The sequence below is a fragment of the Ammospiza nelsoni genome, chromosome 26 (assembly GCF_027579445.1).
Source record: "Ammospiza nelsoni isolate bAmmNel1 chromosome 26, bAmmNel1.pri, whole genome shotgun sequence".
Lineage (NCBI taxonomy): Eukaryota > Metazoa > Chordata > Aves > Passeriformes > Passerellidae > Ammospiza > Ammospiza nelsoni.
The window spans coordinates 6041434-6102381 of NC_080658.1; the positions used below are offsets into that span (position 1 = coordinate 6041434).

Genomic DNA, 60948 nt, shown 5'->3' on the forward strand with positions numbered 1-60948 from the left:
AAAATCACAGACTGCAAGGTTGGAAGGGATCACAGGGGGTTCATCTGCTCCAGGATGTGTAATATGTTTGCACACCCCTACACTGGGAGGAGAGGTGTGAGAAATGCAAGACAAGATGAGAGACAGGATAAGAGTTTGAAATGAGCCCAGAAAAACAGAGAAATAGCCCAGAAATGTGCTTGAACCCTGGAATGGGGTTCACTAGGAGCAAGGGCAGAGCTCTGCAAACCTGCCATGGTTAACAGCTCCATGAATTGTGGGTGAGGAACAGTGAGCTAGGCACAGGAATGATCCTGGGGTTTTACTGGATCTAATCTCTAGGAGAACTCTTCTAAAGATATTTCTTGGGGAGTTTGAGCAATACCTTTCACAAAGTTAAAGCCTTTCCCTCCTGTTCCCTACAGCAGGCAGGAAGCCTGAGACATTTAAATTAACTGTGCACATGGCAAATTCCTAAGCAGCCTGTTTCTTGTGCCAGAAGTGATGCCTGAGGGCTGCTTGGTGAACCAGGGAATAACCTGAGCAACATGGAAATGATGTTTAGTGTTAGTTTACTATGTTGGGATATTTTCAGGTTTCCTATTCTGGGTCACAGCATTGCTCCCCTTTGTGTGGGATTGCCAGGTTGGCAGCAAGGATGCAGAAAGCTGGGGATGCTCTAAGCTGTTCATGTCAAGAGCTTTAGTGTTGGGGAAGATGAAACAGGGAAGCCTTATAAATATGATTGTCTGGCAAAAGATTTTGAGAATATGGAAACTATAAGCGAGATTGAAATGAAAGCAAGCTTTGAGATCCCTCAGTTACTGAACAACTGGAAAACAATGGTGTGGCCAGCTGAAGGTGATCCCCTTTTGATGGAACAACACCCTCTGCTTGCAGACAGGCCCAAGGGTCAGAGCAGACCCTGCAGCTTGGCAGAAGGGGCCCAAAGAGGAGTTTTTAGGGTTTAAAATGTAACACAGTGTAGTAATGTAATGATTCTTATAGGCTGTATGTAAATGCTATAGGATTTGTATCTTGTACTAGATTGGTGAGTGAGAATCAGAATATTCAACACAGAAGAAGATTTATTGTATTGTAATGGGAATTTTGCTCTCTTACCTCTTGTCTCTTAGCTCTTGCTTTTGACACTCTTACCCCTTTTGCTCTCTTACCCTTTTATTCTCTCACCCTCTCATCCTCTCTCCCCCTCTCTTCTCTCAGCCTGCTCTGAGCTGTGTTTGGCAGCCCCAGCAGGGCCCTGCACCCAGGCCCTTTGCAATAAACCCCAAGTTCCACAGCCTGGCTGCAGAGATCTCTCATCTCCATCCGTCCCCACAGTGAAACCCCCCGTCCATCCCTCACTTTAGGAGATAAAAGCCCAGTCCTAAACAATCCCCTCCTCCAGGACTGTCCATAACTGTGGGGCTCAGCTGGGCATTCCCATCACAATTTGGAGGGCAGTGCTGAGGCTGAGCTTTGGTGTCACTACTCTTCTATTCTTTCATCTCACAACCCCCTCACATGAGGAAGGAGCTATAAAAAGGGCCTTTGGCCCACTGCATCCAGTGGGCAGCTGGGTTTCTTTGTGTCTTGGTGCCAAGTGTTTTTTGCCTTCTGTCTGTTAAAGGGTAATCCAGGAAATACCTGAGATGACTGGGCAGAGCCACCTCTACCTCTGTGAATTGTGATCAGTGGAGGGGAGTGCTTTGAAATTGCTTTGCAACCCAAAGGAAAAATCAGGTGTCAGGTCTTGACTTGAAAATAGAATTATCTAGGGCTTCCTGCCACGGCAGAGCTTCCTTCTTTCTTTTTTCTTCCCAGTCATGTGGGAAGCACAAAAACTAGAAGCTGTTTTAACCCCAAATCAAAAGAAATATCCCTAGTGATGCAGCTCAGGCAGAAGGAGGTGTGAAAAAAAAAAAGCCATGACCTGTGGGAATGTAAATGTGATCAGTGCTCCCCTTCTGCACCTTTGCCCAGCTCAGGGACCATCACATTTCTGTACAGATTTTTCATCTCCTCATTCCTTGTTTCCCCAGGAACTTTATAAACTAAGTAATGAAATGCAACCACCTGGCACACAGCACACTGCCAAGAGAGAAGGGAAACTTGAGCCAAGGATGCAGAGCAAGTCCAGCATTTTTCTAGGCATGATCTTGCAAGCGCTGCAATGAAAATAACATCATGATATTTTTCCTACCTTTGCATCCTCCCTGAACCATTCCTGGCCACTGGGAATTGCCATCTATACCAGAGACCAAGCCTTTGCTCCAAGAAACTGATGTGGAGTCTCAAAGGGACTTGGTTGAAAAATTGTGTGCACCTGGGCAAAGCAACATATTTCTTGAAGCTCCCCAGCCAGAAAGTGCTTCACTTTGTCTAATCAACATTTATGGTGGAGACTTTTAGTTTCATTCATGTGAAAGGGAGCTCCAGTAGAGCCAGAAGGCTCAGGTTGTGGCAGGCAGACCAAGGAAAATTAGGGAAAATATTGGAGACTAGGGAAAAATTTTCCATGGAAACGGTTGCCAAGTACTGGAACGGGTTACCCAAGACAGTGGTGGAGTCACTGTGCCTGAAAGTGTTCAGAAAACATGTGGATGAGGTACTTGAGGACATGGTTTAGTGATGAACATGATGGTGGTGCTGGTAGATGGTTGGACTTGGTGATCTTGGAGCTCTCTCCAGCCTGAACAATTCTGTGATTCTACATTAAATCTGTGGGTTGCTACCAGACATCATTGCCAGGGCTGATCGAGAAGTGTCACTGCCACCTCCAACTGGAAGCCTAGTGAGGGGGGGCAGCTACCACTGGAACCAGAGCTTCTGGAACACCCCCCAGATGGGCAGAGTGGAGATGAGCATCTGGCTCAGCAACGACTGCTCACAGCCAGACTCTGAGATCAGTCAGCTGCCTGCGCACTGTGGTCATGATGGGGGCAAATGGAGATTAAATCTTGTCCTTTCCAGCCGTGACCCTCTGGCTTGCTGCAGATGTCCAAGGGTATGTCCTGTCACACGGGAGTGTTGGCATGTCCTGACGGGGGCGTGAGATTTAGTGGCCCGTGTGCTCCCTGGTTTGTGAAATGCAGGATGAGGCAGGATGAGCCTTGCTGTTTCCATGGGTCAGTAACCTCCCTGGCTTCAGCCTGAGGGGTTTGAGGCCTTTAACACCTCTCTGGGGCTGAGGAGCTGGGCCCTGCAGAGCATGGCAGAGCAGTGCTCTGCTTCCAGGCTGGTCCTCATAGCAGCTGGCAGAGCACACACCAAGCTGTGTGAATGGCTGCTCTGGGAATTCATTGCAACCAATTAGTCTGATTTTCAATTATCTGAGAGAAAGAACTTAGCTTATTAAAGTCTAATTACATTTTGACTAGTTCTTCATCTTTCTTGTCCTATTAAACCTGCATTTGGGGATGCAAGCAGGAGAGGAGCGCTCACAGCTGCCTGGAAACCTGTAAGATGGGAATGCTTGTGGGGCTTGCCAAAAAGGATGACTCTGGATTTAACTCTGCATGTGTGACAGCTTGAGCCATGCCAGAGCAGAGAGTCAGCATCCAGCACCAGTCAGGCAGCTGCCATGGAAAGGGAACAGTGCTCTGGGCTTACTTCATGCACGCCTTGTTTTCCTGGAAGATGCACGAGCACCTGAGTCCACCCTCACACCCATGTGTATCAGCTTCCAAAATCAACACACACCACAGCAACAAAACTGGCTCTTTCTGGAGAACTAGAGTTGTCTGACTCTGCAATTCCAGCCCCTTTTCCAGAAAGGCCACTCCTGTTGCCTGATACCACAGGGTTATATGTTTTTCCGTGTTTATTTTTCTTCTCATTTCCTTGCTTATTGTCTTGCCCATCATTTCCAGTGTCCCACATGCAGTTAGATGGAAGTCGTAACTCATGGTCTCACAGTATTGATCCTTTCAGAAGAAGTGGAGCATCACAGGAAGGCTGATCTCATCTCCTTTTCCTCTAGAGTCATTCCAAAAACCAGAAGTAGTGGTGTTCTCTGAAAGCACATGTCAGCTGGCACAGCTGGAGCTGCTGAAATTCATAAACAGCCATTGAGCCCACATGGAAGGAAAAAGCAGATCCAACTGTGGATTCTGGTTCTGAGTCCTCTGGTCTCAAAGCTCCCTGCTAGGAGAATAAATCCAGATGCAGAGGTGGTGTCTTCAAAGGCTGTCACTGGGGCAGGAGAGCCCTATTCCTCTGAGATGACATGTTCAGGCAGGTCTTATTAATTCAAAAAAAGGATATCAATTTGATTTAAAAGCTGGTCCCTGACTGCACCCCAGCACAGAACACTACCGTGCTCATTCCCAGCTGAATGCCTTGGGCTGACAAAGAGTGACAAAACTGCTGCCTTCACCTTGAAGGCATGTGTGACCTACAGCCAAGATTGCCATGCAGACCCATCTCTCAGAAAGACATTTTTGCTTTGTTGTTGATTAACCTGCCTTAAATTATTGCTATGAAAATGTCATCCCCACCAATGAGCTTCTGGCAAGGAAGAGAGCAGCAAAGGCCTCTCTGAAGCAAGACTTGTGTTTCACGTACAACCTGAAATACATGTAGATGAGCAGCATCTTTCAGATTGGAGACAGTCACTTCAGATACATGTTTGTGTCTCTGAGTGTTGCCAGTGCCTCCACCACTTCCCAGCACACTGACAGTGACAGTTTCAGGGATGTGCCAAACCATACTCTGCTGGCAATGTTCTGATTTTCTCTTAACTCAAGTTTCCATAACCCTGTGCTCATGGAACAAACATTAGAGAAAATGTCTGTCTCTAAAATCAGAGGAGCACAAATTTTGCCAGATTGATGGGAAATGCTTGGCTAAGTCATCTTAATGGCAGAACTAGTGTGAAGCCAAAGGTGTTTCCAACAGAAAGCTGGATCAGGCAGTTTTCAAGGCTGTTGAGGTTTAGTTCTTCCCTGTGTTCTCTGTTTTACAAAGACATATTCTCCGGACTAAAATTAAATGAGGTTTTCAATCCCTCATTCATACTTAAGAACACTAAGTTGGATTCAGGAAGCCAAATAACTGCTTTAAAGGCATCTACACTTGCAAAATCTCATGAGACACTCCCTGTGCACAGACAGCAAAGCCCAGAGCAATGTCCCCGAGTCCTCTGTGGTCTTTTATTCTGTCATTTTGCCACTGGCCAGGGACTGTTCAGGTTGGGTTGTTGGCACAGGTCTGAACCACACCAGAACCATTCCCACACATTAACAATTTCAGCAGTCAAGTTCCCATGCCCAGAAATGTTCCTGGTGTTCTCCATCTCTCTGGCACAGATGGAGCTGTAAGATCCATTTTATTCCAAGGATGGCTTTAAATGCTCACACCATCCCAAAACTTCTCTGGTTTGGCAAAATCCCATGTACTTGGAAGTAATCAGCTTTCTTTGCCCCAGGTTTTTGGTGGGTACCAGGTGCTCTGCAAACCTGAGTGGAGAGCAAGCCCAGTGCCAGGCTGGCAGTTCCAGTCAGGCTCAAGGATGGGGCCAGGGAGTCTGAGGAATTCCACACCAAAACGGCTTCAGCAGCCTCAGCAGCAAAGCAGCTGGAAGACACAGAAAGAGGGAAACATTTCCCTTTCAAACAGAGAAGCTGTCAAGCAAAGTCTCCAACAAGGCAAAGCTGGCTCTGAACTCTGTCATTGTTTGGCCTCAGTCTCCCTTGAGTCCCTGACTCTGATGGCATCAACTTGTCCCTCTCTGGCAGAGCTAAAGGACTACAGAGGCTTTATCTGGAGGCTAATGGCTCTTGCACAGTCCATACAAGAGATCCATGCTGAGGGTAGTGGATTTGTGGAGTGATGCTCCTGAGTAAAGGCACTGCAGATTTCAAGCCATGTCTCTGCTAAGTGAACCCAACACGCACTGCCTCAGCTTCCTCCAGAGATAACAGGGTCACAAAGCTGCTGCTTTAACCAGGACTGAATTTAAACTCCATATGAGCATCAGCTGGACAGACCTCATACACTTGCTGGTGGCTGGAGCCACTCTTTGGCTTGGGAGGGAAGGTGCGAGTGCCTTTTTGCCCACAGCTGGGAGGGCAGAAGGGAAACACAGGAAATTTCCATCTTGCTTAATAGACACCCCTTTGGGGAGCACAGCAGCCTGGAGACCTTGCCAGAGCCCAGGAAACGTGTTCTCTTCTTAGGTCTGTCATGAGGATTTATAAAAGTGGTCTGTTACCCCTTTCCAGCCCCCAAATGCCTGTCCTGTCTTGGAGACCAGCTCTGCAACATCCATCACTTGGGATGTGGGGAGGCTGTTACCTAGGAGCACAGCACCCTACTGTGGGCCCAGCCAGGACCAGGGATTGCCATCACTGCTCCCTGGTGTGTCACCTGCAAGGACAAGAGTGTCCTTCCCTTTAGCCAGGTGGGGACACACCTGGACCTAGGCCAGAGGTGTGGCAAGGAGCCAAGGTGGTGGCAGGCCATCATCCCAGACCATGAGAGGGGTTCAGCCCCTCACCCCCTCTAGCATCCAGTTTAAACCTGCAGAGATGCACTCCAGCTATTCCTCAGGCTTTGCAGGGCAACATGTGTCTGGAACAACCTGGTTCACTCCATTTATCTACAGAACAAACTGCCAGAAAAGAGACAGGAAACTGCCACTTATCTAATTTGATTTCATTTTACTTCTTTTTTATTTTCTGAGCTCTCAGAAATGTGTTTAGTCTGGATTGAGATTACAGCCTGAGTAATACCTCCCTGCCTAAAAACACCCAAACTGTTACCATAGCAACCTGACTCTGTGCTTTATTACCATGGCGATTCTCAGGAATTATTAAATACTGTGCATGTTTGGTCCAGGTGCTCTGATGCCTCTGATGCCAGGTTCAGGCTGGGATCCTTCTTCCCCCCACAATCTGTCTGTCTGTCTCATCATGTTTAACTCTTCCATTCCCTCAGTCCAGACTGCCAAAGCAGGGGAAAGAGGTGGGTGTCATCTGGGACTTTGGTGCTTTCCCCACCACAGGGACATCTGTATGGCCATCGTTTTCCAGGTGGGTCAAGCCACCTCTATTTCTGCAGTTGTACAGCTGGTGATTCCATAATCAGAGGATTTCCCTTTGCAGGCAGTTCAGCAGGGGAAAATGCTATCACTTGCCTTTCTCTGCTGTCTCCCTGCTGCCTGTCTAGAAAGAAAAAATTCCAGCTGCAACAGAATCACAGCAAGTGGGGACCAGCCCAGAGACAGGCAGCTGTGCCTGGAGGAGGATGGTGAAGATTCAGAGCAGGTTGCTCTTGGTGGGCAGGACAACTTGACTGACCACAGAGTCATAGAGTCAAAGAATCATTAAGGTTGGGAAGGACCCCCCGGGACCAAGTAGTGCCTAAAGTTATGGATGTTTTCAGAGAAGAGATGCAGACTAGATGGATCAGTGACTCAGACCAGTGTAACCAGTCCCGTGGGTTGTGTTCCACTGCTTGGAGGAGATCTTAGATGAGACTTGATGGCTGGTCCTCAGTCTGCCACTGATGTGAATGATCCATCTAAGCACATCCCTTCCCTTCCTGTCCCTCCAGCAGCATCTCTCAGTCATGCTGGAACAGCTCCTGGCACCCCAGTGGCACTCTGGAAGTTATTGTGCTACGCGTAACAATTGCCAACAAAAATCAAAAATATAGTCATAAATAACAGTTACAAAAAAACTGTTTGAATTTTCTTGGGAGCTGGTAGGCACTTGTGAGCTTATGCTAAATGAGGAGGTGTTACATGAAAAACTACAGCTTGTGGGGAGAGACAGCAGAAAGAGCTTTTATAGTAGCCCTTCAGTAGCAACCTCATCCTCCAGCTGCAGAACTCATGTCTCTGGGGCAGGACAGCTGGGTTTTCAGAATCTGAGATCACAGCTCTTCCCCTGAGATCTGAGGAGCATTGTGGTACCCTCAGTACCTTCCCTTAGGCAACCATGACTTCACCTCAAGATGGTCTTTAGACCCATAACCTCTGACCCAAGGGATTCCTTCATGATGCCAGCCTTCTTTTCCACAAATAATTCCTCCTCAGTGGGGTAATCAGCCTTTTATTGGGAATCTAATTGGATAAGGATGTGTGCAAGTGTTTTAAGCGTCTCAACCCTGCATAAGGAAGGCAGAAGCATACGAGGACGCGCTGTAGTATGGCAAAGGTGGATGGTGCCACCAACTGAGGACCTCCAGCTGGTGGATGGATTGGCAAGAGGGACTAAATGCCAGCTGAAAGCAGGATGGGATGAGAGTTCAGTGGGTGCAGCTGGGTTATCCTGTGACAGCACAGCAGCCTGGAGATGCAGATACAAACACAAGTATGTGTTTGTTTGTCCCGTTCTCGGCTGTTTCTGATGGCCTGGAAAGGCTCGGGATGGCCTTGGACAGCCCGTGCTCCAAAGGATGAAAAGAGTCTTCAGGTTTTTTCTCGGTCTTCAGTGTTTATTAGTTTTTTATCTACAAGATTTTCTCTCGGCCCGACAGAGGTCTGCACAGCACGCCAGCCATGAGCACACTGAGAGCCCCCGGGGCGGTCACTTATCTTTATACCCAAAACTACATATAAGATATTTATCTATTTTCCCCAATACCTTTCACCCTTATTGACAAGTGCACTTTTAGTAAAAGCCAATCCCAAAGTGCCACCACCACCACAGAAGATGGAGGCCAAGAAGAAGAAGAAGAAGGACAGGACACGCCCCAAATCCTCCATCTTACTTCTCTAGACCCCCCTGTACTGAAATTCTAAAACCTGTGTTTCACTCTCTAATTAACCTATCCCTTCACCATTTATCCCAGTGAGATCCTCCCATCCTCATACAGGTGTTGTCTCCTGTGCAGGATCAAAGTCCAGCCACCAGACACTTCTGGCAACATTCCAGGACCTCCGAGCCCCCCAAGGGTGGTCTCGGCGACCCAGCACATCAGTCCTGAGGTGCTGAGATCCTACATTTGTTTAGGTTACAAACACATGTACAGCCCAAGAATTTGCAGAGCTGGGTCATTGCATGCTTTGGGGTTTTTCATGTCTTACCCTGATGTCTGACCAGGCTGTGCTCCTGCAATGGGAGTGGTCTGCACTCTAGCAAAGAGACCATGGAATCATGGAATCCCAGAATGGTTTGGGTTGGGAGGGATCTTAAAAGCTCATCCAGTTCCAACCCCTGCTGTGAGCAGGGACACTTTCCACCATCCCAGGCTGCTCCAAGCCCCGTCCAACCTGGCCTTGGGCACTGCCAGGGATGCAGGGGCAGCCCCAGCTGCCCTGGGCACCCTGTGCCAGTTTGCATCCAAGGCATCACTCTGTTCCAGGAGATCAATGGTCACAACACCCCTCGCAGCAGCACGGACCAAAATCCCCTTCCAGTCTGCTGTGTGAGGCCACTTTACACGTGGCAGCAGGGCAGCAGACCCTCTCACTGAGAAGGTGGCTCAGGTCTGCAGACCTGCAACTGCTTGTAAAAACCAGAGCTGCCTATTCAGCTGTTCCACTGGCACCAAGAGGACATTTCAAAGTTTTGAATCACAAATTCTGCCCCTGCTGCCACGTTGTCACTGTGCTCCTAAGGCTGACACACGCAACAGGTCAGTGGCAGCAATCAGAGACAGCACCACACTGGTCCTGCTCTGCATCGTGCGGGAACCTTGAGAAGGTACTCAGCAAATAATGATTAATTACAAAACATTCTCTAATCATGTTTTTCCCTCTGGGAAAGGCAGAGATCTGTTCCTCTAGATTTACATCCAAGTGGCTCAGCTCATCAGCTCCTCCAGTATCCAGGATTGCTTTCCCACTACAGAAGTGAACTCAGCAGGAATATTGTTGGTGCAACAAAACACAAATTATTTCTACCTCACACCCACAGCCAGAGCTGTAATTCCATAACAGAACAAAGGTCAGGAGCTTTCCTTCTCTCACATAATTCAACTTTGACAGGTCATCAGCTAGAGGTTTTAACTCAAAGGCTGAAATCTTGCTTGGCAAGAGGCACTCAGAGCATTTTTATGAGTCTGTGTTTCAGCACTGTGCAGGTATTCAACACAAGCCTGGAATACACAGTTCTTGATGAATTCATTTGCTTGTGGAAAGTGATACTTGTCTGCAAAAAATGATAGTTGTTTCTGCTTTAAAGAAATACCTCTAATTACACTTCACTTCAAGGTGAGATGACTATACCTAGAACTAAGATTGAAATTCCTGAACTACACACACACAGAGAAGTAATAAAGACAGCACAAAATTCTTTTGAAGCAGGTTGGTTTTTTCCTGAATGTTCACCAGTTTTCAAAAATTACAAAACCTCAAAGACTGTAACAACGTAGCACTTGGAAAAAGAGGCTAGTATGTACAAAAACAAGCATGCTTTTGTTTTAAGGGTGGAAAGGGGTTTATATTTATCCGTGTTCTTTTCTTCCTCCACCATAGAGCAAAAGAAGAAGGTACCAGTTTATTTAACAGGATAGGTCAGGAAAATATGGAACAACATGCTTTCCCTGTTACAAAACTACCAGAATATGCATGCTCAAGGTCCAAACACAACAGACTGACATTTTTTAACATGCAGACTTTGTTCTATGACCCACACTTCCCTTCCTCTGCCCCTCTCAAAGATGAGGTCTGTGCCCTGTATTTTGCTGTCCCATTAGTTTGTTCTTTTGTTTTCTTTTTGTAACGACTTATTTGCCTTTTTTTTAGCCCTAAATCCCAGGTAGCGGTATCCAAGGTAACAGCAGTAAGGAGTCCAGATCTCCACACTATCACTGTTTCTGCAAGTTTCATGCAAAACTTAAACCATTTCTGCGTGCAACACAATGCTGGTCATTTATTGTGCTTCACACAGCTCTAGGGTGGTTTTCCCATTTGCCACCACGTTTTGTTGACTGGGAAAAACAAATTTGCTTTCCCATGGACACAGACAGACTAAAAGACCCCTCCCTCACTTCTCACTCCACCCAGTTGCCCCAAACACATGGGAATGTGCATCTCAACATCAGGTCCATACAGTTCACTTGCCTACAAGACCCCGGTGGCTTCAGTAAAGTCCCATGATTGCAGCGCCCACGTCCTTGGAAGGTCTTCGGTCTTTCACCAGAAAGTTAATCATGCTCTCTGACTTGATGAGCAGGTTGCAGCCCAAAAAGAAGACACCAAACATCACAGTCAAGGAGAGGACGCAGAGGACAGCAATCTGCACCACCCTTGTGATGAAAAGGCTCCTCTCATCGGGTGCCAGGACCAAGGAGCCAGCATCCGTCGCCAGCACCGCGCTGGTCCCATTGCAGCAGGCCAGGAGCATCCCCAAGCTCTGAGTCCTGTTGGGGTCAGCTGCCTGCTCCAGGAGAGTCTGGTTGAAAAAGGATCCATTCATGGTCTATGTGTGACCCCAAATCTTCAGGAAAGGTAAAAGGGAAGCTTGTTATCCCCCTGTCCACCCTTCACAAGCCAGAGTTCAGCAGCTCCAAGCAACCTCCTGTGCTTCCTCTCTCAGTGCCCGGGATGGAGAGGGAACTTCCTCAAGGCTGTGAGCAGGTGGGAAGCCGGTCCGTGCAGCTGACAGAGGTCTGGATCCCAGATCTCTCGTGGCAGAGCATTAGCACGAGCCCCCAGACAAGCAAAAGGAGAGGCAGAGAAAAGGAGAAAGGGATTTGGGGGAGAGGATGGCAGCCGGGGACCACCCCATGCCCCCTGCCCTCCCAACCTGCCCCCAAACAGTGAAGCAGTGCTGCCAGATCCCGGCGTTTCTCCCGCTGCAAGGAGAGCTGGTGTCTGCCGGCTGGGAGCTCCACAAATGCAAGTTACAAGCTAAAGTCTTCACTGTGCTCAAAGAAAAAACAGCAACTCCACCCCCTTCCAGCCTCCCCCCAGGCCCGCCTTCCTCCCCCTCATGTTCACCCTGCTGCCCACCCCTTTCCCATGCTGCACATCCATCTCTGCCCTGCCACCCCCACCCCTGTGCCACCCCCAGGTGGGGGCTGACCCACCCCTAAGGCCCTGCAGGGTGGTACCCAGCTCATCCCTCCCTCCAGCCCTCCCACCTGCTCCCAAAAGCATCCTGCATGGTGAATGTTCATCCCGGACTGCTGGCAGGTCCCTGTTCCCCCGAAGGCTCCTGTAAGCCTCAGGTCAGCGCTGCTGTCACCGATCTCCTCTTGCTGCTCTGTGCCACCCACTCCTTCTCCGAGCAGTGAGGTCCTATCCAGCCAGTCCACCCCCAGCTCTGCTTGGTGATGCCTGTCCTGTGCCTCCAGAGAAGAGCTGCATACAGCCCCTCTCTGCATCCTGCTCCTCTGGCTGGGGGCTTCTTCCTCCCTGCACATGGTCTCCCTTTCCTCCCCTTCTCACTTTAGCTCCTCCAAAGTGAGGCACTGCACCCTGATCTCTGCTCCATCCCCAGCTTTGGGTCCCACAGCAGCGTCACTGCAGCACCCAGGGCATCACAGGCCCCTTAGCCCCACCAAGGCAATTCCAGGGGAAGTTTCACCATCACTCCCCTCTCTGTGTCTGCATAAGCTTCCAAAGGGACACCATGAGTCAGGGTGCCCAGCTTGTCAGGCTTACTGCTACCCCTGCTCATCCCAGGGCTGTGCCCACAGGAGTGCCATGTCCAAGCTCCCTGGCTTTGTCCGTTGGCATTTGCCTGGAAGTCTGTCTGGATGGCCCAGAGTGGCAGATTACCCCCAAAGTACCATGTGAGGACTTTGCCCTGGTTTAGCCATGTACATGCTGGCTTGTTTCCTTTGCCCAGCCTTCGAGGGGATTTTAATAAAACAAAAATGAGGATTGATGAGTTGTAGCTCAAGTCAGGAACATGTGGGTGGCTGAGGGTGGCGGGCAGCTTGGCAGGGACAGTGTCAAGTGATCTTCCTTTTGGGCAGCTGGGATCCCCTGGTCTGCTGCTGTGCCTTTAGGGGCTCAGACCTGTTCAGTTCAGGGTTTACTTGTTGCATTTTCTTCCTTGTTCTGAATTTGGCATTTCTCTCTGGGTTGCTGCCCACTCTGTAGAGCAGTTGCAACAGAAGTTATGCAGGAAGGAGAGGAAAACCCTGATCCAAGGAGCATCTGCTTGTGTTTAACCTGGGACAATCCCGAGGGAAATCAGAGCATCCCCAGTGCCCCAGCCTGGCACTGGGGATCCTCTCCCTGCATGGTCTCAGACTGAAGGAGTTTCTGCTCCCTCTGGTGGCTCCAGCTCCAACATCTCCTCTCCCGGCACAGCCCAGCATGGATTTGGGCTGCACCCATTGCTCCTGGGTCACAGCCTGTGGTGATGGGTCAGCCAGGGCTCCCAAACACTCCCCTGCTGGCTTCTGCCTTCATCCCACCAGGGATCCCAAAATCTGGAGCATCTCACTGCCTATTACGCAGTGCCTGGAGGTAACATTGTGGAATCTTGGAATGGTTTCAGTTGAAAAGAACCTTAAGTCATTCTAACACCCGTCACAGGCAAGGACATCTTCTGCTAGACCTGTCCAAACTGTCCTTGAACACTGCCAGGGATAGGACATTGACATCGCAATGTTTTTAGGACAAGCAGCACCTTCTTGCTGTTCGCAAGGAAATTCCACCTAAACATCTTGGATTGAGTTCATTCCATCCTTGTCCTCAGACAGGACCAGCCCAGGAAGGTGAAGGCAGGTCAAATACTTCATTTTGTTACTTCTTCTTTTTTCTTTAGCGTTTTTGCACCATGCTGAAAGTATCACAGCCCATTCTGGGCAGGGGATTCCAGGACACACAGAGCAACATGTCCTTTGGGAGCAGCAGCACTTGCCAGTTTGGGCAGCCAGGAGCTGGGCAGGATGAGTCCCTGGTGAAGAGGGCCTGGGTCTGGGGGTGTGCAGAGCCAAACAGGATGTCATAGTCCTCTCTAGACAGTTAAGACTAATCTTCCTTTCCATTAAACACTCAGACACAGTCACAGGATGACGCAGCGCAGCACATGGGGACAGGCAACCGTGTGGGCAGAAAGCCCCACATGATAGGAAAGGCCATATAGGCAGCATGTCCAAGCAGGAAAATAAGGAATTTGGATGCCCTAAAACTGGCTAATGGGGTCTGCAGTGAGATATGGCTCCAGGATCTGAAGCAGGGAAAGACTAGAGATGCCCAAAAACAGGTTTAGGGTTTGTATTGACGTCTCAGCCAAGGCACAGCCCTGTTTGATACTGCAGGAGGGTTGATAGGCTTCTCCTAGTGCCCCTTGCCAAATCTTCATTTACAAGCCCTAGGAAGGGAGTTGGATCCCAGGTGGACAATGATCCCCACAGAGGAGGACAGCAGGATCCTCAAGATTGGTGGGGCAGTGTGGAGAAGCAAAGAGGAGCCAAAACTTCTTTTAAAGCCAAGGAAAGTCCCTAGGTCCTGAGGAAGAGTCTGTATTCTACCTCATTTTCACAAAAACTGTTACCTCTTGTGGACAGCTGCCAGGTCTGGGGACAAGCGCTGTTATCCCATCTCCCAGCACAAGGCTGTGGCTCTTGTACAGCTCTGTGCATCTGCAGCCTCCAGAATCTCCAGGATGTCGCTGCAGCTCTTGGCACTCACAAAAACGTGTATTCCACAGCTTGGTATTTCTGTGTGCTGGGTTGTCTTGACCCAGGGCTGTGTCATTATTGTCCCCAACCCCTGTCACCCAGTGGGAGAGAGCATCCCAGGGAAATTACTCCAGCCCCTCTCTCTCTTTTGCTCCCAATGTGTATTCTAAGTGCCTCAGTTTCCCCAGCTCTGACTACGACTCTGGTATTGCAGGGGAACAAGAGGTTTATAAAACACCTTTGAGAGACACCCAAAGGCAGTTCTTATGTTTCAGTGGGTGCAGTCCCTATGCAGATCCCAATCCCGGGATTTGTTCAGCACAGGATCAATTCCTGAGGACACAAAAAGGAAAAACAGTACAAGCGAGAAGAAAATCAGGTCCAAATTATGTGACCCCAGGCTGAGCTTCCCTCGCTTTGAGATGTCCAGGTTTGTATCCAAACTGGTTCCATCAGCTGTGCTTCCTGGCTGGGTCTCCCTCAGTTCCAGCTCTGCTTTAGCAGGGATATTCCCTCTCTGGTGAGGGAGCTGAGAACCCACACTTCCATAGCAGTGTGTATTTGCTCTATTTCTCCTTAAATCCTTGAACTCCAGCAGCTCAGACGGGGTTTAAAACCAGCTGCCTTTCAAGAGTTAATAAAAGGAAGGAGCGAGCAAGGTTTTGCAAGGAATTAAAGCCAGGCGGAAGAGCCTATGGGAAAGAGCCTGTTACGAGCCCCGAGGCTGCAGGTCAGCAGCGCCGAGGGAGGACTCGCTGCCAAGGTTTATGAGGTCCTTGTTTAAGCCGAGAGAGTGAAAACCTCATCAGGAGGTGGCGGCAGAGCGGGCGGGGACACTCCGGACTCCGAAGTGACGAGGCTGCAGTTTCCTCCGGCCATGTGTGTCACTCTCCCAGCCCTGTGATTCATCGCCTCAGCCGCTGAAAGCCTCCAGCGACTCCCGAGCGCTGCCCATCGTTCCTGAGGGGCCGCTCCGAGCAGAGCCCCCAGCCCGGGGCTCAGAGATGGATCCGCGCTCCGTGAGCCTCGGCATCCTCCTGCTCTGCGCTGCCGGCACCTGGGGTAGGTTCACTCTGTCGCTGTTTATAACCGTTTAGTGAAGATGTTGCCTGTTGCTTCTACAAATCCCAGGACTTTCTGCATTCCCAGGGTCTGTGATTTCACGGGAAAAGGAGCCGGCAGCCTGAGCTGCAGCGCATTCCCGCATAGGAAGCGCCGCTCAGGCCGGTTGGGCTTCGTCTGGGTCGGGGCTGGGAACTTCTCAGGGATGTTACAGAGTCAAGGCGTACATACTTTTGTGGGTTATTCTTACTGGATGTAGTAGATCTTACTGGATCTACCTACTCTGTGTTTGGCTCTGGTTACTAGTTTGTAATGCAAGGACTGGGGTGTGACTTGGGCTTCGTCCTTTATAAACAGAAAATTCCCTTGGAGAAATCACATCAGGTAATTCCTTCCTGTGTCAGTACATTTTAAGGGCGGGGGGGGCGGGGGGCATTTAGGTCAACATTGCTGTCCTATGTTATTTTTCTTGTGGTTTTTTTATGCTTTTCTTTAAGAAATCTGATTTCTGGCATCATATGATCTCAGGATAAATGTAGTTTGTATTTTTAAAAAGTTTTACAATGTCAGAAGTACAAAAAAGCCTGGAAAAGCATTATCTCCTCCCCAGGTGTGTTCCTAGCAACTAGGCCTCAAGGGAAATCTAGAAACGGCAGTATGGTGATTTATAAATTGGTCACATTGTTTTCACAGCCAGACTTGGGGTTTGGGACAACATTGTTCTGTCTAAAGAGTTCCAGACTTTAGTGAATTCCCAGGAACAGCCTGAGGCTCTGATCTGCTGCCGGATGGAGCTGTCATTAGTCCAGGACATGGGATAACCCCTGCAAGAGTTAGAGTTCATAGAGCTGCAATTTGGGGCTGTGCACATATCTCTGGTGCCTGTGCTCGGTTTGGGGCATCCCATTCCCAGGAAGACGCTGGCAGGAAGGGAGAGGCTTGAAAGAAGAAACACCCCCAGAATGGTAGGGTGGGGATCTGCCAAGAAAGCCCATGTCCTTATCACGTAGTCAAGGGAAAGGCTGGAGAGGATGTGGTTTGTACCTTTATCAAGTTTCCTCAAATGTCTTTATCAGCTTTTCTCTGTGCTCATTCTTGCTCAGTTTGGCAAAGGGGGAAAACAAAGCGTGGCTGCTCCTGCACCACTTGGAGGTTACTCTGGTTGCAGACTGGGACTGAGTAATTTTCTCCAGTCAGGACAGGGTGACGCTGAGCCACAGACGTCTGGGGTGTTTCAGAGACATGGAACGTCTGGGAATTTCCTTGAATTCCCTAAATTCAGTCCCAGGCTGGATGGGGCTTGGAGCGACCTGGTCTAGTGGAAGGTGTTCCTGCTCTTGGCAGGGGTGGAACTGGATGGGCTTTAAGGTCACTTCCAGTCCAAACCAGTCTGGGATTCCCTGCTTTTATCTCTCAGGACCACAGCTCTGCCCAGCCCCAGGTGGGTGGTTCTCATCATCATGAGCAGTTTATCTCCCATTTCCTTGTATTTCCAGGTTTTTTTCATAAACTGGAGTCTTTAGGATCAGCTCATTGTGTGAGAGCAGCTGCTATCATAATTTAAAAATGCAGGTTTTGTACTTGGGTTTATTAGCTTTTATGGCTAGGGAGAAAAGCTCCAAAGATAGAAAAAAAAAGTCACTAAAAACCACAGAATTTGTTAGTGTAGGCTGTACTGGGATGGTGTAGACCTGCTCACAGGTCTACACCATCCCAGGTAGTGTCCGAGTTTGGGAAGGACTCCAGCTGCAGCATCCTCCCCATCTTTCACATCCTTCACCTCCTCCACATCCTCCACTTCCGCCCATCTGTGCTTTTGTTCCCACATCCTCACAAGGTCCCTGCTCCCACAAAACTCTTCCAACACTGCATCCCTGCATCCAGCCATGCAACCAGTGCTGGGAATGCCAAAAAAGGAACATTTCCCCATGGTGGGGGTGTGCAGTTGCCTGCTCACAGCAGGACCAGCCTCATGTTTGGATGGTCATAACTGCCCACGCCCTGCTCCATCCAGCCCCATGGAAATGCAGCCAAGAATGGCCCTGTACAGTGCTGGAGATTTGTTCCAAGGAAGGGAAGGGTTCTCCATCCCCAGCAAAGTGTCTTGGTCATGGAGTGGTGGACATCATAGGGACCACAGGGCTGTGTGTGTCTGGGAGCAGATCCAGACCTCCAGAGACCCTCCAGGCAAAGCCACCAGCAATGCACGGTGGCATGATGTGACATGAGACCCCAGGGCAGCCTTGGGAATGGCAGCATCCCTCCCACAGGGACCTCCCAGCTGTAGCTCCACCTGATCCCATGTGCAGCTCCCCAGCAATGGCAGTGCTCTGCCTAGGTCTGTGGCCCTCATTCCAAAATCCACCAGAAGGCACGATTTACATCCCCAGCAAAGAGAGGGGACACCAGATAAAGGACCCCTGGGCTTTGGGATGGCAGCAGAATGAGAGGAAAGGAAACCATCAGGGTCCAGGGCCTGCACACAGGCAGGAGGTAATTTGTACCAAATGGTGAGGAGCAGCTGAGCTCAGAGAGTCCTGGGGCTCCTTAGCCTCAGGAGGCACCCTGGGGCTCTGCCAGCAGACATAACCCTGGAATCCTCCACATGGAGTTTAGTGGAACCTGGTCTCATTGAGACCAGGGTTAACACTGCACAGGGGAAACTGAGGCAGGGAGTGGCTGAGGAACTGGGTCAAGTCACAGGGAAAACCTGTTTGAGGAAGGATTTGGATTGATGAGTTTCATGTCCCAGAGCCCTCATGGAGGCCTTGTCAGCTCTGCCCTTCCCCAGCAAGGTGGGTGCTGGGGCAGGGCCAAGTGACTAAACCAGATAAAACCCACCATGAGGGGACAAAACCCACCCTGGCATTGAACAGGAGCCTGGACCAGGAGTGTTGCTGGTGGCACTCAGTGCTGTCACTGCCTGAGCAGAGCTGAACAACCACAGTTATAAGCCAGCAGCTGGACATGGCCACTGCATGAGGGATGTGGGAGTGGAAAGCAGGGGCACCCCTGGCTTGTGGCATGTGGGTCCTTGGCACCTCTCCCCGTCCCTGAATGAAGGGCTTCCATATAAAAGCACCAGGGCTCCCCTGCAGATTTGGAAGCTGTTTCTGTGTTCGGGCAAGTGGCCCCGGGGTTGGCAGCTCTGAGCATTTAGTCCAGAGCACCTGGAGCTGCCAGGGCTGTCTGGGCAGTGCCTCCCTGCTTCCCTGAGGGCTGAGCTGGCTCCCAGCTCCACAGCACAGCACAAATCCATGGCACGTGCTCTGGCTGCAGCCACCGGCCCTTGGCAGGGCAGGAGGGATTTCACATGGACACGGCAGGAGCTGCAGGAGGTGGTGGTGTCGTTGGTTTCAGAGAGCCCTTTGCCTTCCCTCTTCCTAGCCCTGTCCACCCAAGGATCAGTGCTGCTGCTGGCACCTTGCTGAGGTGCAGGAAGCACTGGAGACTAACTTGTCACTCTTCTGGGCAATGTTACATTTAAAATCTGTCCCATCCCCACATGGAGCCAAGTATTTCAGGGTATGATGAGAGCTCTGGCCGTGGGTGCTGCCCCAAAACTGGTGCTAAGCAAGGCACTTGGGCTCAGCCTTTGGTTTAGTCTGGGACAAATGGGAACTGCAGGTGTCAGAGGTGTGATGGGGATGCTCTGGGGCACATCCCCAAGCAGCTGCTGCCCCCTGGGACAGGCACAGCCTGGGACACCACCCTCAAATACACACACAGGTGTGAACACGTGTGTACACTCCCTGGCTACATGCCAGGAGTGCACGGTGCTGTGGTTGTGGTTCTGCTCAAAGATCTGATGATGTTGTTTTTCACCATTTCCTCTTTCTGCTTTGTGTTCCATTTCCTGTGGTTGTGGGACACTGCTCAGACAGCCCTGGGCAACCATGGGGGCACACAGGGCAGAGGGGAGGCCCTGGTGCCCACTGCTCCCTGCCAGCATCCCCCAGGCTCCCCAGGCTGCAGCGTATCCCAGCCAAGTGGGTACTTGGCTGCAGTTTTCTCTGCCCAGGGAATCCTAAAGCTGCCAAGATGCTTGTGCCTGAGAGAGGAGGAGCCAAGGGTGACACCAGGCTGCACTGTCCCAGCCACTTGTCACACCGGCCGTTGGCAGCAGGAACCACAGGGCCTCCCACTCTGGTCTGTGTCAGAGGAGCTCCTCCTGCCCCTAGGCTCCACAGGCATTTTGTGGCCTTTGATTCTCCCCCAAAGGCTCACCAGCCTCTGACCTTCAGGACTGGTAGCAGCAGGTATCTCCCAGAGTCCCCACAGCCATTGACAGAGCCCGGGCTTTCCTGGGACATTGGTGCCAACCACCACCAGCACATTTCTGGACTTGTGCCCTTTCACTCCCCTCCTTTCCCTGGATTTGAAGCCGAGCCAAAATCAGCCACTGAGTTTAGTGTCTGCTCAAGATGTCAACAACACCCTGGATTAAGGTGATGGGAAGAGGCAGACAATCCCTGGCAGGGCTATGGGTGTCACTGTGTACCCTTGGAAATTCATCCTTTCCACTCCTGCTGCCCCAAAGCATCTGCAGGAGTGTCTGCAAGGATGCATTAACTCCCTGCCAGGGGGCTTCACTCCAACACCCATGTGATGCTGCAGGGGTGAGAGGACCTGTTGAGGAGCTGGCAGGTAGGGAATGATGCTCAGCCGTGGGCAAGATGAAGCCTAGCTCATACCAGGCCAGAGAGAGCAAAGAGACAACATCCAGGGTTTGCAGGTGGGAAAAGGGATAGAGAAGGGCCCTGGTGGGGCTCTGGCTGCTCAGAAGCTGGTGGCTGAGCACACGTGTGAGTTTGGGTTCTGTGGGCTGTAATTGCTCTGTTTTGCTGTTTCAGGGGGCAACATCTGCACCACCCGTGGGGTGAACTCCTGCAAGCAGTGCCTGGCTGTCAGCCCCCTCTGTGCCTGGTGCTCTGCTGAGGTAAGAGCTGGGGGCTGAGCAGGGCCCGGAGAAGGGCAGGGGATCTAAAGGAAGGGAGGAACCTTTGGGATAAGTGTAGGTTACAGCCACAAGCTCAGTCTCCATCTGTTCCCACTGTATCTAAACAGATCCCTTGGTGGCACCTGGCTCAGAACCTCAGCTCAAGGCACTTGCTCAGTGGGCACCACTTTCTGCCCTGCTCCAAAAATATGCCCCTTCTTTGGGTGTGTTGGTGGGAGCTGCATTGAGCTGGCTGGGAAATGTTGGTGTTTCCACTAGGAATTCACTTTATCTTTCAAATAATGTACATTTTAAAACTTGGTTTACTTTTGGTTTGCTTCTTGGAAACCTGTTGTAAAGCACTGACTGAAGGAGCCTAATTCCTGGAAGGGGTGAAACAGGAAGGGGGCCTGGACGGCTTGCAAGGAGGAACTTAAAATACTCATCAGAAGTTAAAGGCTGGGTTTTAAAACCTTTTTCATTAGAAATAAAGGAAGAAAACAAGGTACCTGTTTTTGGTTACTAAGCTGAAGTGGATGGGAGTGCTGAGCTGTGGCTCTCAAATCATCCTGTTTGGGTAGGTGAGAGCCAAGCAGATCTGCCACGTTGCCCTCCAAAAATGCTGCCCTGGGGGTTAATGCATTGGGTAAGAGGAGGGAGTTTCCCAAGGGGATGGGAGAGAAGCCCCAGGGCAGAGCCAAGGGAGGTGATGAGGATGGGGAGAGGTGATGAAACCTTAAAGGCTTTCCTTGCTTTCTCCTTCTCTATCCTTGAAGACCCACTTCTATCAGCTGCAGCTGTGCCCATAATGCCCGCTGGGACTTGGAAAGGACCTGGGGCTGCTGGATCATGCCAGCAATTGTCTGATGCTTTGGGATCAATGCACATCCAGAGGGGAGGCCTCTGGCTTGCTGTGCCCATCAGATCTGATCCTCGGGTGTGGTGTGAATAAAGATGTTTGTGCCCATCTTATCTCCCGCAAGGAGTGGCTGAAACATGCAGCTTGATAAGGGGCCTGGCTTCCCTCTCCATCCCCCCTCCGAGGGGAATGGGCCGGGCTCTTCCTTCCCAGCCGCTGATCCTGGGCTGCACTGGTGGCTTGACGGTGCAGAGGGAGCCGTGATGGGGTTTTTTCCTCCAGAACAGCAAAGGTTTCCAAAAAAGGAAATATTTCCAGTGCTGCTCTGAGATGTGCTGCCGGGCAAGAGTGAGGGAGCCATCCTGCTGCTAGACCCAGCCCCCGGAGAGCTGGGCTGTGCTCTGTGCTCATCAGCTCTGCCTCCAACATCTGGACCACGTTGTCTTAATTTAGCAAATGAGGGTTTTTTCTGTGGGTTTGTTTAATTTCCCTAGGGTGGGGGAGGGTTCTGATACTGCACCCCCCCGTTTTTAAAGGGACAGTGCCCATATTCGTGCTCCTTCTGCTCCCACTACAGCCCTTTTCCACTCACACTGCCTTCCCAAGGAGCCTGTGGTGGTGATTTACTGCTGCTCCATCCTGGTTTTGGATTGGAGAAGCATTTCATTGTGGTTTCTTGTGATCACTGACCCCGCCGAGCATTGATGCAGAGCAGACTTGAGTTTTATTTATTTTTCAGAAACCTTGACCACTCTTACCAACAAATAGATGTTCTCATCTGCTTTTTTGGAAAAAGCCAGCCAAGCCGTAACACTGAGACAAATCTCTAAAATCCCTCTGGAGATTGTTGTGGCAGATCCTTCAGGTCTCACCCACCCAAAATGTCACCCACTCTGGGTCTCTTGGAGGCTAGACTGGACCAGATTTGGATTTCAGAAAAGCTGCTGGAAGGCTTTAGCTTAATTTGTGGGGATGTCTGTGCTCTGAGCCCTTCCAAGAGCTGTCCTGCAGAGAAGCTGATGCTGCATGTGGTTGTGTCTGAGATGAAAACAGAGATGCCCTGGGGAATATGCAAATCCCCACAGGCTTCCGCCCTGGGAGCTCAGGGATGGAACTGGCTCTGCCAGAGCCCTGCCTGCCCCTGCCCTCCCTAATCAGCTCTGGAGGCAGTGATTGGGATAAAATAATCAGGTTTCCCATTCTGAAGGGAGTGTGAGCAGATGTCTGCTCTGCAGTGGGACAGGGCAGGGAGAGCTGGTGAGCATCTCTGGGATGGCTGGGATGGGGAGGGTGCACACACCTCCCTGTAGGGAGCTGGTGCCATCAGGGCTGTGCTGACAGCGAATGGGTTTCTCATGGATGAAATCCCTGTGCTGTGAGTTTGTCACCAGCAAGCTTGGGCTGCCTCCAGGTCACTCCTAACTAGGTTGCCCCAGGTTTTGCGTCAGCAAAGTGGCAGAGCCCAGGGTCAAAAACAGACTGGGGGCTGCCAGGGCCTTGTAGCCAAATGTCCCACTTTTGTGGTAGTTTTTGTTGTTGGGGAGGCTCCTGTAAGTCTTCAGTCAATCACTATATTTAGGACTCCAAAGAAAGGGGAAGGATGCAGCCCTGGGGTTAAACAGTTTCTCCATGGAAATCTCACAGCAGGATTGATGCTGCTAATCCCATAAGGTGCCATGAGACCTCTGAGCTCCTGGGAGCTCCCTACGATCCCCAGGTATCTCTGAGCACCATGGTTAAAACCCACCTGCCCAGCATGATTTTCGCCCACATATTTTTCCAGTGATTTCCCTGACTGGGACAGGAATGTACATGATGATTGATGGGATCTGGGGTGAACCAGCCTCCCCTTCCCACAGCAGGGAGCCCTGTGGAGTAAGCTTATGGCTGGCTGGGTGTGAGGGAGCTGATTTGCAGGGATGACTCGTCCTCCTCTCTGCCAGCACACTGCCCAGGGTAGGAACACGCCTGCTGATGTATTTTTTGACTATTGCTTGGCCACAGTTTCCAGAGGGCTGTGAGCCAGCCAGGGCCTCCTGACACCATTTGTGTTTTCCTACTCGTTTGCATAAAACATACAAATTCATCCCTGGGTTCAACCAGCCTGAACCCAGTTCAGGGCAGTTGATATCCTGCATGGGAGCTTCTCTAGCACTAGAAAGCTCAGCAGTGGATTCTAGCATTCCAGGAGCAGGGAGGGCACTGAACAAGCCCCACCAGGACTTGTGCCACCTCCCTTTGCTGCAGGAAGAGGCTGTGGTGATCCTCTGCTGGAAGACTCTAATACAGAAAGATTTGGGCTGAGGGAGGGAGATAAAGAATCCCTTTGGAGGGGAGGGTGGGTGCTCCCTGAGCAGGAGCATGGGGCAGCAGATCACAGCAGTGTTGGGCTGGGAGAGAAATCCTTCCTATATTTGTCTTCATAAGCAACCAAAGGAGTAGGAACCCTCCTGAATGTTCTGTGATAAGGACAAGAAACCAGAAGCTTTCTAGGAAAGGAGGGACAAGGCTGGAGCTCACCATGACTCCACACTTTGTGCTTCCTACTCCTGACAGGCTCTTCAAGGCTTCTCCCACAGCCCCAGTGCCTTTGGACTCTTTCTCCCCTTTTTTGGTGCTCCCTTCCCCAGTCAGCTCCATCCATTAGGAAGCTGGAGAGCTGGAGATAAGTCTGATCTACTTCCAGACAGGAACTGAGCACTGCTCTGTGCAATGAGCTCACCCACAGTGGATACACTTCTTGCTCATGGCAGGATTTCTAAGGGCCCCTGTTGGAGAAATGGGGGGAAAGGTGATTTGTCTTTTTTCAAAGTAATAAATAATTTTAAAAGTCCCACACTACCTCTACCCAGCTTGCCGTGTTCACATCCTGCCACACCCTCCTCTAGCCATCCCAGAGAGACAGGATTTCCTTTAAGCTTTGCCAAAACCCAGACCTAAGGCTCCAGCTGCTAGGAGTCAGGAGGAGGTTGGCAGGGCTGTGTTATCCATCATTCCTTGGCAAGGGCTGATGGGCTCCTGCAGGAGCTGCTCCTGCAGGAGTTGCTGATCCCAAATCCCATCTGTCTGCTGCCTTTCTCAGGCAAGAGACCATGTGCCCCAAGAAGCCTTTGATGCTTTCTGGAGTTAGGTGTGACAAAGCAGGAGTTCTCCAGGGAAAAGGTGGGGGCCTTTCTCCTTCTCCCAGCATTGTCCTGGGAGGCTCCTGATGTGTCCCTGCCCCACAGGTCTGGGCACAGTCGAGCCCTCGCTGTGACCTGCACGCCAACCTCCTGCACCACGGCTGCAGGCAGGAGCACATCGAGTTCCCCAGCAGCAGCGTCACCATCCTGGAGGCCCGGCCCCTCAGCAACAAGGGCTCGGGGGGCTCTGCCACCACCCAGATGAGCCCCCAGAGGATACAGCTGAACCTGCGGCCAGGTAAGAGCCCCCAGACTGCTGTAGGAAGGGAATAACCCAAAGGGCTCAGGCACTGAGCGAGCCATCGCTCTGCCTCACTGGCCAGGGTGGTCTCATGTCCTTCAGGGCCAAGGCCAGGATGCCAGCAGCACAGAATCCTCCAGAACATCTCTGGTGGGCAGCTGAGCTCTCTGATAGCTGTGTTTGTTCTCTTGCCTCAGTCCTGAGGTATTTGAGGGGCAGGATAGGATGTGACTTAAACAATGGGGTATTTCATAAAGCTGTTCAGACCTGAGGCACTGCTGCTGTGGTCAGAATGCCTGAGTGGAAGTCAGCTCACATCTAACAAGCCACGGAGCTGCCACCAGATCCCTGTAATATCCCAGGCTCTGCTCTGCTCAGCCAGGCAGGCTGGAGCCAGTTAACTGCTCTGGTCCTTTGCCAGCATCCAGGAGTTTCAAGGATGCCAGGCAGGAGACAAAACTATAGGGCACATGGCCTCTGTGCACATCCCTGGAGTCCTGCCCCATTGGAAGGACAGCAGGCAGAGGAATCCCCACACAATCAGGACATGGAGCTTCTAAGTGGCCCTTGTTCTCTGGTTCTAGAGGTTGTTGTCAGGAGGAAGGTGAGTATGCTGCTCTGAGTGCTGTAAATCCCTGTTCCTTGGAATAAAGAGGAGAGACCCCCAGCTTGATACCATCTCTGCCGAACCAAGAAGGTTTGGCATAAGTCATCTGCCTTGACTCATGAACCAATACCAAATCACAAAGGATACAAGCAGGACAGGTCACAGCTCATGTTCCACAAGCTCAGAATCCTCATGGTTTCAGCTCAATGAGGACAAACAGCTGCTTTCTAAGCACAAAAATGGGACCCCTGGCTCCCAGCACAGCTGGAGAGGGGATGGAGCTTTTCGGGCTGTCATAAATTTTGAAACTTTCTTCATCCTGAAAGAACATGGCATGCAGATTTAGACAGAAATGGGAAAACAATAATAATTTAAGCTCGGTTAAGGCCTTTTCTTCTCAACATGTGAGGTGTTCTGACAAGGCTGCAGCTGTGCCCTGGGTTATGTTTCAAAGAAACCCTTTCAAAAATCAGAAGGAAGGACCTGTGTCTCTTAAAAAGGGAGAAAGAAAAAGTCAACCCTAAGTGTTTTCAGCTTTTTTTTTTAATATGTGCAAAAGTCATCAAAACTGGGATGTTTCCCAGAAGGTTCTTTCTAACAAGGTTTTTGTTTCAATGGAAAACATTTCACCAAAATTTTCTCAGAAGGGGCTGGGAGAGCCAAGAGGAGAGGAAAGGAATGGGGATGGGGGAGGGAGCAGAAAATGATCAGAGTCCTTGGAAGCTCAGAGAAGTCCGAAGAAGTCTTGCAGCCTGCCTTGTGATCCCTTTAAGACCTGCTGCCCACACTCTGGGGGTTTCCCTCGCTCCATCCAGCTGTTCCTGTAGGATATCTTGAGAGGTCAACCCTGGACAGGAAGATCTGCTCATGTCCCAGTACTGAGAGTTTAGGAGAACAGGAGACATAACCCCCATCTGCCATAGAATTCCAGAACGGTTTTGGGATTGGAAGAAACCTTGAAGACGATGCTGTTCCACTTCCTGCCATGGGCAGGGACACTTTCCACTATCCCAGGTTGCTCCAAGTTCAATCCAACCTGGCCTTGGACACTTCCAGGGGGTACACAGCGCATCTTCTATGCAAGCACCTGATTAAGGGCTTTGCCCTTCTGTCTAAGGGTAATGTTCTCCTCCTAAAAGCTTTAACCATCCCCTTGGGTTCCTGCTGATCCCTCCCCCCTAATCCTGTGGTCAGCCCCCCTGCCCCTGCCAGGAGACGAGGTCTCACTCCACTGCCCTGTCACTTTGCAGATGACTCCCAGGTCTTTCATGTCCAAGTGCGTCAAGTGGAAGATTACCCTGTGGACATCTACTACCTCATGGACCTGTCTAACTCAATGAAGGACGATCTGAGGAACATCCAGAACCTGGGCACAAAACTGGCCAGTGAGATGCGTAAGCTCACCAGCAACCTACGCATCGGCTTCGGGGCCTTTGTGGACAAACCCATTTCCCCCTACATGTACATATCTCCTCCAGAAGCCATCAAGAACCCTTGCTATGAGTAAGTCCAGGTTGAGGGAGTCCTGTAAGGGCCAGAAGTTGATGGGACACCACTACAATGTGGCTGGAAATCCACATGAGTTGGTGAAGAACTCATAGAAAGGACCTGTGTTTGAGAGGTTCTTGAAAGGTTGTCTCCCAAGGGAAGGACAACAGGCTGGAAAAGGGAAAGAGTGTGAGGAAGAAGGAATGGCAGACGTATTAGGAACTGAATTCATCCCCATTCCCTGTTCCTCTGTGTTACTAGGAGGGGGGTAGGCAGAGAAGTGACGTTGAGCCTGGGAGGAAAAGAGGGGAGTGGAGAAAGTGGGTGCCTGATTCTGGACAGTGTTTAAACCTCAGTGTAATCTGTGTTCTGCTGGCACAGGGAGGAGGAACAGGTCTAAATTAGAAATATCATTATCAAGGGAAAGCTCTTGAGAGAAAAAATTTGCATCATGTTTTCAAAAGAAATGTTGAGGCTGGAAGAAAATGACTCCTAAAACTCCCAGCAGGACTGAGGCTGGGAGCTGACCTGAGCCCAGCATCCCTACAACATTAATTTTATTTAAAAGGTCCTTCACCAGCCTCAGGTGAGGCTGGGGAGCATTGGGTCCCTCCAGCACATCCTGGGCAAGACCATGGGATGTGGGATGGCTGTAGGGCAGGGATGGGAGCTGGAAGAGCCCTATGAGCCCTGTGCCCTGAGCGCTCTCCTCCTACAGGATCGGGGAAACCTGCCTGCCCATGTTTGGGTACAAACACGTCCTGTCGCTCACGGATGAGGTGACTCGCTTCAACGAGGAGGTGCGGAAGCAGAGTGTCTCCCGGAACCGCGATGCTCCTGAGGGCGGCTTCGATGCCATCATCCAGGCCACCGTGTGCGATGTAAGGGGCAGGAAGGCCTGGATGGCGTCAGGACAGGGTCACCAGGCTGGGCCAGGCGGGTTGGCAGGGACCAATCAATCCTTCCCAGACATGATCATAAGCCTTGTTGAGTTGTTGTAAGACACCTTTGGCTGGCTGGATGTTGCAGCTGGGTGCTGAAACAAACCCAGGCTTGTAGAAACTCAGTTTACCTCAGGTGGAAGGGCTTCAGGCTAAGGTGGGGAGGAAAAGGAGATGGATTCTGTTGGAGGGTTTAATCCAGAGTTTTATTCCATGGTCACAGATATCTGAATCTTAGTAACAGCTCCAACAGAATCCTGAGCACATGGTCCTGGCTGAATTTAAGCCCAGGGACAGGGGGAGGGGAAGGGACAGGTGAGCACCAACCAGGTGGGAGGAGGAGGGTCTCAGGGAACGAGGGACACATAGACAGGCCAATGACCCCAGGCCTGAATTGCATCCTTTGAACCTGACCAACCACAGGATGGCCTTGCTGGAATGTTAAGACTGATTGACAGCCCAGCAGGGGCCAAGGGGGAAGGGGAAGAGAGGTATTGCCACACCTGGGAAGGGACTGGGAAGTCTAAAACAGGAAATTGCAACACACTGCAACAGTTGTATAACTGATTTCTGGAGAAGGTGAACATTGAAGTGAGACATTTCCAGCCCAATAGTCAAGGGAAGAGGAGGACTCTCATGAGATCATGGTAGGGGAGAGGAGCAGAGCAGGTGCTCGAGAACAATCCCCTGTCAGCCCTGCAGTGACCAGTCCAGAAAGGACAACACTTCCTGTGCCTTCACCTTGGTTTTGCTGGAGATCTTGCATCCCTGAGTCATTAACCATGGTGATTAACACTCTAACCAATTAAACTCATCTTTCACCTACAAGCAGCCCACGCCCCCCTTCCAGACTCCACATTCCCCCAGCACTTCCCTGCGAGAGCAATTGCCCTGGTTTCCTGTGCAGAGGTTGGCTTCTACAGCCAAGCCGTCACCCCCTGGCACAAAGGCAGCAGTGGTGTGTTGGCACATGGGGCTGCCCTCAGCATGTGCTGACACACAACTGGGAGCTGCCTTTTACTGCAGGAAAAAATTGGCTGGAGGAATGATGCTTCCCATCTGCTCGTCTTCACCACGGACGCGAAGACCCACATCGCACTGGACGGGCGGCTGGCTGGCATCGTGCAGCCCAATGATGCCCAGTGCCACATCGACAAGGATAATTTCTACTCTGCCACCACTACACTGGTAAAGCCTGACCCAGGCATGGGGTTGTGGAGCCCAGAGCACCTGTTGGGTCCCCATGGGATGGGAAAGGTGTTTCAGCCATGGTTGGAGAGCATGATGGGGACCAAGGTGGGAGGGTGTACATGTTCCTAGGCTATAGCTCTCCTCTTCCCCAGGACTATCCCTCTCTGGGCCTGATGACTGAGAAACTCTCACAGAAGAACATCAACTTGATCTTTGCTGTGACAGATACAGTTGTTGGCCTCTACCAGGTACCAGCTGCAAACCCACCCTCCTGGGGGTCTGGTGGGCCATGGGTGGCTGGACATGGCTTGGTGGTCTGTCCTATCAAAGCTCGCATGTTTCTGGACAGGATTTCACCCAGCCATGGCACATTTACCCATAACAAACAGACCTTGTTTTTGATACTCCTACAGAACTACAGCGAACTGATCCCAGGCACAACCGTGGGCACCTTGTCCAGAGACTCCAGCAATGTCCTGCAGCTCATAGTGGACTCCTATGGGGTGAGTGTGCAGTGTGATGGCCCCACAACAGCCACTGCTTCCCACTGCCAACAACCCACAGATTTGTCAGCTCCCCCAGTCCCAAGCATCCTCCTTGGAACAGCTGTGAGCATCTGCCTCCACCCATGTGTGCAGGCACCTCGAGGGTGGGAGATCACTATGTTCACTGCCTGTCCTTTCCTGTCTTGAAAACTTTTCCCCGTAGAGAATGACACAGCTGAGACTTGAGAAAGACTTGGGGCACTTGGCTCCTTTCCCATGTGCATGGGAGCATCACAGTGGTGCTGGGGGCAGGGGAGGACGCCACCAGGGCTAAGCCCTGCCCCGCCTGTACTGTGTCTTTATCAGTCCTCTCTCCTTCCCTAGAAAATCCGCTCCAAAGTGGAGCTGGAGGTGCGTGACCTCCCTGAAGAGCTGTCCCTGACCTTCAATGCCACCTGCCTCAACAACGAGGTCATCCCTGGGCTCAAGTCCTGCATGGGGCTCAAGATCGGGGACACGGTGAGGATCCCCCTCATGGGCTTGGCTTTTCTCCCCTCTATGTAGCAGCACTGCCAGGTCATCTGTTGCTCTGCACCAGCACCATCCCACGACCTCCCAGGTGACACGGACCCTGGAATCTCAGCACTAGAGAGAGAGAGCGGTCCAGCAGGGTGGGTGCAAGGAGGAGAATGCTTTTTTGAATCTGCTGGGTGCAAATTCTGTGATCTCTCTAGCTCAGCCTGGGCTGCTGCCCACAGGGCATGGAAACATGGAATCATTTGGGTTGGAAAAGCCCTCTAAGACCATCAAGTCCAACCACTAACTGATCTCTGACAGGTCCACCACTAAACCATGTCCCTGAGCACCATATCTACAGGTTTTTGAACACTTCCAGGGACAGTGATTCTACTTCTTCCCTGGGCAGCCGGTGCCAGAGCCTGACAAACCTCTCAGTGAAGAAATTTTTCTTAATATTGAACCTAAAATTTTCCTGGTTGCTGTGGCAAGCACATTATCTAGCCCACATTGTGCTGGGACAGCTTTGATAAACTTTGATGAGCCCAAAGAGACCTGGTGGCTCCCATTTCTGAGCTCCTTAAGCTGGGGCATGGACTGGAGCAGGTACTGACATCCAGACACGCCTTTGCCCTCCAGGTGAGCTTCAGCATCGAGGCCAAAGTGCGGGGCTGCCCCCAGGAGCAGCAGAAATCCTTCACCATCAAACCTGTGGGCTTCAAGGACAGCCTGATGGTGGTGGTGAACTTCGACTGCGAGTGCTCCTGTGAGAGCCACGCCGAGAGCAGCAGCCCATCGTGCAGCCACGGCAATGGCACTCTGGAGTGCGGCGTGTGCCGCTGCAACGCCGGGCGCCTAGGCTCGCACTGCGAGTGCTCGGAGGAGGAGTACAACCCCTCCCAGCAGGACAACTGCAGCCCCCGGCCGGGCCAGCCCCTGTGCAGCCAGCGTGGCGAGTGCATCTGCGGGCAGTGCGTGTGCCACAGCAGCGACTTCGGGAAGGTGACGGGCAAGTACTGCGAGTGCGACGACTTCTCCTGTGTTCGCTTCAAGGGCCAGATGTGCTCGGGTGAGTGCTGGGCTTGGGGCTGTTTAGGCTGCCTGAGATCCTGGGCAAGGGGGACGCCAGTCATTCAGTCATTTTGGGGCTTGTCCTGTGAGTTGTCCCCACCTCTGACTTGTTCATCCGTGAATCTCCCTGCACCAGCCCTGCAAGGGGAATTATTACCTTTCTGGCCACTGATATCACCTCCTGTGCCTGAGAGCTGGGAGTGGGGATGGGCTAGAAGGTTAAAAAGGAGGCCTGGTGGGGACCAAGCGAAGCAGCTCTGGGGTGTACAGAGCAGGCACCTTGCTTGAACCATACAGCTCAAACACATCAGAAGTGCTGCTCTGCAGGAGGAAACCCTAGGGTGGAGGGGGATGGGTGGGGAGAGGTGGGTTTTATCATCCACCCAGTTCTGGGAGACTTCATATTGGCAAAAGTGGGGGAAGTAAATCCTCCTTCCTTGCTGGCCTTACAACATCTCCCCTCCTTAATATTCATCTCTGCCACATGCTCCCAGACTTCCCCTCTCCAGTCCAGCTGCTCTCAGTTGGAAAGAGAGGACCAGGTCCTTGGGTTCTCTGGTTCTTCTCCCAGGGAAGAAGCCCTCTTGCAGAAACCCCATCCCAACAGCAGTTCCAAATGTCCTGATATGCCAGGGCCTCTTACCCACCAGGAACCTTCATTTAAGGTTCCTTCCACCCACATCTCCAGTAAACACTGAATGTCTGAGTGAATTGCAGTGCTCTGCTCATCTCATATATTTAAGGGATGTGAGAGAGATGACAGTGCATAGGAATGAGGCATGAAACTGTGGCACATTGTCTTCAGGAGCAGAGCACCCCAAAACTGACTTAAGGGGGGAATGGGAGAGGGGTAGCCACTCCCATTCCTAACCCTAGCCTCCCTCTGTAAGCCCAGGATAGGTGGCTAATAACAGAGTGCCAGAAAAAGATGCCACTTCCCTGCTGAAATCCCAAAAATACCCAGGAGAACATCAGTGGCCAAAGCTGATTCCACTCCTGGAGTCCAGCCTGGATGAGGTGAAACCTGGGGCCAGATGACACTCGATTCTTGTTCCTTGATGTCCCCAAATTGAGTTTTTGAGATCCCACCTGCCCCTCAGGCCAACTTCATGGCTCACACTGCCTCTGTGCTGCTCAGACTGATCCTTTATCTTAACAGCCTGCTGATAAATGAGGTGGAAACGCTGGGTTTCCCCCACCCTGAGTAGTCAGTGTCCTCAAGGAGCCTGTTCCTGTTTGAACAGGGGCTGCAGGTCCCTAGGGTGGATGAAGGGCAATGATGAAGAGCTGCTCCTGGCCAGGGTGGGCTGTTAATTAACCTGAACTCTCTGATCCTGTTGAGCCACTTCTCCCCAGCCTACCCATCTGTTTCCATGCCTTGTCACCCAGCGTGGCACTATTTTCCTGTGACTCACCCCTAGTTCCTCTTTAATGGGGTTATACATTTATTTCACATGCCGGTGCCTCCAAGGGCATGGCTGGGACAGTGCCCAGCCGATCCCCTGCCGGGAGCAGCATTCCCAACGTGTCCCTCCCACTGTGCTCAGGGCTCAGGACAGGTCAGCGCCTGCAGGTCCACAGGGTTTCCACCACTTGCTGTGTCTGGTCTTTGAGCTGAAATAAACCACAATCCAAATAGCTCCAGGGTTTGGCAGGATTTGAGCATGCCTGTCTGTCTGTCTGACTAAACCAGTCTCAGTGAACGTGTGTTGGGCTTTTCCCAGCAGTCAGCTTTCCCTGTCTGGTCCAGGCCTGAGAAAGGAGTCAGACTTGGGGGCTTTGACCAGATGTCCTGATTCAATCTGAAATGCAAAGCCACAGAAAGAACTTGACTTGCTCAGAGACAGATCTGACAGAGCATCTCCAGTTGCTGCTGCTGGAGCTGGGACAGCTCAGCCTGAAATGTGGGAGTTTGTTCTTGCTTGGGTGGGATAAGAGGAGTGTTGGGCACATGGTGAAGGTCTGGGTTTGGTGTGAGCTTCTCACACCTTGCACTGTCCCATCCCAAGGACAGTGCAAAGGAGTTGTCCCAGGTGGCTGGTCTGCCTTGCAGTGCCCACAGAGGATGAGTTGCACCTCTGGGTCATAGGCATCCATATGGGGAATTGCTGACAGGCTTTGTGGAGATACTTAAAGTTCTGATGCCTTTTGGTTGTCCCCAGGCCATGGGCAGTGCAGCTGTGGGGACTGTGTGTGCAACTCAGACTGGACAGGAGACTACTGCAACTGCACCACGCGCACCGACACCTGCATGTCCAGCAATGGGCTGGTGTGCAGCGGCCACGGCTCCTGCGTGTGCGGCCGCTGCGAGTGCACCCAGCCCGGCTCCTACGGAGACACCTGCGAGAAGTGCCCCACCTGCCCAGACGCCTGCACCATCAAAAAGTGAGAAAGGGCAGAGGACTGAGACAGGTCATACCTCAGTGTGGACTGGCAGACAGCTGGGATAGGTCATATTCAGTAGAATGCAGGGGAGCTGGCAGAGAGCTGAGAAGGGTCATATCCCATCATGGAGCTGGCAGCACTGGTGGCAGGAGCTCTCACTATCTGCAGCCCAGTAGGGTTGGGACTGCTGTGATTTCCACAACCTGAAACTGAAAGGTGTGACAGTTGCCTCAGGAGAGCCTGGAAAAGCTCATGGCACCTCCCTCCTCTTCCACAGGGATTGTGTGGAATGCAAGAAGTTTGAGCGGGGAAAGCTGGCGGAGCAGCAGTCCTGCAGCCGCATGTGCCGTGACGAGATTGAGACGGTGCAGGAACTCAGTAAGAGGAGACCCAACCCCTGTCCTAATATGTGGAAACCCAGGGGCTGCATATGCCTCATGCTTTCCCTGTTGTATGCACCTCTCAGCATGGGGACTCTGAGCATCTCCCTCTGGCAGGTGACAGGGGCAAGGATGCTGTGAACTGCACCTATAAGGATGAGAATGACTGTGTGATGAGGTTCCAGTACTATGAGGACTCCAGTGGCAAGTCCATCCTCTATGTCATCGAGGAGCCTGGTAAGACCCCGCTGCCATGCTTAGGCTGGGGACTTAGGCAGAATGTACTGTGCTGGGTTTCTGTGCTGACTGGGGGCGGGGAGGGGTGGATGTTGCATTCCCTTTGTACCTCCCACTCCAGCCAGGCTCATGGGGCACCACGGTTGGGGGCTGAGAGGGATTAAAGAACTTCTTTGTCCCCTGCTCCGTGCCAGCAGGCCATGATTTCCTGCCTCTCAGGTATCACATTTCCTAAGTTATTTCATCCCCTCATTGAAACCAAGGATGGGGGTTCAACCTTCCCACCACCCTCATCCTGTGTTTGACTTTGTGGGGGTGATTTTTCTTGGGAAGCAGATAGGAGGCTCCCGTCAGCAGCCCTGGGGTCTCCACTGACCTCAGCTGAGCCTGGGGCTGTGTGGCTGCAGATCCTTCAGAAGCAGGACCAGAAAGGCAGCCACCAGCTCTCACTGCAGCTGTCTGCCATGGGCAGGGTACAGTCCACACTTCCTAGCCCCACAGCCAGATGGGAGAGGAGAGGCAGGGCGAAGGCTGGGGTGGCCACATGGCCTAGGGCACTGTGCAGGGGGAGCAGGAGCTGCAGAGTCTCACACTGGATCTCCCTGCTCTCATTTGCCAATTCAGTGTTGGCGCACAGCCAGAGGCGGGGGGGGTGTCAGTGGGCTGGTGGTTTGGGGCAAACTTCACAAGCACAAGGACTTGGTCTCTGGTGTCATCCTCCACTGCAGGTGGGACCTGTGATGCACCTGATCTAGCTCCAGGCTTGGGTGCAGACCCCCACCCCACAGACAGGTACTCGAGTGCTTGGGCACAGATGCCCCATGGATGGGATCCTCCTTCACAGAGCATGCTGTGCTCAGGGTAGAGGCTCCTGCTTGCTGGCAGAGGAGGATGATGCCCTCCTGAGACCAAAGGAGCTCCATGTACACATGGCCAGGTAGCCCCAGAGCTGCTTTAAGTTGCCCTGGGGGTGCTGAGCTCCCCGCAACCCTGCCCTCCTCTCTGCTCCAGACTGTCCAAAGGGGCCAGACGTCCTGGTGGTCCTGCTCTCGGTGACAGGTGCCATCCTGCTCATCGGCCTTGCTGCTCTGCTCATTTGGAAGCTCCTCATCACCATCCATGACCGCCGTGAGTTCGCCCATTTCGAGGAGGAGAAGGCCAGGGCCAAGTGGGACACGGTGAGGAGCAGGATTGGGTGTGCTGGGCAGGAGTCCCAAAACCCCACAGACTCTGCCTTGAGGGATCCAGATCCCAGTGCTCCTGGCATGGGAGCCCAGCTGCTGTCTGTTGCCCCATGACATGGTCCTTAAGGGCCAGCTTGTCCCATTCCTCTCCAAAGCCTGGGATAGTGTCCCAGGCAGGACTCAAGGTGACACTGCCAGCCAGGACACCCCTTCCCTGAGCCTGCTGTGGTCCCAGGGGCTGTGCACAGGTGATAGGAGATGTCCTAGGTTATTTTCACCCCTCCAGCATATCCAAAGCACTTGTCAGCAGCATGACCCCCTTACTCACTGCTCACAGCAGTGTTTTCATCCCATGAGTGAGGCAGGAGGTCCCTCCTGCCACAAGATGCTGGAAAGCATGAGGAACCCCGAGCACAAGGGAGGGGGCTGGGACAGCACTGATACCTGTCCCCCACCTCTCCTCCATCTCCTAACCCCCCACAAAGTGAAGGAATGGTGTGGGATGGGATGGGATGGGATGGGATGGGATGGGATGGGATGGGATGGGATGGGATGGGATGGGATGGGATGGGATGGGAGGCCCTTTCAAAAGGTCTCTCTCCTCCTGAGCTCCTGCTGCTTTTCCTTTCCTCCACAGCAGCTTTTCCCTATTCTGCCCCATGAAACCTTATGGGGAGCCATTAAACTGCTCATCCAAAGCCTTGGGTGAAGACAGGGATCCACAACTCCATGCTGAGACAGTGCCTCAGTTACCCCAGATGTTAAACAGAACAAATGTTGATGCCAAGCACAAAGTGATGATGCTCTTTTTCATCTTCTTTCTTCCTCCAGACCCACAATCCTTTATATAAAGAGGCCACATCTACCTTCACCAACGTTACATACCGTGGGAACATGTAAGGATGCCACATCCAGCACTGGCCATGGGATCAGCTGATGATCCATGGGATCTCCTGGAACCCAGTTTACAGAAGAGCTTGTTTGTGTCTGCCTGTGTGAATGACTGCATGTGATTTAACAAGTCTCTGACTGCCTCCAACCCCTATTGTGTGTCACCCCACTGTAACTGCAGGGACGTGCTTTCCATGGCAAACCTCGGTCCTTACCTCAGCATGTTGCTCACAAGGCCACCGGCCCCCCATACACTGAACACAGAGAAATGGGATGATCTCTGTCAGTCTGTGAACTCTTTGGTGCTCATCAGGCCTTGGGCATTTCAGGAGCAACTGCTTGAACCACATGCTGAGCTGTGCTCTCCTCCACAGTGTGTGCTGGTGAAGTTCTGCCCACTTGGAATCCCCTTCTCAGCTGGCCTCGGTCCCTCTGGGCACAGGGACCTTCTCCTTTGGGACAGGGCAGCTGCCAGCAGGCAGGAGCCATCACTGGCTTTGGGGGTTCAGGACACTGCTCAAGCAGCCCAGCAGCTCCTTTCTTCTTGCAGCCATATGTCACTGGTGCTGCTGTGACCCAGGGTGGTGAAAAGCTGTGCTCCGCATAACAGTGCCCTCCCTCCAATGCATTCACCTGCCAATTCTGTGTAGCATCAGCTGTGCTGGTCCCAGCTGCAGCCTGGCTCAGCCCCTGGGATGGTGCTGAGCTCCTCCTGCCTGCCTCCGCTGTCCCCATGCCACAGTGCACATGGATGCGCAAGCAGCTGCTGCAGGAGGGTCATGACACCTCTCTCCCCTTACTGTGTTTTTTGGACTGTATAACTGCACCACCCCTGGACTTGTGTGTGCTCAGGGTTCCAGAAGAGCAGGCAGGGTTTAGGCTATGTCCTGCTGCCTGGGGCTGTGTGTTCCCGTGGAGGAAAACAAAGAGCTGTCCCAGGGGCAGTGCTGGGCTGTAACAGTGCTGCAGCCTGGTCCCTGCCCTGCCAGAGCACATGGCTCAATTCCCCTCAATTGCCCCAAAAAGCAACAGTGACCTTGCTCCCATTGTGGGGTTGGCCCCAACGGCCCCAGCAGTGTGTTGGCTGAGCTGGTGGTGGCCCTGTGTCCCTGTTCCCTGGCTGGCCTGTCCCAGCAGTGTGGGAGCAGGGGCAGCAGTTGGTGCTGGGTGGGATTTGGGGCTGAGCCCTGGAGGGGGGCCAGGGATGGATGGGCAGCACCAGAGTGCCAGTGATTCACATGACAAAAATAAAAATGATAACAAACAAACAAAAACCAGGGGGAAAAAAAAAAACAAACACCACTCGGACTATTATCAGTGTGGTCCCCAGCCTGTGCCCAGGTTTCTGCCCTGAGGGCAGTCCCTAACACCCCAGCAGAACTAGGGGAGCTGGTTTGAGATTAAATGGGTTGACAGATGGTAGAATCAGGGCAAACAGGGCTGTGGGATCCCCATGGGGGTCTCTGCTCTGTTACTGGTTCCCTCCTTAGGGTCAATAACAAGTTGGGGGGCACAAGGTGGGCCAAAGTCCACTGCAGACTATGGTACTGGCAGCACTTCACTCCCATGCAAGAGGAGTGAACCCCAGCATGAAACATCCTCTTTGCTTGGGTCTCTGACACCCCATACATGCCCCGTGCTACCGGGTGCTCCCAACCCACACTATATTCAGAATTCAGGCACCTTGGGCAGTGTTCAGTGTCCCCAGCTGTGCCAGGTAGGGGCTCAGTGGGTGATTCCAGCACCCAAGTGGAATCTGGACTTGAGTGGAGTTAGGCCCAGCTTGGTTTGGCCCCAGGCTGATCATTTTGTCTGCCAGTGGGCTCAGGCAAAAGCAGAGCCTGAAGAAGCAGGATGAGCTCCCCTCAGGCTGCCTGGGGCTGCTTCCACTGGAGAAGATCCAACGGTTCCACATATGCTATTCAGGCAGGAGACTTCCATTTTCCATGGAGCTGTGGAATGAGGCAAGACCCCAGTTTATCCCAGTTCACTGCCCTCGATGCCAGGGGGCACGGCTCTTTGCAGGATCAAGCCCATGACCACGAGGAGCAGCTGTTGGGAGTCGGGAGTGACTTTTCCCCCCAAAATGTCAAGGCAGTGTCGCTGTGCGGGCCGGAGTAGAGGAGAGGGAGCAGCCGGAGGTCCCTCCTTGGGCGGGGCTTTGTGGACTTTGTGGTTGCTCTCAGCTCCCTGGGAGAAGCCATTTGGGAGCGGTAGTAGGTCCAACTGCGCGGGACGTGCGGATTCCGGGCTGCATGGAGGCTGTTGGAGCCCGGCACCACTAGATGGTGGTGTCTGTACGTGTTCGACACCAGCCTTCCACTTTCTGGGCTGCTGAGTGATCATCTCCCACGCTGAACAGGGACATTTGCCCCACGGAGGTTTCCAGGGAGTGGGGACACCCTGAAACCCATCCCACTGACACAGCTCCTACAGCAACACTTAAGGCCAGAATTCTTTTTACTACTACTTTAATTCCTGGAAGTGCTGAAGTGCTCTTTCCTTGGACCTCATCAACTCCTTTTGTAAACTGTTTTATGTTAATAAACCCCAAAAATAAGCAAAGCACTTCCAATACAGACAGAAGATGACAAAAGGTGCGTTTTGTCTGATTCACAGCCCAGAAAGTGGTTTTCTACATGTCTATGGAATTTTCTGAAATGAAACACATCTCCCCATTAATTCTAGGGAAGCAGGTCACTGTTGGAGTGCTGAAGTCCCAACACTCTCAATGGAAATCTATTTTCCAGAACAGAGTCTCCAGGAGGTACTGAAGGACATGACTGTAGATGGTGAGTACATCAGCACTTCAGGATAGTTCAGGATCTGGAACATCTGCTGGGCAGAAAACTTAAGATTTGGAGAAGAGAAGAAAGAGCTGGAATTAAAAACAAAAAGCCAAAATGTTGCATTTTCCTTGGCACAAAATCACAGAATAATTTAGGTTGTATTTTGGGCTCCCCTTCCTCAAACATATTTTCTGAGAGAATTGGGATTGTTCAGCCTGGAGAAACAAAGCTTCAGAGTGACCTCATTGTGACCTTGCACTACGTGAAGAAGCTGACAGGAAAGATGGAGAGAGACTTTTTTACAAGGGCCTAGAGTCACAGGACAAGGGAGAATGGCTTCCCACTGCCAGAGGGCAGGGTTAGATGGGATATTGGGAAGAAATTCCTTCTTGTGAGGGTGGGGAGGCCCTGACACAGAGTGCCCAGAACAGCTGTGGCTGCCCCATCCCTGGAAGAGTTCAAGGCCAGGTTGAGCAGGGCTTGAAGCAGCCTGGTTGAGTGGAAGATATCCCTGCCTATGGCAGTGGGTAGAATGAGATGGTCTTTAAGATCCCTTCCAACCCCAACCATTCCATGACTGTGGTATCTCCCCACTGACTTACTCCACCTTCCCCCACAGTCCTGGGGATGTGGCTGACACCCACAATGTTGATTCCAGCTATCCCCTTGGCCAGCAAGGAGCTGCAGGGAGCCCAGGACACACCACAGGAGGGGACTGGCATTCACCTCCTTGCTCTCTGCTCCCACCTGGCCTCTCCTTCAGCTACCCAGCAACACAAACACAGGGAGGCTGCTGGGTCTCTGCAACTCTCTTTGGGTCACTCTGGCATGGGACACACCATGCACTCAGCACAGCTTAAATTCTCTCTATTTCTGCACTCCGCTTCATCTTGGGTTGAATTTTTGCTTTGCATTATATGGCAGAGAGGCACAGTGTGAACTCCGTGTGTCTCAGCAGTGCCACGCCTCAGCAGGGCATAAGAGAAAGGGCTGTGTCTGGATGCTTGGTGGAGCATTGAAGGAAGTGATGGGTTATGAGTGGCCATGGAAAGGTAATTTAATCTTCTTTGGCCTCAGCACCCAACCCTGCTGGGAGGGAGGGAGTTTCATTGCATTATTGTGGCTACATTTCTTCAGATCCTGAGATGGAAGGAGTGGGTGAAAGGCAAAGGAGACACTATTAAAATTATTGTTATTATTAACCTCTTTTTGGCAAGTCTCTCTGTGCTGACTGCCAGCAGGCAGGGCAGTTTTCCAACACTTTCTTGTTACAAAGAGCACAACCATTGTGGACAATCTGGGCTTTGATCTGGTCACAGAGGAAACTCACTTGACCCCAGAGCCGTGGGAGGTGTCAGGTCTGGATTCTATGGATGGAGTCTCTCCAGCTGCCCTTTTGGTGTCACTCCCAAAGACTGAAATCTCCCTGGAGTGCTGGCAACACTCCCTGCTCCACTCAAACATTGCCTGGGCACTTCCCTAGGGCACAAGGGTGACACCCAGACCCGAACTCTATCCTGGGCTCCACAGCCAGCAGGGCTCACCTGACCAGCCAGGAAAGCTGGAAGCCTTAGGACAGAGGAAGGTAAGGCTAGGTATCTACGGTCTTTTTCCTTGGAGGAAACCTAGAAATGTTTGTAAACCAACAGATTAGTTAAAAGCCTCCTGCATGCCTGTACTAGTGCTTGTCAGATGACAAGGATGTGATGTTAACATGAGGCCATTGGTCCCTTAAAATATTGCAGTGGTTCCCACCCACATGGGATAAACATGGAAGCAAGTCTCTGGTGGTGAGGGACTGGTGGCTCCTCCAGCAGTAAAGTCATCCTTCCCTGTCTCAGCAGGGTCTAATGCCTTATTTTTGTACCTCCAGGTGCCACAGAGGCATCATGATATGATGGGGATTTCTGTCCCTGGATTTAGTCCAGACTCTCACTTTTTCCCTTTTTCCAGTTTGTTTCAGATGTTCCTGGCTACAAGAGCAGAGGCCAAGCTCTTCCCTTAGCAGATGGAACATAGAAAGAGTCAACCTTACCTCTTCCGGCTAATGATAAACTGCAGGGAATTGTCCTCCCTGCCAGATACCTAACCAGCAGTGTGAAAAATAGGGATGGATCCCCATGGCATAACTTGTCCAGATCTTCTCAAGGCTGCTGGGATCTCTGCTCCCTTTGAGCTCTCTGAAAGCAGGACAAGGCTCAGTCACAGCTCTAACCACTCTCTTCCTCTTCAGCCCATAGGAAAAATGACCCGGGCAGCTACAATTACCAGAGGAATCCTTCACCTCAAAGTCCTTGGGAAATGGGTGGAGTTGGCAACTCTGCCTCAGGAGAATTGTTTCAGATTATCAGGGGAGTTGCCTCTGTGGGACAGAGAGGGAAGTGCCCCTCTCTACTGGGGTATTTCTGCCTTATATTTCTGCCACAGGGGCCCCAAGATGAGATTTCCAGGAAAGCTTTTTCTCTGGTTGCACATCCAGAAGCATCTGCATGGCTGCCATCTGCTCTGCAAAGGCACTGCTAGAAGTGCCACCAGGGGCATGTCACACCCCTGCATTTTAAACTCCCCAGGTACCAGGTCCCTCCAAAGGCACAGGTGCAGCAGCTGGTGCTGAGTGGGGCTGGGCTGTTTCACAAGCCAGTGTCTCTCACTTTTGTCTTCTGGTTGCCACCCACAGGAGCTCAGAGACAGCACCAGCCAGTATGGATGGATAGAGACTCCTTCAAGTGCTGCAGAAAGATGCCCCCCAAAATTTGGAAAGTCACCCTGTGCCTCCCTTTCCATGCTATGAACAAAATTACAGAATCACAGAATAGTTTGTAGGGGACTTTAAAGCCCATCCAGTTCCACTCCTGCCATGGCAGAGACACCTTCCACTATCCCAGGCTGCTCCAAGCTCCAATGTCCAGCCTGGCCTTAGGCACTGCCAGGGATCCAGGGGCCACCCCAGCTGCTCTGGGCACCCTGTGCCAGGGCCTGCCCACCCTCCCAGGGAAGGATTTCTTACAATATCCCCTTTAACCCTGCCCCCTGTCAGTGTGAAGCCATTCCCCCTTGTCCTGTCACTCCAGGCCCTTGTAAATAGTTGCTTTCCATCTTTTTTGGAGACTTCCCTCAGGTACTGGAAAGGGCCACATTCAAGTCACCACAGAGCTTCTCATCTCCAGGCTGAACAATCCCAACTGTCTTAGTCTTTCCTTGTACAAGAGGTGTTCTATCTTTCTGATCATCCTGGCGCCCTCCTCAATTTCTGTCCTTCCTCCTTCATCTTCCCTCCCTCTTCCCAGAAGGCCAAATAAATAAATATCTAAAAGGGTGCCAAGGAGATGGAGCTGGACTCTGCTCAGAGGTGCTGAGCAATAGAACGAGAGGCAACAGGCACAAACTGATGCCCAGGAAGTTCCACCTGAACATGCAAAAGAACTTCATCATTGTGCAGTGACCAAGCACTGGATGAAATTGTCCGGAGGTGTCAAGCTTTCATTGTTGGAGATATTCCAGAACTGTCTGGAGGCAGTCCTGGGAAATCCATTCAAATCCTTTGAATTTGAACCCATTATACCTCATTGTAAGAGGACAAGGGGGAATGGGTTCGATTTGAAAGAGCAGGATTTGCTGGGATGTTGGGAGGAAATTCCTCCCTGGGAGGATGGGCAGGCACTGGCCAGGGTGCCCAAAGTAGCTGTGGCTGCCCCTGGATTCCTGAAAGTGTGCAAGGGCAGGCTGGACAGAACCTGGATGTTAGGAATAAGAAGCTTGACTAGGCCAATATTCAAGCAGCAATCAATTTATTATTTAATATGGTAAAGTATGAGTAATACAGCGCTGGGTACAGTGGGGGAAGTTTTCCCTCCAACTGCACACCAATAATTGATGGTTACAGGTATTTATAGGGGTATTCATCAGTTTTTTTCAGCAGTTTCTATTTCCAATCTTTTACTCATCAGCAATTTTTATTTCAAATTATTACATCACAATTCTATACGCTACTGTAATTTTAATTTCTCAGGATGTATCTCAAAGAAGTATCCCCAGATGGTGACGGTCCAGTTTCCGAAAGAAGAAAGCCTAATCCCATCTGGTGCGGTCCAGCTCCCAGATGTGTGTCCACCTTTTAATTGCAGAGACTATAAATCTCATTACAGTGATGTCCAGTGTCCCTTTGGTCGAAACCATAAACCCTTGAGGTGATGTTCATCTTCCTTTCTCAAGCTGTTTTTCTCTGCTTCAATAAGGCATGAGATAAGCATGTTTCTTTTATATATATTCCAAAGCTATAGTTTCAAGGATACAAGTAATGTTCTAAATTATACTTCAAAAGGTTATTATTGCAGAGCTTTTTATGGATTAAATGCAAGCAAAAAGCAACATCTTTAACACCTGAATTCTAATGCTCCTAAATCAACCAGGGTTAATTGCAAACAAAAGATAGGTTCAAAGGCCTTTTTCCATGCTTTATTTTCCTCAGTTATTATTAGAATTCGCAACTATCCCATTGTCGGTATCCACACATTTCGCATTCACAAAATACACACGTCGCCTGTTTGTACCCGATATGAACACAGCTTTGCATCTCACAGGCAATCCATTCAAATCCTTTGAATTTGAACCCATTATACCTCGTTGTAAGAGGACAAGGGGGAATGGGTTCAATTTGAAAGACCAGGATTTGCTGGGATGTTGGGAGGAAATTCCTCCCTGTGAGGGTGGGCACGCCCTGGCACAGGGTGCCCAAAGTAGCTGTGGCTGCCCCTGGATTCCTGAAAGTGTGCAAGGACAGGCTGGACAGAACCTAGAGCAGCCTGGGACAGTGGAAGGTGACCCTGCCATGGCAGAGGTGGCACTGGGTGGGCTCTAAGGTCCCTTCCCACCCAAACCATTCTGGGATTCTGTGCCATGTACTCTGGAATGACCCTACTGGAGCAGCAAGGCTGGGGCAGAAGAATCCCTGTGGTACCCTGTCCCGTTCCGGCGCTCCCTGGAACGCGATAAATGGAGATAAACTCCCCAGAGCCATTCGCGAGCCCTTCCCCCTCACGGCACCGCCTCACCCGACCGCCCCCCCCACGTGACCGCCGCCCGCAGTCCTCCTTCGGGTCGGAGCGCACGGGGTCGCTTCCGCTTCCGGCTCTGCCCAGCCCGTCATGGCGGCGCCCAGCGAGGCCGGGGAGCGGCGGCCTTTCGGGAGGCGGCTCCTCACCGACCCCTCCCGGCTTTTCCAGCACAACGCCTGGTGCGTGAGGGCTGCCGCCGCTGCCCGCTCTAGACCCCCGTGAGCCGCCCAGGGTTCTGCTGCCCTGCGGTGCCGCCCCGCGCTCGGCGGTGGCGTGGGGGTGGCCGGGGCGGGCTCGCCGTCGCCTCTCCGATTTGCGGTGTCTGTGGCCAAGCGCTGTGTAATGAGCCAGTCCCGACGTGCCCGCTCCGCCTCACGGGGCCCTGACCGCGGTGACCGCCCTCTTCTCCGGGCGCGCCTCGAGAGGCACCCTCAGGGCGTGGAGCAGGCCGGGGCAGCGGTGGATGTGGGGCTGGCGGCCGCACAGCGACTGCGGGCCGGGCGGGGACCGGCATCCCCGAGCGGGGCACTGCTCTATGTGGCCGGTGCTGGTGTCCGGGGGTCCTGAGCACTTGGAACTGCTCCCTGCGGGGTTCTGGGCCTTGGGGACTGATTCTCTGGGGGCTCCTGAACCTTTGGGATTGGTCCTCAGAGTGTCCTGAAACTTCAGGACTGATCAGCAGAGTTCTGAGCCATTCTCAATCCCTTCTGAAGCAGTAGAATTCCTCAGGCTCCTGTGGTTGCAGCAATTGTTTTATTGCTATGGTTAATAGAGGTAAATTACCTTCTGTCAGAATATCCATAACCTGACATTCTTTCAGTAAGGTTGTGCCAAGTGTGTGCTTGGAACAGGAGCTCTTTATGTAGATGCAGAAGTTGTTTTAAGTCAGTTAAACATCCAAATTCTCTAATTTGCTGGGAACTGAAGGTATTTTGCATTTTGGGGGTAAATAGATCCGCTTTTGGTCTCTGGCTGCTCTACCATGTCAAGAATCGGGTGTGTTTAATTTGTAATTAAGTGATATTTATATGTGTCAGCCTGTCATTCCTTCTGGGACTGTTCTATACAAAAGGTATGTTACAAAAGCATATCCTTAGTTTTCCTGTGGAAATTCTTAGTAATCTGTTTTTTCACAGACGTAATATTTAAGCCTTTGTTTTGTGAGTTAAAATCAGATGACTGATTCCTTGTGAGACAAGAACTGCTTCTTGAGCCTTGTACTCTGCTTTTCATTGACTTGTTTTAATGAAAAAAGGCCAAGTGAATCACTTTAATGACTGCATAACTGTGTATGTGCATTGAAGTTATTAATAATTCTTAATGCTTTAAAGCTTCCCCTAATTTTCTCATCATTTGATTTCATTTAACAGTTACCTTCCAAATAACCCAGCTGCCTTTTCTGCTTTAACTTGAGAGAGACGATGTAGTTTTGTGCTGAGTGCTGTCATGGTTTTAGCAAGGATCTATTCTCTTTAAATTTGACTTGACTGAGCATCCAAAATGGGACAGATTTAGGATCCCTCCTGTTTGCAATTCCATGAGTTCTTTCAGGACTAGGACTTGCACATGCTGACTAGGCTGTTGTGCTGGTGCTGGGCTGGAATTGGGGATCACATCTGCAGCCCAGTCCATTTGGAGGGCTCTCCAGACCTTTCTCTTTCCTACCATGCTTAGCTCTAGTTCATCTTATTTTTCACAACAGGGATAATGTGGAATGGTCAGAAGAGCAGGAAGCCAGTGCCAGGAGTAAAGTTCAAGAAAACAGCTCACAACTATTGCCACAAGACAAACAAGGTACTTTTGGAGAGTGTCCTCATGTGAGTCAGCTTTGTGCCAGGAATGGAACAGTCTGGCCAGAGCCACATCACAACATCATCAGTTCCTCTCTTCCCCCTCTCCCAGTCACTCAGGAGGCATTAACACAGCTGTGATAATGGGAAATTGAGGGGGAGGAACCTTTCTGGTCTTAATTTATCTCCCTGTGACTCTTCCACCTTCACTAGAGACTCCTGCTGGTTGGGAGGAGTCAGATTGGGTTACACTTCTCTGTCATGATGTGTGTGTTAAATACTTGTTAGTGTTCATTGTCAACAAAAACCTCTCTTGAGTGTAGAGTTGTTGCCTCTGCTTATTTTTGCTCTTTAAAGCTTAACTGCTAGTACACAGTTTTTGCTGACTTGCTGTGGAGTGAGCCCTGACCCAAGCTGATTTTCTCTCTAAAGGGTCTGAGAAAGTAGTGTCCATATCTCTACAAAGAGATATTTATATCTCTACAAAGCAAACAAACCACATGAGAACAATTTAATCAGAGAAAGAAAAATTATTTTATCTTGATTGTTTATCCTCAGATAGACAGCAAAGGGATTCCAAAGTTTGAATTTTGTATGATTTAAAGGATATTTATCACTCCAAAATGCAGAGCTTACTCGTCTCTGAATCAAGCTCAAGGTGCTCAGGTCTTTGGTTAAGTCATGGTTGAAGCCATTCTGAGATGGTTAATAATGCATTTTCTCCACACCTGGTAGAGATCATCTAGTTCCTCAAATGTTGGTGAAATGGTTCTTTGGTTTGATAAGAAACTTATCTGATGATGATCTTGTTATACCCTGCTGAGCTCTAGGGTGTATCTGCTCCTTTAGTGAAAATTAAATCGAGTGTGTCACCAGTCAGATGATGCTGAGCACTACTGGAACTATTGAGACACTTCCATATAGCTTCCAGTTGTGTTCACAATAGCAAATTTAATTCAGCAAAGAGTAACCCTCCTAATTTCTTGGACTCCTATAGATATCCAGCAGTTTTCCATTGTGATGCCCATTGTGTTGAGCTTATTTTAAAATATGGTTAGCATTAAAGGGTGCTGTCTGTCATGCTTTGAGAACCTACATACAACTAGGAAATTGTGGAGTAATTTGCTGTTGGAACCGTTTGTCAGAACTCCATGATATATTTTCCAGAGTGAACAATGGAGGCCAGTCAAATGTTGATGGTTGCTATTCACTGGGAAGCCTGTGGAGACAATGGGATGGCTGGAAAGTAGGGAAAGCAGCCCAGGCAAATGTGCTTGAAGGGTCTGGTAGTTTGAGAAACAGGATGTCCAAGGAGGAGAACAAAGGCAGAATATTGGTCATTATGACTGTATTATTCTGTGGACTACTTGGAGATGTCAGGATTTGTTCTGAAGAAGGAGGGAAGCTCTGTGGCTATGTGGAACTTTTGTCTCCTGGCTGGGAAAAGAAAGAGAGAGAAATCCAAGTTTCTTGGTTTCCTTTTGAGGTTCCATGATTAGCCCCCTTGCAATTCAGGAGGTCCCTGGTTCTCTTCTGGTCTTTTTGAACAGTTACTTTTGTTTGCTCTTCTTTTGCACAGTGAAGGGGTGAGAATGGGCTTGGCTTTGGGGGTATGCTCTTATAAAGGTGAGCAGGAAGTCAGGAGTCCTTATCAGGAAAGTCCCTGAAGGAATCTGGCTTGCACACCAATGGCACTGTGAACTAATACTCCAAAAAGGGCCTGAAATAAGTGTGATGTGAACTTTTCTGGCAGGAAGCCATGGTCATATGTTTGCTTAAATCTGTTTCTTGTATGATCTTTGTCAGCTGGCCCTTAATTTTTTGTATTTACATTGTTACTGATCATTTATTCAGGGCTTTGAAAACAGCAGGCTCCAAGGTAAATGAGCTTCAAATAAAGCTTCCCCACATGTAGTTTGGAGTATGACAGCTCTTCAATAGCATCCAACAGAATTTCAAACTAATGTAACAAAGGAAGAGTACAATGTCTTCTTCACCAGTGTAATGTGGCAAAAATATGGGCAATCCAAAATGGCTGGGCTGGAATTTTGTCCCAGTGTCTCAAGTAAGCATTCCACAGCAGTCAGGCTGTCATGGAATTGTTGGAGATGAGCAGGAATCAGGATCTGTGTTTTTGTTACGTGAAAAAGTTTCAGCCTCAGAAGCCTTGCATATTCCTGCTGGTACATGGGAGAAAGAAAGTTTAGGGTAGAGTGTGCAAGGGTTTGGGTCAATAGCACTTCTTTCAGCATCAGCAGTCCCTGACTCCTTCCATGCAAACAGTGAACTGACCTGGCTCTGTTCACTGTGACCTGCAGTGAGATCATGGTGCAAACTTACTGCTTGTGTCTAATACCAGACATTAAAGTTTCCTTCATCTTCGTGGGTAAGAACCAGGCTTCTTAAAAGGAGAAAATCCTTGTAGTTGAGGTAAAGAGATTATTTTCTATATAGCTCTTTGTGCTGCAGGGATATATCCTACTAAAAATAGACATATGACTGATTAGTGCTTCTTTGTTAAAGCCATTTTTGTCTATATTTGGCTGAGGCTACATATTTTTCCAGGTGTTCTGGGTTCACTCTACCATCTCACTTTGAAACAGTTTTATGTTCTTCAGGAAGACTAATAAATAAACAGCAGTTCAGCTAATAATACCCTACAGTCATTCTTATTCAGTAATGCATTTGTTGCCATCCAAAGATGGTTGAGGAGTTACTTATTATTGGCATGCAGTTGGGATTTCTGGCCATGGATGTTAATGTCTGTAGGTGATTTCAAGCACAGGATGCTATAATTAGGCATCAATTCCCAGAACAAAAAACTCATCACATTGATGAAGTCATAGAAAGTCACTTGGATTTGTAGCTTCCCGTGGAAGAAATAGTTCCCCCAGACTGTACTTGATCTGAAATCTGTGAAAGTGTGTGGAAATAAGTTTGTAGGTGACTCAAATTTCACTCTATTGTGGCTTTGTAAGCTTTTCCAACTCCCTGTAATACTCCTCTTTCTCCTGAAGTGAACCGTTTGATGTGAAAGTGCTGCTGCTCAAATTAATTCTGTTCATCTTTAGCCTGTCCACCTTAGTTCTCCACTGGTACTTTAATGCAGTGGTCACTGTTGATTCCCCTCTTTTGTTTTAGTTCATAAATGTGTGATGCTCTGACATGCGCAGAACTATGGAAAGTAAAGTTATCTGGACTGGACTCCAGCAAAATGTGGAAAACATGCTGTCCTGTTACCTGCAGGATTGCATAAATTCTAACTGAGCTTCCTGCCAGGCAGGGAGAGTTAACTCATTTTTCGGTTTCTCCACCTGAAAATAAGAGCAGTGTGTTGGACAGGAGCTTTCAGCTCCAGGCAGCTCTCAGAAAATTCCTTAGGAGTTGTGCTTTACACTTAATGTCACCAGGCTCCAAATTAATTGTTCCAGTCAGCTGAACAAGTCAGTGTTAGAGATGGAAGTAAAACCTGGATTTCTTTAATCCGATCTCCTTCAAAGAGACTTTTTCTGTTGCTGGCTTCCTTTAAATCCTACCAGGAGACAGAGTTTCCTCTTCTCTCTTTTCCCTTTTTAAGTCCTAACAAAGTGTCTGTGAGGACATAGGCTGAGTGTTTGTGTAGGATTGCAAATTTAAATAAAGGATTTTCAGTCAGTAATGTCACTTATTACTGTAGGTTGGTGCATAAGTGCCTGCAGTGATCCCTCACTCTCTGAACTGATTAAACCCTGAGACCTTCTGATTTGATGCCTGGTGATGTTTTTGCTTGTGTTCACAGAGGAATATGAGGTGAATGCTAAGAAATACTGGGATGACTTCTATAAAATCCACGAAAACGGCTTCTTCAAGGACAGGCACTGGCTGTTCACTGAATTTCCTGAGCTGGCACCTCACAGGAACTCAAGCCAAAATGGAGATTCTGTACATGGATTTAGTAACAAAGAAGAATCCAAAAAGGAAGGGCTGGGAAGCTGTGAAATTTGCCATTGCTCGTTGGAAACCAGGACAGAGAGACAGTTAAACCTGATAAAAAGCCCACCTGGAGGCCACACGGAGGGGTTGGCTGCACAGAAAAACAGTGATGGGCATTACCCAGGATCAGCTGCATCTTACCGTATATTAGAGGTAAGAGCTGGAAATCAAAGTCACACATCAAAGCCTCTCTTGTGTCAGTGTGACTGGGACATAAAAATGTGTGTCACTGCCAAACAGCAAGGGAGGGGATGATTGCCTTCAGTCAGTAAAATGCAAAACTTAGAGGGTAGTTTAGAACTGAGCTAAATCTGTTGGGATTCTTTTGGTTCAGACTCTGAATTAGCAGAGCACAAGAACTGTAAGAAGTTTACAAGTATAGAAGCCAAACTCTTGCTATCAGATGTTCAAACAAGCATTTTAAGGTCATCTTTTGAAGAAGCTGATTCTTCTACTCTGTATAAAGCTTCCCCTTCTGTCCTGATTCAGGGCAAATCTGTGAGGAAACTTACAAAGCAGTTTCTCTGGAAAGCAGATTCAAGTGGCCCCTCCCCCAGCTGGTTCAGGAAAATATTTCCCAGGAGAAAAGTGGAAAAAACCTCTTTATTTAACAAGCAAAGTATTCACAGGCATAAAAAATGAATAATACTGAACCATAAAACCTCTCACTGTTCTGAAGAGATGGCACCTTCAGAAAACCCCTGTCGTGGTGTGTAGCTTGGCTCACTCAGTCTGTTATCAGTCCCTCAGTGCTGGAATGCTGCATCCTGGGCCCTGGTGGGCCACAGATGTGTGCTCCCAGTGTTCTGGGGTTTTAGCCCAGAGCAGGGTCGATCAGTTCCAAGGAAAAGAAAAACCACAGGAAAAGAAAAACCACAGTCCAGGGAACTTTGCTACCTCAGCTAGCTAATAACTAAAAGTAAAGCAGAGTTCTCTCCCACTGCCTGTCTTGCAGACAACACAATCCTTGAGAAGGAACACAGAGCAGAGGGAGCAAGTACAGTTTCTGCAAACAAACTGCACACTTCTTCTCTCCTCCTTTGCTCTTGGAACCAGTCTTAAAGATGCAGAACTTAACATCCAGCATAAACAGAACTGACAAACAGGGATGCAAGCATCATATAGTCACCCTAGGACACCTTGTCATTGTCTTCTGCATGTTTGTGCTGACTCCTGTTTGCCTTGGGAGATGCAAAACAAAGCAATGAAGCCAAGAATGTAAAGATGCTCTTGGGTTTGTTCCTTAGGGCCTTTGTGATAACAGGGAATCCCAAACTGATACAGGCTTTGTCCCAGAGAAGTTTGTGGCAATTTTAAGTATTGGACGGCTCACAGCTGGTTGTGACCTTTTTGCTCTGTCACCTCTAGTTGTTCACTGTAGATATTACTGGATTTGTTGAATACTTAGTATTATATGAAAGTCCTGCCCTTCCAGGGAGAGTTAGTGTGAACTGTCCTGAATTTTTAAATTTAATTTGACACTGTCACAATTTCCTCAGACTACAATGTTCTCAACGTGCATCTCCTATCTCACCTGAGTGAGCTCTTTAACTTACAGCTGTCACTGCAAACCCCCTGCGGTGTTTTCTGCTCAGTCTGTTTCAATTTTACTGATTCTTTAAACATTCAGAGGCAAATTCCCTAAACCCAGTTGTGTGAGCCATCATCTCTTCAAATGGGAACAAGCAGAAGGGGTAATTGGAGTAAAGCAAACCTAACTTCTCCATTGCTCTGATTTTCTATGGAAGTGAATGTAACTCATCCATGGCCTTTGCCCGTGCTTCAGTGACTCATAATGGTTGTTATGCTTGGGATTCCAGCAAAAACAGCTTTCAAAAGAGTAGCAATGTATAGCTCATTATTAAGATTTTGACAAGAGCTTGCTTAGTGGTTTCCCGCACATGTAATCCTGTTCCTCAGACCTTAACACACTCAGATCTTGCATGGACACTTCAGAATAGTCACTGCCATTCTCAGCTTTACTAATGCATAGTTCTTCCTTACATGGCTGTAGAGAGATGATTGAAAATTATCTGCATGTACATGCTGAAGGAATTATTTTCACTGTATACATCTGCTCTGTTTATGCAGGTTGGCTGTGGGGCTGGGAATACAGTCTTCCCAATTTTACAAACCAACAAGTAAGTAGAGACAAGAGGAAATGGCTTCCCACTGCCAGAGGGCAGTGATAAATGGGATATTAGGAAGGAATTTTTCCCTTTGAGGGTGGGGAGGCCCTGGCATGGGTTGTCCAGAAAAGCTGTGACTTTCGCATTCCTAGAAGTGTCCAAGGCCAGGTTGGACAGGGCTTGGAACACCTTGGTCTAGTGGAAGGTGTCTCTGCCCAAAGCAGGGGTGGGACTGGATGATCTTTAACGTTCCTCCAAGCCCACACCATTCTGGGATTCTGTGAAGTAATTCTCAGTAGGCTTTCACCTGCATGAGATACCAGCCTCTTAAAAACAATTGGAAAAATGTTCCATTACAAGCTCAGAGAAAAGCCAAATGATAATGGTATCTTTGCCATCTGCAGCTTCGGGTTATTGTGTTTTGAGCTTGGAAGCCCTTGGTTTTAGATTTAAAATACAAAGGAAGCAGTCAGTTCCATATGAAAAGAATGGACATAAAGGAGCAATGGAATCCACCAGATTTTGCACAAAAACTAAAAACTAAAGCCTAGGATTTCTGGGCTTTGTGCATTTGAAACACTCCTGAATTCCTCAGCATAAATGAGTTTCTTTGATTTATTGCAGTGACCCGGGCTTGTTCGTTTATTGCTGTGATTTTTCTACAGTAGCTGTGGATCTTGTCCAGGTAATCTCAATGGTGACTTATGAAGATGTGGGAAGTATCTGGGGCCAATTGCCCATTAACACAAATCTATACCAGCTGCCAGTGACTCTCTGGCTGTGCTGGCAGCTTTCTGGTTTTAGCCAGCCCTGGTGCTGACCCTTGCACTGGGAAATCTGGAAAATGAGCCATCAAAGATAGTAGAAATTAGGGAAGTAAAAGTTCTCAAAATGTCACGGTGGCAGCAAATAAGTCAGACAGATTTTATTCCCCTGTGGTTGGCAGTACTTTTCTCAATGCAGTGTTCTTTTAGCTGAGTAACTTGAAAAAAACTCAAACCTTGAAAACATTCAGGCTATTTTTTAACAGGAACTTAAGCTGGTTTTTGTTTGTGCGTGTCACTGTCACCACAGTTCTGGGAACATGGTCTGATTTCTTCTGTACAAGCACCTGAGGAAGAATCATGTTTGTGGTGCAAGAGGTTGGAGTTTGGTCAAAGGACAAATACCACTGATAAATTTCTGGTCAAGGCAGTACTGAGAATATATGAAATATCAAATGCAATCCTGAGATGACAGGGGAGCATAGCACCACAGTCAGCATCCATTTCATCTTCTTTATGTGACACAAGCACTGTTTGTAGAGGCTTCTGCAATCTGTAGCAGCAGCTAAATCTGATTTTTTAAGGCTGTAACTTTAGGCAATCAAGTTTTATTTTTGGGGTATAGGGAATATCTGTTTGTAGATTAAATGAATACTGATTTCAGTGATGCAGAGAGGTGCCCTGATACTCTCACTTATGTAAAGGTTTCCAATTTATCAGTATAAATCTCTCATTTCTTACCAGTGTTAGTGGAAATTCTGACCTTAAAATTGTGATCAACCCTGGTCCAGTTTTATGGGTTTTTTTGATTGACTGTATCAAGACCAAAGCTCTTTGTAAATCTCCCGTGTGTAAATATTTTTTCACATTTCACACCTGTTCCTTGCCTGACCAAGGAATATACCTGACACAAAAGTCCAGTGAGACAGCAACAGATCTCTGGACACACCTCTTGATAATGTGAAATTTAAAATACTCCATATAATACTAATAATCCATATAGTCCAGCTTATACTGAGATCAGGGTCTGCTACTAATGTTACTTATTTCTCTCCCTCAAATACAGAATAATGCAGAATATGATTCTTCTCGCTGCTTTGCATTTGTCCATGACCTGTGCAATGACCAAAGTCCTTTCCCAATGCCAGAGGAGAGTCTTGACATTGTTATTCTTATCTTTGTCCTCTCAGCAATTCTCCCAGAGAAGTAAGTTTTAATAATTCCTTCTAATTGCAGAAGATAATTCTTCTATGACTGGAGTTCTTTAATAATCTCCTATGAAGGAAAATGAAACTTTGTTCTGTTTGTGGTCTATTACAGGGACCTGATAAGGTCTCCAGGGTGAGAGATGGACGAGAACCTTGTTTCTTGATCAGAAGGCTGGATTTATTGATATATTATATATAATACATTATAACTATACTAAATAGAATAAAGAGAGCAGTTTGCAGAGGCAGCTGCTAGGCTAAGAATGGAAAAGAAAGAATCTATAACAAAGTTGTGTCCAGGGACTCTGTCCCTAGCTTGCACTTTGTGATTGGCCCTTAATTATAAACAAGCACATGAGACCAATCACAGAGGCCCCTGTTGCATCTCACAGCAGCTGATAATAATTGTTTACATTCTCTTCTGAGGCCTCTGCCTTCCAGAAGACGCAGAAATCTGAAAGAAAGGATTTCTGTGAAAAAAATGTCTGCGACAGTGGTCCAGTTTTCCACGAAGCCTCAGCAAACAAAATTTGCAGGTATTTGCTGTTGTAACCAATTCTGACAGAGGACAGGGTGATTCATTGCTTGGATCACTGTTCTGAGCCCCAGCCACACTGAGCACTCACTTTGGAAAGTATTCTGCTGGATTTTCAGGCTCAGAGGGTAGATTAATTTCTAACATGGGAGGCAGCAAGAAAGAAGGGTTCAGGTTCAGGAAAAATGTGAGGAAAGCACTGTAGTCTTAGTGTGATAATTGTTGCAACCTACACTAGTCTCTTTTTTTGTTCCCTTTAGTTTTACTTCACAACACTTCTCTTCAAGTTCGCTTACTATTTGTTTTGCAGAAACCAGTGGAGATCCTTTTGTAATCAGGAAGAGAGAGCAGTTAATCCCTGCTGTGGCAGGATGTTATCCTTGTAGGAAAAAAAGCATAATTGGGCAATGTCAAAAAATAGAGGCCAAATAAAATGAACCCACCTGACTCTGGGAGAGCTCAGAATGCTGCTGGCTTTGGGTAGCTCTTTACATGAAGTTGAAATGTAAAAACTTTATTCCATCTTTTTGGAAGGAAAGAAACATGATTTTGCAGCTTGTTGAGTGTCCTGGTTTGTTCTTCTCTCAGAATGCAGTCCATTGTGACCAGACTGAGTCGCCTTCTGAAACCAGGGGGAATGATCTTGTTGCGAGATTACGGCCGTTATGATCTTGCCCAGCTTCGGTTTAAGAAAGGTATTTCCTTTCCCGTGGGAATTCTTGCTCCATCACTAGTAGATTCTGCTTCTCTGAAGCTGTGTCTGCCCTGTTTGGAAGCAGCTCATTAATTCTGCAAAGCACAGTGTGTGCTGGAGAAGGGCCCATTGTTGGATGGCAGTTGTTGATTTTTAAGTGATCACTGGTAACTGTTTTTATCTGTCTTCTCTTAGGTCAATGTCTGTCTGATAACTTCTATGTAAGAGGTGATGGCACCAGAGTCTACTTCTTCACACAAGGTAGGAGGCCAGAAACATCCCTCTGACTCTCTTCACCACTTCTTGTCCCTGTGCCCTCCTGATTGGCCACTAGATCTTTTCAGCCTCTTTCTTGGAGCCCTGTGAAATGTTAAGTATCTCCCAATTAAACAGTGACCTGGGCTTCTCAGCTTCTGGTGCAAGCATGACATGGTCAATTTCCTTAGTGGAAAATCTTTTAAGAGGAAGACTGGTGTGTTTGCTACCCTGGGAGGGGTGGGATTGGAGGAGCTCTCCTTGTATATTGGCTGCAGATGATGGAGAGAGATGGACACCACTTAGCAGGCCTTCCCTTAATTTTCCTGCTCTCATGTGAGGAAATCAGAAGGGTGTGGTTCAGCATGGAGCTGAGGCAGCCCCTCCAGTTCAGCTGCTGCTTGGTGTTAGCAGCAATTGTTACTCTCCTGTTTATCACCAGCTGCACCTCCAGTCCCTCCACTACTGGCCTCTGAGCACAGTCAGTTCTAGAGCATTGGCACAACTGAACTGTTCCCCTCTGCACAAGTCATGTTTGGCACAACAAAATGAATGTTTAATGCATGTTTGGTGAACACTTCACAATGGAAAGCATCTGATAAAGAAGCACAAGCTGAAACCTGTCAGACTTTTCCTACAGAAACTCCAGACAAACCACGTGCTCTGGGAGTAAGCTCTGCTGCTCAGCAGGACTGGGGCACTGTGAGACTTACTTATTTGGTCAGGATTATCTGCCAGTGGAATTGTTGAAGCCTCAAGGGCTCTTGGAGCTTTAATTGGGCCCCAACAGGGTGTGGGGTTGAGGGATTTTTTTTGTTTTCCAAATTTAACCTTAATGAATCCAATTCCCCTCCAGCCTAAGCAGCACAGATCTAACTGCCACTATTTAAAAGCATAGGTCTGATCCTGTTCTTTGCTCTTGTGGACTCTGAAATTCCTCTGGGCAAGGGGGAAGTAATAGCTCTGTCCCAGCTTGCCAGAAGATGCTCCTTAATTGCTTACTACAAGCAGTATGCTTATTTAAAACTGCTGCTGTTTCCTTTGTCAAGTCTCTAGTTCTAGATGTACTCCAAATAATTCTTTCCTTCTTTGCTAGAAGGAAAACTTGAAAAACTGTGATGTTAAACTCCCCTAGTAAAGTAGTTGTCTTGTTTGATCATTTGCCTGCTAGGGTGAGACCCTGGGTTTCCTCTGGCAGGATACTGATACCTGTGAGCAGGTATCAGTTAAAGAAAAGCTATGGTCTCCTCAGTTTCCTTCTCTTTGCTTCCAGATGAGTTAGATCATCTGTTTACCACAGCTGGGCTGGAAAAAGTCCAGAATCTGGTTGATCGGCGATTGCAAGTGAACCGTGGGAAGCAGATGACGATGTATCGGGTGTGGATCCAGTGCAAGTACTGCAAACCCAGCACCCTTCAGCCATGAGGCATGTGGACTCTGGGCTGGAGCCTCTTCATCTCCTCCTTGGTGACATGTGTGTGATGCCATTCTGCACACCCATGACCTCAGTGCCTTGTACCATGCCTGGCATCACTTCAAGTGAGTTTTGCTAAGGATTAATGCCCTGAGAGTAGAGCAAGCATTTTTGATGTCATAGAATCACAGAAATATACTGAGTTGGGAAGGACCTGTGAAGATCAAGTCCAACTCCTGGCCCTGCACAGGACACCCCAACAATCCCACCCTGTGCCTGAACACATTGTCCAAACACTCCTTGAGTTCTGGAAGCCTTGGGCAGTGACCCATTCCATGAGGAACCAGTTCAGTGTCCAGCCACCCTTTGTGGGAAGAACCTTTTCCTGATATCCAGCCTAATCCTCCCTGGACACAGCTGTAGCCATTTTCTCAAGTCCTATCCCTGGTCAGGAGAGTGAAGAGATTGGTTCCTGCCCCTCTGCTGTCCCTCAGGAGAATGTTGAAGATCCCAGTGAGGTCTGACCTCAGTCTCCTCCAGCTGAACAGACCAAGTGTCCTCAGCCAGTCCTCATATGGCTTCCCCTCAAGGCCCTTCACCATCCTTATGGCCCTTCTTTGGATGGTCTCTCATGGCCTAATGTCTTTTTTATACTGTGGTGCTCAAAACTGCCCCCAGCACTTGAGGTGGGGCTGCCCCAAAGCAGAGCAGGACAATCCCCTGCCTGACCAGGAATGCTTTACCTAATGCCCAGGACAGAGATGTCCTTCATGGTGCCAGGATGCTGCTGACTCATGTTCAACTTGCCATGGACCAGGACTCCCAAGTCCCTTCCTACAGCTGCTCTCAGCCTCATTCCCCAGTCCACCCACACATCCAGCCTTGCCCCTTCCCACATGCAGAATCCAGCACTTCCCCTGTTGAACTTCCCACAATTGGTGATACCCATTTCTCCGATTTGTCAAGGTTTCTCTGGAGGCCCTCTCTGCCCCTGAGAGACTCGACAGCTCCTCCCAGTTCAGTGCAGACAGCAAACTTCCTAAGTATTCCTTCAAGTTCTGCATCCAGGTCATTAATGTGGATGTTGAAGAGCACATGCTTGAGAAGGATGCCCTTTAAATGTCATGCTACTGGTCTGCATTTTAAAAATTATTTATGGTTTTAACCTAAGAGATGGTCATGGTGTCTTACAGCAGCTGAGCAAGTTGAGTAGCTACTTGCTCATCCTCTGTATTTCCACATGAAATAGGAGAGCTCTGACCTTATCTCTGTCTTGTGTACTCTTGTCTTTGCAACAAGCATACAAAGGATAAACCTGCTCTTCTCTGCAACGGCTCACTGATGTGAATCCCTTGGCTAGTTTATCTCGTGCAGCTATTTCCTAGTCATTCAGGTGTGTGCCAATCCATGAGTTAAAATACATTGATCTAAGGGCAGAAATTGAGACTATGTGAGTCTCTCTGTACCAGCTTTCCCTAGATGATTCAAGGTGTGGAGAAAGCAATGATGCTGTTCTGCCCTCATTGTCCACAAGAATGTCCTCCCAGGGAATCAGCAAATAATAGCTCAGATGCTATAAATTACTCTCAGGCAGGGTTCAGGTTTTCAAGTTTGCTGCTGATGCCGATTTTAGGGCACCTTCAGAGTGCAGCAGATCGGAAGCAGCTAACAGGACCAGGGTTTATAAATAATTACCTGCTTTTCCTACTGGCTGCACCTCCCAGGTCACAAACTACCCTGCCATGGTGATGTGCTAAACCAAAACACATGAGACACTTTCTTTAATCTGAAATCTCCAGGAGGCTTAATTTTTGCACTCTTGTTTCATTTCTTAAGAGGATGCCAACACTGTGGCTTTCAGAAGGGATTTCCCTGTCTTTGACAGCAAATACCTTTATCTCAGCTTGTTTTCTTCTGTTATTTTTAGGGTGTGGTACGGCAGATATTAGAATAAGTTTCATGCTCTTCAGTGTTGGTTTGATTAATGTAAATCATGCTTGCAAAGACTGTAGCAGTGGGGAACAAAGTGACATGGACCCCCTTATGCATCCAAAGGAGATTGCTTTATGGTAGAAATTGCCTTTTTTATACCTTTAATCTCCACCTGACATAGCTGAAACCAAACCGAGGCCTAACAGAAAGAGGGCACCCATTGGCTGGCTCAGCTGCAGCGCTGCTGTCCGCACATCCTATCACCCAATCAGCTTCCTGCGCATACACTGTCCGCACATTCCTTCAGCCAATCAGCTTCCTGCTCATACACTGACCATGTGTTCCTTCAGCCAATCAGCTTCCCACTCACACACTGTCCACCTGTTCCTCCAGACAATCACAGCCTCACTCCCAGCTTGACTCTCTCCTCACTCATAGCTGCCTCTCAGCTTTCAACCAACTTCCACCATCCAGCCTGCAGCTGTGCCTTTCCCACTGGGCCTTCTGGTGAGCATAACCTGAGCAACTTTAACAATTATACCCCCATATCCCACATCTCCCTGCCTGTTTTGGTTTTTTTATTAGGCAACAAAAACCTACAAGAAAAAACCTAAACAACTCCTAAAACATTAATAACAGTGACAACAATAATAACTATAAAAAGTTTTCAAAAACTCTAACATGCTTATAACATAGCAACTATATGCACATGGAATCAGAATAGTGCAACAAAAGGTGGCACACACCGTAATGGAATCCACTCTACCTGGTTGCCTGTGGAGACAGAGGCTTAACCTCTTCCCCATGTCATTAAGTCCAGGGGTCCTTTCCATTGTCCAGTTCATTTACCATTAAATTTTATTTTACCAAAGTCCTTCACCATTTCTGGAGATCTTAGATGAGTCTTAGTGTTGAAGGAATACTGTCTCTCACATGCTGTTTGTCCCGTCTCATCCCAATTTAAAAATATTCAGGACATATAAGGCCTTTAGGTAGTCTGCCATGAGGGCACCTCAGCTCCCCCTCTTTTTGTTTTTCAAGCATGGTTTTTAGGGTTCTATGGGCATGCTTGGGGATAGCTTGCCCTGTGGGAGAGTGGGGAATGCCCCTATGGTGAAACACACCCCATTGCTGCAAGAAGTTAGCAGCTCACTCTGAGGTCTAGGCCGGCGCGCTGATGGTGTCGGGAAGGCCCAGAGTGGTGAAACAGGTGCGCCAGTGCCCGATGGTGTCACAGGCCTTCTCTCTGCTATGAGAAGTTCCCATTAGGAAATGGGAATAGGTGTCAATAGAAGCATGAACATATCTCAAACAACCAGACTCTGGGATATGGGTAATACCAATTTGCCAAATGGAGTTAGCTGTTAAACCTTGGGTGTTAGTACCTTCTGCTAAAGGAGCGAGAGCAATCCCACAACAGGAGGGACAAGACAACAGGATATCACGAGCCTGTGAGGAGGTCAATTGAAATTGTTTGCAAAAAGAATGAGCATTCTGGTGGAAAAGGCCATGAGATAACTTGGCCTGAACAAAAGTATTTGATACCACACCGGTCATTACAGTAATATCTGCATAGTTACTACCTTCTGCAATAGGCCCAGGTAAACCTGTGTGGGAGCAAACAAGTAACACATAAAAATCATGTTGCTGGCTGATAATCAAAGTCCACAGTAAACAAAAGATGGTTATTAACATGCATTAAATAGGAAGATTCTAAACGGAATGCAACATTGGCAGCATATGAGGAATCAGTTGTGATGTTAAGTGGTTCTTGTGGAAATAACTGAAAGTCATATCGGATAGCAGCCAATTCTAAAATTTATATGGAAGCATCTTTTAACATTAATACCCTTTTATGCCACTGGGCAGAGTCACCTCCACACCAAATCACTGGAATTTTGTTGGTTTTGCTGGATGTGTCTGTAAAAAAAGTTGGTCCATTGACAGGGGGTCATGCTGCAGCGGCGCTTTGCATACAAGGGGAGGTTACCTATCTCTGTCCATAAACAATGGGATAATGGATAGATAATTGTCCAGAAAAATATGCAAGTACAATATGAAAGTTAGTGTCTTCTGATAGTAACCATGCAAAATTTCTTGCCATGTCTTTACTTGCAGGTTATGTAAATGGTATGTGGATCTAGCTTGGCTGTTGAGAGTTTGTAGTCGCTCTTTGCTTTTCTTAATTGGATTAGAAGACATATCATTAACAGTCCACACAGTCTTTGTTGCTGTGTGA

The 60948-nt window shown here is 49.5% G+C and overlaps 3 protein-coding genes across 3 annotated transcripts; 2 read left to right on the plus strand and 1 right to left on the minus strand.

Annotated features, from left to right (window-relative positions):
- Positions 1-10201: 10201 nt before the first annotated feature.
- On the minus strand, positions 10202-11672 carry RPRML (reprimo like). Its single transcript, XM_059489393.1, has one exon. It carries the CDS (start codon positions 11346-11348, stop codon positions 11013-11015), a length of 336 nt encoding a protein of 111 aa, XP_059345376.1. The 5' UTR covers positions 11349-11672; the 3' UTR covers positions 10202-11012.
- Positions 11673-15422: 3750 nt separating this feature from the next.
- ITGB3 (integrin subunit beta 3) lies at positions 15423-40121 on the plus strand. The gene is made up of 15 exons (XM_059489443.1): positions 15423-15576; positions 20430-20515; positions 24602-24794; positions 26655-26907; positions 27611-27773; positions 28860-29021; positions 29177-29272; positions 29438-29527; positions 29894-30028; positions 30665-31094; positions 33259-33481; positions 33759-33859; positions 33979-34098; positions 35110-35276; positions 36114-40121. Exons 1-15 carry the CDS (start codon positions 15519-15521, stop codon positions 36180-36182), a joined length of 2346 nt encoding a protein of 781 aa, XP_059345426.1. The 5' UTR covers positions 15423-15518; the 3' UTR covers positions 36183-40121.
- Positions 40122-44100: 3979 nt separating this feature from the next.
- LOC132084268 (tRNA N(3)-methylcytidine methyltransferase METTL2-like) lies at positions 44101-58782 on the plus strand. The gene is made up of 9 exons (XM_059489337.1): positions 44101-44195; positions 45719-45810; positions 49585-49931; positions 51870-51919; positions 52532-52592; positions 53738-53877; positions 55003-55109; positions 55304-55369; positions 56637-58782. Exons 1-9 carry the CDS (start codon positions 44107-44109, stop codon positions 56786-56788), a joined length of 1104 nt encoding a protein of 367 aa, XP_059345320.1. The 5' UTR covers positions 44101-44106; the 3' UTR covers positions 56789-58782.
- Positions 58783-60948: the final 2166 nt, after the last annotated feature.

What these genes read in the sequence shown, in the direction of transcription:
- RPRML (XM_059489393.1), bottom strand. Translation starts at nt 11,348, where the DNA reads ATGAATGGATCCTTTTTCAACCAGACTCTCCTGGAGCAGGCAGCTGAC.
- ITGB3 (XM_059489443.1), top strand. Translation starts at nt 15,519, where the DNA reads ATGGATCCGCGCTCCGTGAGCCTCGGCATCCTCCTGCTCTGCGCTGCC. An exon ending in CTGCGCTGCCGGCACCTGGG is followed by an intron (nt 15,577 to 20,429) that starts GTAGGTTCACTC and finishes TTGCTGTTTCAG; the next exon opens with GGGGCAACATCTGCACCACC. An exon ending in ATCAAGAACCCTTGCTATGA is followed by an intron (nt 26,908 to 27,610) that starts GTAAGTCCAGGT and finishes CTCCTCCTACAG; the next exon opens with GATCGGGGAAACCTGCCTGC.
- LOC132084268 (XM_059489337.1), top strand. Translation starts at nt 44,107, where the DNA reads ATGGCGGCGCCCAGCGAGGCCGGGGAGCGGCGGCCTTTCGGGAGGCGG. An exon ending in CCAATTTTACAAACCAACAA is followed by an intron (nt 51,920 to 52,531) that starts GTAAGTAGAGAC and finishes GATTTATTGCAG; the next exon opens with TGACCCGGGCTTGTTCGTTT. An exon ending in CCAGCTTCGGTTTAAGAAAG is followed by an intron (nt 55,110 to 55,303) that starts GTATTTCCTTTC and finishes GTCTTCTCTTAG; the next exon opens with GTCAATGTCTGTCTGATAAC.